Source organism: Myotis myotis, unplaced genomic scaffold, assembly GCF_014108235.1.
Source record: "Myotis myotis isolate mMyoMyo1 unplaced genomic scaffold, mMyoMyo1.p scaffold_m19_p_10, whole genome shotgun sequence".
In the NCBI taxonomy this organism is placed as follows: domain Eukaryota; kingdom Metazoa; phylum Chordata; class Mammalia; order Chiroptera; family Vespertilionidae; genus Myotis; species Myotis myotis.
Window position 1 is genome coordinate 38,783,907 of NW_023416314.1, and position 53,641 is coordinate 38,837,547.

The 53,641-nt window shown below is 51.5% G+C and overlaps 1 protein-coding gene across 2 annotated transcripts; it reads left to right on the forward strand.

Moving 5' to 3' along the window:
- Window positions 1–3,298: 3,298 nt before the first annotated feature.
- Window positions 3,299–36,017, forward strand: CHRDL2 (chordin like 2). 2 transcript variants are annotated; one of them, XM_036321654.1, is made up of 12 exons: window positions 3,299–3,631; window positions 15,311–15,423; window positions 19,529–19,622; window positions 21,721–21,863; window positions 24,252–24,345; window positions 25,264–25,319; window positions 27,024–27,192; window positions 28,077–28,271; window positions 30,433–30,606; window positions 31,452–31,506; window positions 35,115–35,207; window positions 35,908–36,017. In XM_036321654.1, exons 1-12 carry the CDS (start codon window positions 3,550–3,552, stop codon window positions 35,996–35,998), a joined length of 1,359 nt encoding a protein of 452 aa, XP_036177547.1. In that variant the 5' UTR covers window positions 3,299–3,549; the 3' UTR covers window positions 35,999–36,017. The 2 variants fall into 2 exon arrangements, with proteins under 2 accessions (XP_036177547.1, XP_036177558.1); XM_036321665.1 differs by lacking the exon at window positions 31,452–31,506.
- Window positions 36,018–53,641: the final 17,624 nt, after the last annotated feature.

Here is a 53,641-nt window from a genome sequence, read left to right on the forward strand (position 1 = left end):
AAGTCATAGGAGGCCAATGATGTTTTTTTTCTGTTATTTATTCAGTTAACATTTTTATTTTTGGAAGAGTTTTATATTGACAGAAAGTTGCAAAGATAGTACGGAGTTCTTATCCAAGAACCATACAGGGAGGGGTAAAAGTAGGTTTACAGTTGTGAGTACACAAAACAGTTTATTCTTGCATTATTTGTTAATTACTGTATTATATTCCATACGAACAACTGAAAACCTACTTTTGTTCCATCCTATATATCTTTCACCTGCTTCCCCCAGAGTTTACATCTTGCATAGCCATGGCACATGTGTCAAGACTAAAAAACCTGCGTTAGAACATTACTATTAACTAAAATATAGACTTTACTCACCAGTTTTTCCACTGATGTCCTTTCACTGTCCCAGAATCTAATCAGGATACCACATTGCATTTAATATTATTTACTTTTTATTTCCAATGATGGAAAAGTGATGTGATCAGATTTGTCTGTGGAAATGATCAACATAATTTTTACGGCAGGTGCGAGAAAAATAGATTGGAGGGGCCGAGACTAGGGGCAGAAGACTTGTTAAAAGGCTGTTGGGAAAGTTCAGTAAGGGATGATGATGGCCTGAACTCTAGGATAGTAAGGATGGAGAGGAGGGTTGAGACCTTTTTGGTCTCATGGTAGAGACCTTTCCTGCAGTAGAATGAGCAGGATGTAGGGGAGGCCAATCTGAATCCACCTCTTACATCTAAGAAGTGAATATACGACAACAGCCGATTTTAAACAACCTGGAGAAAGGAAAAGATCTGTGTCCCAGATCCTTGGGGTGGCATTATTTCTGCAATTAAGCACTAAATTTAACTCTTTCGTTGTTAATCCTCACCTGAGAACATTGTTTCTGTTGATTTTTAGAGAGAGTGGACGGGAGGGAGGGAGGACAAAGAGAGAGGGAGAGAGAGAGAGGTTAACATTGATGTGAGAGAGACACATCTGTTGGTTGCCTCCCATATGCTGGATGGAACCTGGAAAGCAGGTACATGCCCTTTACCTGGAATCCAGCTGTGACCCTTCCTAGTGCAGGCTGGTGCTCTCACCAGGGAGCATCCCGGGTCAGGGCTAAATTTAACTCTTGAACTCCCTGAAAGTCAAGACAAAAAAGGAAGCTTGATGGCATACACCGTGTACTCAATGGAGAGGAAGAGACTGGCCAGATTGGAACAGGACAAGTGAAGCCTGAGGGGCACTGGGGAGACAGAGCATGTTGTCCCTGGTTCTGAGAGCCCTGAGGAAGCTCTGTTTCTGGGGTCACTGGTTGCTCCCAGTGCCCTCTGTTCTGGAGGGGGCAGACTGGCATCCTCTCGCTGTTCTGAGGGGGGAGCCAGGCCTTGAACCAGGAAGATATCTTTACCGACAACCAGTCAGAAGTGTTTCAACCTGGAAGTGTGATTCCCTGCCCGAGTGGGTTGTGGTTCAACATCCCATATCCCTTCTTGCTCCTCCCCGTGTTCTGGAGTTTCCGGGAGCTCTGCAAGAGGAGCTGGGCAGGAAGTTGATGTCCAAAGCAGGAACGGATGTGCTTACCCCGAATGTCCCAGCAAGCTCGGGAGAGAGCCCAGGTAAGGACCCTGCCCTTTTGATTTCAGAGCCTGAGTGTTCCTTGTCTGGACAGAGCTGGTTGTTCTCTTCCTAGGATCCTACTAATTCAAGTACTCATTCAACACAAGGTATACAGCACCAGCCACGGGCCGGGGGTGTGCAAGGCCGCACTTTAGACCACCAGCCCTTACTGAAGGGGACTGAGCATGGCCAACGCTCTCCGGGAGGTGCAGGCCTTCCCTGTAGAGCAGTGGTTCTCATTGGCTGCCCATTAGAATCACCTGGGAGTCTTTTTAAAATCCTGATTTCTGGGCCTCATCCTCCGGAAATTCTGTTTCTTTGTTATGGGGTGGGGCCACAACATTAGTAACAAAGAAACAGAATTTCTGGAGGATGAGGCCCAGAAATCAGGATTTTAAAAAGATTCCCAGGTGCCGAAACCGGTTTGGCTCAGTGGATAGAGCATCGGCCTTCGGACTGAAAGGTCCCAGGTTCGATTTCGGTGGGGGGCATGTACCTGGGTTGCGGGCACATCCCCAGTAGGAGATGTGCAGGAGGCAGCTGATCGATGTTTCTTTCTCATCGATGTTTCTGACTCTCTATCTCTCTCCCTTCCTCTCTGTAAAAAATCAATAAAATATATTAAAAAAAAAAAAAAAGATCCCCAGGTGATTCTAATGGGCAGCCAAGGTTGAGAACCACTGCTGTAGAGGCTAAGGGAGATCGTCCTGCTTTGGGAATGGAAGAGGGACAGGGAGGAAGACTGCCAGAGGGGGTGCCAAGGGCCCAGCTGTGCTGGTTTCAGCCTGGCCACGACTTGTGTGGGGAGGGGGAAGCTGGTAGGGGTATTCCAGGCGCCTGGAATCAGGACCTTTACTTTTTCAGATGTGAGTGCTACGACGTTCATTTTCTCAGTGGGAAGATAATATTAAAGATATTAAGATTCCCAGTTGAGAGATGGGAAAACAGGTGGAGCGGACAATACTGCAACCATAATCAGGAACAAGTGTACTGATTGCACGGAGAGCCCGAGCTCCGTGCACGCACCGCCCAGCTCGCCCACCTGAGCGCCTCTAGGCTCCGCAGCAGCCGGCTTCCCCTCTCACCCTTGCTCACCCGAAAGTTACACCAGAAGCCTGAGTGCGTTCCGCCCTCCTGCACTCTGGGCGCCGCGGGGAGTCAGGGGTTAAAACCCCTGGCCCCGGTGGCCCCTTCCCCCTCCCCAGCCCCCTCGCCGCCTCTCGGCGCCGTGCCTGGCGAGTCCGTCCGGGAGACCTGCACCGGAGAGGAGGGGAAAAAGTGGGCCTGTTCCTCGGGTGGCCAATCCACCGAGCCCGCGGTGCCCAGAGGAGGCGCCAGCGCTAGGCCAGCGCCAGGCCGGGCTGCCTGCTTCCCGCGGCAAAGTACAAATGCGCCCGAGCGCGGCGCCTGGCGCCCTTGACGTGCACAGCCGGCCCCGCGCAACCTCCCCCCGCGGCCGCCGCGCCGTCTCCGCCGCCGGGACCGCCGCCCCGCCGGGCCCCAGGACCCCGCGGCCCGACCTCGAGCCCACGGAGCCGGAGCCGGGGTCGCTTCTAACCCGCGCGCCCAGCACAGCCCCCCGGTCCCGCGCGCCTCGCCCAACGCTGCGCGCTCGGCAGACCCCTGTCCGCTGCCGCCTTTCTTCGCAGCCTCTCCCTCTCACCTTCCCCTTTGCTGGGACTGCGCTTCCCCTTTGGCATACCTTCCCCGTCTCCCCGCCTTCTCCCTCCTTTCCTCGTGTTCTCTCTTCGCCTTCCTCCTCTTCCCACCTTAGGCATCCCTTGCGGTCCTCACCGGCGCCTCCACCCTTCTCTGCCTCCCCACCGGAGCAGCAGCCCGCCTGGGTCTGTGGACCGCTTTGCGCCCCGCTGCCTCAGTGTCCCGCTCATCCCCCACCTCCCACGCCCGTCCCGGCTCGGCACCTGGCGGCCTGGCCCGGGGGGAAGGAAGGATGATTCCCGCGGGAAGGGTCCTCTCTTCCTTGTTGGGACTCGCGCTGCTCTGGTTCCCCCTGGACTCCCACGCTCGAGCTCGTAAGTAGCGGGTGGAGGCCCGGGGTGGGCAGAGGAGGGATGCGAGCCCCCGGGATGTGCGGGGGAAAGCGCCAGGACTAGGGACCCCAACGTGTTCTGCCTGCCACCCAGGCAGCACCTGTGCCTGGAGGGTGGCACTCCTCAGGGGTAGGTATGGGCCGGTGACGGGGAGACGCGGGGGGGGGTGGGGCGGGGGTGGGGGGGGACGTGGCAAGATTCAGAGCCAAGGGGGCTGCTGTCCTGGATCTGAGGATGGAAGGCTGCGGGCAGCCTGGGAGGGGGCTGGCCGTTGTGTTCTGAGGATGGAGGTGGGGGACACTTACTCCTAGCAGAGTCCCCTGTGTTTGGCTGCCAGGGTGTGGTGAAGAGGAAACGGCTACTGCATTTTAAAGAGAGCTGGTGGGCTCTAGCCGGTTTGGCTCAGTGGGTAGACCCAGAGCATCAGCCTGCGGACTGAAGGGTCCCAGGTTAGATTCCGGGATTGCAGGCTCGAACCCCAGTAGGGGGCGTGCAGGAAGCAGCCACTCAATGATTCTCTCTCATCATTGATGTTTCTATCTCTCTCCCTCTTCCTTCCTCTCTGAAATCAATACAAATATATTTTAAAAAATAAAATAGAGAGCTGGTGGAGAGAAAGAAGAGCTAACTAGGATAACCTTCCCCTTCCATTCTCTCTTTTGATCCTCACAACACTCACGGGAGGTGGGTATCATTTGCATTTTACAGATGAGAAAACTTAGGCTGGGAAAAGAAACTTGCTCAAGTTTACCGAGCTAGTAAGCCACCCGAAGCCAGAACTCTACGATTCCAAATCCTGTGCTTTTCCCTGCCCTACGGGGTCTGGGAGGAGCCCTGATTTGGACAGTGAGAGTCTGGGAGGCAGCAGGCACGGTGAGAGAAGCCAGTCTTCATTATCCCAGATATGTTGAATACCAGCTGGTGGGAGGCGGGCATGGAGGGCATCTCTCTGAACCTCAGTTTCTTAATCTATAAAATGGGAGTTAAAAAAAAACCCAGAACTGATGAGAGGATTTAATTAGGAAAAAAACACCCACAAAACATGTAAAGCAACTTGTTGGCATATGGTAGTTTCTTTACGTGTATCAGTCCCCCAGTTCATGCTTTTCCACTTAGACACCGTGTAACCTCACCCAGTTTATATGATCTCTGAACCTCAGTTTCCTCGCTGTCCCCAAATAGGTGGGTGGACCGCGTCCCCCCCCCCCCCCATCCCTGGCCAATCTCTCAGAATGCTGTGATGATCTATAACAAAACCAAAGATTCTCTGAATAAGAAAGAAGGAACTTAGTTCAAGCCCTGAAGTACCCAGTAAAGAAGCGGAGGCCCAGGAGGGGCAGCGATTACTCCAGGTGAGGCAGGGCAGAGCCTGGGGTGAAGACCCCAGGTCCCCACCTCGTGCCCCTTCCTCTCCACAGCCCAGCTCCCCGCCCCCACCTGTCTGTTGCAGGTGACTCTTTGGAGCCAGTGGGGCTGGATTTTGTTTCGTTCCTGTCTCTGCTCCTGAAGTCAGGCTGCGTGTCTGGTGGCCCCTGGGCTGCCAGCGGCATGAGATTTCCAGCAGTCCTCAGTAACAAGAACTGGAAAGAGCTCAGTGTTGGGTTCGAGTCCTGGCTCTGCCCCTTGGCGGTGGTGTGGCTTTTCATACATCACAACTTCTCTGAGACTCACTCTCTTCACCTGCCCAAGACACATGCGCACCTGGAACCCAAAGGGCTCTTGAGGGGATTCGAGAAGGTGCCTGTGTTCAAGTGCGAGGGACAATGCCTAGTGCTCAGCAGATGTCTCCTCCCCCTTCTTGAGCCCTGGAGGTTTCCTCCTAACACTTGCCTGTTGTTTCTTAAGAGGGATTTAGCACAGGATGCCCTCCTTGCCTGCCTCTCCCACTTGGCACAGCCTTCTTAGCCCCCAGGGTTTTTCTCCAGATATTGTTGCCCTTATTGTATCTTGGAAAGATGCCCTAGAATCAGATCCTTTTCCAGGATTGCTCACGTCCAACCCGCAGCACTCCTCATTGCCTTCCATATCTTGTCAGCCCTTCACCTTGCGTTGGCATACCTCTTTCAGCAAACCTACCCTGGCCACCTGATCCACTCCGCTCTCCTTTCCCTGTGCTTCCACTGGCCTTCAGGTCCGTACCTCTCGCTGGGACCTACAAGTATTGAGTCTCTGCTACAGAGGTGAGGTGTTAAGATTCTGGGATGTCAGAGGTGGAACAGCCTTTGAAAACCATCTGCTTCTACCCCTCAATTTTCCTATCCTTAGAGTTAAACTAAGCCCAAAAAGGGTTAGTGACTTGCCCACAGTCACACAGCAACGTTATTAAAGGGAAGAATAGAGACCTAGCTTGTAGTGTCTGACTTGTCACTTACTGGTTGTATGAATTGGGACAAATCACTTCACTTCTCTGAGCCTAATTTTGTCTACCCGTGAGAATTTGTAAATCTAGAAGCAGCTCTGTCGTCATTCGTCAGTGTCTATGAAGTCTCTTATGAGGCCCCTGTCCTCGTTTAAGTCAGATCTCAGGCCTGTGGTGGGTAAGAAACCTCTTGGTGACATCTCAGGTGCTTTCAGAAGCGGTGCCAACAGATGGCAATCCTCAAGTCTGCAGACTCTTGAAGTGGCCCAGCCCTGCAAATGCCGAGGGCCGGTGAGCGCATGTGGCAGCTATTCAAACGAAGGTCATTCTAGCCTTCGTTCTGTTCCCCAGCCACAGATGGAGTCCTTTCCCCAACCCAGAGGGAGTCTCAAACCTTGACCACAGATTGAACCCCAATTCCATGTCCCTGACTTGATCACTGAGCAGTGCTGATTCCAGGCCCAGGTGGAGTCACCTGCACGCATATTGGTCACGATGGGCGCTCATCTCTCGATGGAATGAGAACCTGTCTAGTATCTTGACGCCCTCTCCAATGCTCTCCCTACCCCCCCCCCCCCCGCACCGCCCCATCAGCTCCTCTCTTTTGTGCCCTTCCCTTACTAAATTGCCCCTCCCCTTAAGGTGTTCAGCATGCTTCTCTTCTCTCTCAATTCAATCCTGCTTTCAGGAGAGTCAGTTATGAAGTAGACACATTGATCTCTCTATCCTTTCTCCATGGGTTATTGTTCTATGGGACTTGAAGCTTCTGTTCCCAGGTGACAGAATCCCAAACCCCAGAAGCAGAGATGGGGAGGCAAGGGGGCTTCTATGGAATCAGAAGGTCAGGGCTCCAGCTCTGGCTCTACCACCAATTCAGATTGTGACACAGGGCAAGTTCCCTTTCTCTGCCCCGCAGTTTCCCCAACTATAAAGCTAGATGGTTGGACCCAAATAGATAATCACTGAGGACCATTCTGGCTTTAACATCCTGTGATTCTTAGACTCTAAGATCCAAAGATGCTGTTGCCTTGATTCTGAGTCTTCTCAGACCTTGGGAAAAGGGAGTTTTGGTGAGGACGGGCCGGGGGGGCCTGCAGCCTGGTACTCCTGCCCTGCCAGGAAAGAGTAGGTACCCTCAGAGAGTACCTAGAGAGTATGGGACAGGGGGTGTAGAGGGAACTCACCAGTGAGGACCCTGCCTTTCTGTTCAGCTTAATCACATCCGCATCCACCTGTCCAGATGTACAGGAAGGGGGAGGGGTGCCTGAGTGAAGGCCTGACATCTGGCCCAGGCAGGCCCTCTGTAGGTCTGTCTGGGCAGTTCTGCACCGCCTCTCTCCCACCAGTAGAGGGCTCTGTCTCACTCACTCGCTTGCATACTGCTGAGCCAGAGTCCGGCAACAGCTGCGCAGTTGTGCCAGCTGTTGCACCTGTTCTAGGACTGGCCTCTCAAATTCCCCTAGCGACTGGCCATGGCGCCTGGCTCTGGGAGAGGGACCTTGAGTCTTTTGGACTCCCAAATAAAAGGACTGTTGTGAGAAGGGTGCCCCTGGGAGGTGAGGAGATGATTCAGGCATCCCCTGCCTCTGGGCAGGATCCCATCCGAAGCCTGTTCCACAATTTTCTTCTGTTACTCATTCTTCTACTCAGGATCTTACTATGTCTCACCTGAATTCTTTCGTTTGCAATTTAAAGCCATTTTTTTCCTGGTCCTGTTCCTCAGGGGATGGGTATTTCTATAAGCACCTCCCTCAGATCTGAAGACTGGCTTTGGAGTTCGTGCTGGCATAAATTGATGATCTTGGGCAAGTCCCGATTCCTCTCTGGGACTTAATTTCCACATCTGTTGGAGGACTGGACGTCATCTCTCAGTCCCCACATTGTTTTAAGATTCTGTGAATTTAAGAGTTATATGTCCAAGGCAGAATAGAACATAAACAGTCTCATCTCTGCCTGTGACCCTTTCCTGATTTGACGATCCTCTCCATTGAGGTTAGTCGATGCTTCTGAACATCTGTCACGGGCCAGATGAGAGGAGTCAGGTTCAGAGAAGCGAGGGCCCTTCCCCTAGAGCCCCACCACTGAGGAACCGAGGTTCTCACTTCCGATTCCTTTAGGAGCCCTCCCACATTGGGTACCAGTGCTCATAGCAGAGCTTATGTCTTGGAGGGGAGCAGTTTGTTTGGGCAGAAAGGGGACTATAAGTAAATAGAGTATGACCATGTGGGCACGAGGGATAAGACGTAAATGTTCTCACACTCCTGTGGAGCCTGGTTCATGCAGGTCTCCTGAGTTCTTGCAGGCTGGGGACAGACCAGCCCCAGTTCCAGGCCGCTCTCTTCATACCCCAGCCCTTCCTGATCCACTCTAGCCTCCCATGTAGCTCAGAAGCATCTTCCTGGTTGTCTCTTCTGCTTCCTAGTGGAAGAATTCCCAACCACACCACCCACTACGAACCCTTTATCTTAGCATGAGAGTTTTGAGGCAGAGTGTGGGATGACCATGGATAAGACAGTTTGGAAATTTTGACTTACATGTGAATATCATGGACTCATTCATCCCCTACTGCCCAGGCTCTTGACCTTTTTGTACATGGTGTTTGGTTTGGTAGGTGGTTTGGTAGTTCAGATGGTGAGACCTGGAAAGGGGAGGTCAAAGGCTAATTTCTGTTAGGTGGCAAAGCCAAAGTGCTGTTGGCTCTCCTATCACATAATGAAGTTCTCTTCTTGTTAAAGAAAGCGGTTTTAAGGAATACTGGCCACCAATCACCTCTTCTTCCAGAACCTCCCCCCTCCATTGACTCCATTCTTTCATCACACATTCACTTACGAGGCATCCCCTCTGTGTAGCTCTGCACGGAGCACTGGAAGTAGTCATTGAGATCTGCTTCTTTTTAAAAAAATACATTTTTATTAATTTCAGAGAGGAAGAGAGAGAGAGAGAGAGAGAGAGAGAGGAACATCAATGAGAGAGAATCATTGATCAGCTGCCTCCTGCACACCCCCTACTAGGGTTCGAGCCCACAACCCGGGCTTGTGCCCTGACCAGGAATTGAACCATGACCTCTTGGTTCATAGGTCAACGTTCAACCACTGAGCCATGCCAGCCGGGCAAGATCTGCTCCTTGTTCTCAAGAAGCTCACAGCTGAGTAAGGAAGAAGAACCCATTCAATAAATACTTCTAGCCCAGTGTGATGGGAGTAGTACTAGAGGGCTGGACTCAGTTCTGTGGAGCCCAGGGAAGGACTGGCCAGTGGCCTGGGAGGCTGGGGCGGCTTGACAGAAAGGGTGGCACCTGAACAGGCTTTTGAGAATGAGAAGGAGTTGGACAAACATTGGAGGGGGAATCACATGTGGGGAGACACAGAAGGGTGAAGGCGCCTAGGGTAGGGGGTGGGGGTGGAAGAGTGAGAAATTCAGCAAGAGGCGATGAGGCTGAAAACGCTGGTAGGGCTATCACAGAGCGTTTTTTTCAGGAAAAGCAAGAGAGAGCCAGGTTATGACAGACTGGGGCGGCCTAATAACATTTGGATGCTGTCCGGTAAATATTGCTGCCCTGAATTCAGATTAGGTCAACTAAGTCCAGTTACTTTAATTCAGTGTCAAGCTAGAGAAAGAGCTTTGGCTGTGGCTTATCCAAGTGGATGGCTTCCTAGGGGAAGGGGAACTAGCACCCAGGACACCCCGTAGCCTGCAGTCGCCTGCAGGGACCATGGTCACCCCACCTCGGTGCCTTTGCACAAAGCTGCTCCTGCCCATCTGCACCTTCTTCGCTCCGCAAGACTCAGGCATCTTCTCAGGGCGGCCTTCCCTGAAGAGCCGATGCTTCCACTGTTGTAGCGTTGGTCAAAGTGCACACAGTCCTATAGACTGTGAGCTCCTTGAGGGTGGGCATTGTGTCTTACTGTCAGGTACCCCGCCCATGGACCTGTCTAAAACTTGATACGTAAAAAGCTCATTAAGTGAATAGCAGGGAGTAATGTTACTGTTGCTAATGATAACAGCATGTGCTGCTTATTGTGCCAAGTACCCCTGTTCACCTATTTGCTCAGCCCTGAACACTCAATCCCATCCTAGCTGCTCCTTCACCCTCCCCACCCATATCCAGTCTGTCCCCAAGCCTGCCCACTGGGACTACTCAGTGTTCCTTAGATCTGCACTTTCGCCCATGGGCGCTGCTTCTTTCTTGGTCCAGGCCCACATGATCTCAAAACAGATGACTGCAAACAGCCTCCCCCTGGCCGCTCTGCCTCGAGTCTTGTCCTCCAATCCACTCTCCATTCCTGCGGCCACAGTGATGCTTCTAAAATGCAAACCTGGTCACTGGCATGCCCTGGTTGAAAGCTTTTCTGTGGTTTTCCTTTGCCCTCAGGCTGTCAAGGCCTGTCTGAGTCCCTGCCTCTCTCTCCAGCCTGATCTCTGGTCTCTCACCCCTGCCGTTCCACTCTCTCCTCTAACTTTTCTGGTCCACTTTCATCTTGTGTCCCATCCAAGGTCCGAGGTCTGTGTAGACACCAGGTGGGGTCGAGAGCCTGGCTTGTGAGTTGGGCTAGGACAGTGGTCGGCAAACTGCGGCACGGCAAGCCGCGGCTTGCGAGCCACATGTGGCTCTTTGGCCCCGTGAGTGTGGCTCTTCCACAAAATACTGACTTCTGCGCATGGGCCACGAAGTTTCAGTCGCACTATACATGCACGCCCGTACGTGGTATTTTGTGGAAGAACCACACTCAAGGGGCCAAAGAGCCGCATGTGGCTCGCGAGCCGCAGTTTGCCGACCACGGGGCTAGGAGAATACCAGCAGCCACCAGAAACAAGGTTGGTGAGGCTGAAAAGGAGACTTGACTTAGGTGGCAGGTTCCATGATGTTCTTGCCCTAATAGGTGGCCGGGGCTACTCATAGAATCCTGGGAATCAAAGAAATACCGTAAGAAACAGACTGTCAGAAATTTGGGGGAGCAAATTCTTACCTACCATTTAATTGAGCATCTAATATGTATCAGGCACTAGGCATATTACATATATTATCTGATTTAATTCTACAATAACCCCAAGAAGTAGAGACTATTACTCCTAGTGGAAACTGAGGCCTGGAATGGTTAAGTAACTTGTCTAAACTCAGGCTGCAAATGAAAGCAAAATCCAATTTGAACTCTGGCCTATCTGACCCCAAAGCCAGAGTTCACTGAGTGAGGGGTTTTGAGGGGGATGAGACCTCTTTAACTTTAATTCTTCTCTGTCTCTATAAAGCCTAAAACAGGGCCAACAACTCTTGTCAAACAAAAACTTCCCCCACTAGCAGTCTTTTCCCTGGTTAGACATCACAGCCAGGGGCCAGTAACTCCAAAAGGCCCACTGGGCCCTCTGACTTGAGAAAGGTGTGGTACAGGTGGTTGGGATGGGATTTGTGGTGGGGTGTGGAGAAAGCAGGGCAGGCCCAAGGTCAGGGCAGGAGTGGGAGGCCACAGAGGACTAAAGGGAGGAGAAGGGAGGGGATGTGAGAGACAAACTTTGCCTTCTCCATGTCACTCAGGATACGCCCTACTGGCTCCCTGAACCTGGTCCTACCTCCCCTTGGAGCCCCTGAGAGTCTGGGTGTATGGGATCATAAACACATGCTAGCTTATGGAAGCTTAAAAAAGATAGAATGACCCTAACTGGTTTGGCTCAGTGGATGGAGCGTCGGCCTGCGGACTGAGGGGTCCCGGGTTCGATTCTGGTCGGGGGCATGTGCCTTGGTTGCGGGCACATCCCCAGTGGGGTGTGAGGGAGGCAGCTGATTGATGTTTCTCTCTCATCAATGTTTCTGACTCTCTATCCCTCTCCCTTCCTCTCTGTGAAAAATCAATAAAATATATATATAAAAAAAGATAGAATGTTAGAACCACAAAATTGTACAATTCTAGAGGCTTCACATTCTAATGAAATGCAGGCTCTTAGAAACAAGGAATTTTCAGATCTTGAATCTTAGACACCTAGAACCTTGGAGTCTTAGAATTTTGAAATCATGGATTTATAAACTATCTGTGCAGAAAACTGTTGGATACACACACACACACACACACACACTTAGTCTCAGATGGGAAACTGAGACTCAGAGAAGGCAAGAGTCTTCCTCAATGTCGCAGTGCACTGGCAGCATGAGGACCTATCGCTCCTTCCATCAGCCATGTGCAAGGGCTGGGGCTGGGGCTGGTGCCGGGACTGCAGGGACAGAGCAGAGACCACCCCTGCCGGGCAGTTAACCCTCCTGCCTGGTTTTGACATGGCCCTGGGTACTCACCTCCTTAGAGGAAGAGGGAGCTCCAGGCACTGTCACCCTTCCTTGTGCCTCTCACCTAGGAGGGCTTGGTGAGGTGGGGACTGCGGTTGCAGTTGGCCTCCTGGGGTTGAGGGACGGCCTGCCAGGCCCCCCACACTCTCAGCCGCTGCCAGGTCTGTAGGTGGGGGAAAGGGCCTCCTGGCCTGGCCATGGGCTGAGACATTCTCTCTGTCTTCATGCTCGGTGCAGGCGGTGAGGGGAGGGGGTGCCAATTGGCACAGGAGTCAGGCTACAGGGCTGCCCCAAAGAAGGTGGGACAAGGTTTCTTCAGCAACACGGCTGAGATCTAAGGCCGTGGGAGTGTTGCAATCGCCCCTCCCTGCTGGAGGAGGGGACTGAGGAAGAAAGACATTATTCAATCCTTGGAGAGTTGGGCTGGCTCCGACAAGGACCCCAGCTGGGCCCGTGTCCGCCCTCTCTGCCAGCGGAGGCTGAGAGATAAACACTCCTCATTTGATACAGGCCAGCCGGGGCCTTGCTGGGAACCGGATCTGCTGTCTGATCCCCTCTTCTACTTTGGGGGACAGAAGAGGGCTAAGGAAGGAACTAAGCCCTGTGTTCCTCAGTCCCCAATGGCCATCGCCTCATGACCGTGGCCTCAGGCCCTTGTTCTGGGAGGCCCAAGAGGCCGAGCAAGAGCAGTGCGGTGAGCCAGAGGGAAGCCGATTTCAGCCTCTTACAAAGGACGTTTTCTAAAGGTTGGGAATGGCCCTTGAGCGCCTAGGCTCTGGAGCTGTTGTGCCTGGGGCTGAGCGCCAGCCCACCCTGCCCTGAGAGGGAATTGGGGCGTTGTGTGTGAGCGCCCCCTACAGTGTCCTGCTTCCAGTGATTCCGTAAGTTTAAATGTCTGTTCAAGATGATAATGGCCGTCCTGCAGGGTCATTGTCACCGTGATGACCATAAGTCAGAAACTGAGCCAAGTAAGCACTTTCCAAGCACTAACCCATTAGTGGTGGAAAGAAGGGGATGAGAGATGGGTCACACTCAGGTCTCCCATCTCTCCCAGCCTTCTTTCCACCATTAACAGGAATGTTAATGAGGTAAGTCATTTATGTAAAGAGAAAATAGTTAATGAATGTTAAAGTTAATGAGGTAAGTCATTTATGTAAAGAGAAGATAGTTAATAAATGTTGGTTCCTTTCTCTGTATTTCAATCTTATTTAACTCAACAAGCCTTTGTGGACATTTCACTTGTACTGAGGCTCCTGGTGCCTCCCTAAAAGATCTCAGATTAGACTTAAGATGATGGAGAGCTTTCCTATAGGAACGATAGCATCTCCTCGGGACGTAAAAGTCAGCAGGTACCTGAGTGGAGGAGAGTTGGAAGGATTGGGCAAGAGGCAGAGGAGTGGGTCCAAGAGCTTCAACCTGACCTGGAGCCCTGACCTGCTGCTAGGCAGTGAGAGGATAAGAGGGGAGGGCTGGTGGGTTCTGGAAAGAGCCTAAAGGACCGTGGGAATGGTTGGCTACGGGAGGTGAGAGAGAGGTGGACGTTTCAAGAAAACAGGATTTCAACAGCACGGATGGAACTGGAGAGCATTATACTAAGTGAAATAAGCCAGTCGGAGAAAGATAAATATCACATGATCTCACTCATTTGTGGAATATAATGAACAACATAAACTGATGAACAAAAACAGATCCAGAGACAGAGAAGCATCGATCAGACCGGCAAACCTCAGCGGGAAGGTAGGGGAGGGTGGGGGGAAGGGGGAGAGATCAACCAAAGGACTTGTATGCATGCATATAAGCCTAACCAAAGGGCACAGACAACAGGGGGGTGAGGGCATGAGTGGGAGTGGGGGGGGGGGGCAATGAGGGGATAAGGACACATATGTAATACCTTAGTCAATAAAGAAAATATAAAGAAAGAAAGAAGGAAAACAGGATTGCAGGAGAGCTAGCAGACATGATGTAACTAACTATTGCTAACATTCTTAGAAGCATTCATCTCCATATTGACAACCGAATATGCAGATGACAAAAATAATTGATGGGCAATCATGCACACAATAATCAGTTGACAGTGTGATAGTACCGATGACTATTTTTAAGGATATCAAAGTCAGTTTTCTAACCTTTCACTAGGCCAGTGATGGCGAACCTTTTGAGCTCGGCGTGTCAGCATTTTGAAAAACCCTAACTTAACTCTGGTGCCGTGTCACATATAGAATTTTTTTGATATTTGCAACCATAGTAAAACAAAGATGTATATTTTTGATATTTATTTTATATATTTAAATGCCATTTAACAAAGAAAAATCAACCAAAAAAATGAGTTCACGTGTCACCTCTGACATGCGTGTCATAGGTTCGCCGTCACTGCACTAGGCAGTACTTTATTTTCCCAATTCAAGCACCATCCATCATGGCTGGTTGAGATATAGGGACACAGTATTGTAAGAAAGCAAGGAAACTGCTGTGAGCGGCTTTATTCAAAAGGAGGTCAGAGAGAGAGAATGAAGGGGAGCAGCAGAGGGCAAGGGAGGGGAGGATAGAGATATAGTAAACAAATAAGCAAAATGAGACAAAGGAAAAGGCAGTGAGTGTGATCCTGAGGGCAGAAGGAGCCAGCAGGCTTAGGCTGCCATGCCTGCTTGGTGAGCGGCTTGCTGGGTGACCTTAGGAGTGTAATTTATCCTCTCTGGGCCTCAAACTATCCATCCAATCATCACTAGCATTTATACCACAATTTGAATCTCTAAAGCACTTCCACTGCTTCATCCCTTAACTCACCCCTGAGAGAAGTGTTAAAGTTCAGAGAGGGGCAGTGACATGCCTGAAGTCACCCAGCAAGTGAGCGGTCAAGCTGAGATTCAAACTCAGATGTTCTGGCCCCCTGACTGGGAGAGCATGTCCAGTGGGTTCTCTTTTGCCAGAGTGGTCCAGATGACATTCTTCCTAGAGCCAGAAGAAGGAGGGATGAGGCAGGGTCTTTGGTTGGAGCCTCCCTGGACTGACAAAGCACTGTTTGGTTTGCCAGGCCCAGACATGTTCTGCCTTTTCCATGGGAAGAAATACTCCCCGGGCGAGAGCTGGCACCCCTACTTGGAGCCACAGGGCCTGATGTACTGCCTTCGCTGCACATGTTCGGAGGTAGGTCCCTCTGGCCACCTGGCCGCCTGTGTCAGGTATGTCTGGGCGACCTTGAGAGAAGTCAAGGTCAGGGACTCTGGAGGTCAGGAACGCTCTGGCACCAGGCTCCCTAGGAACTTGGGAGTACACAGTACCTGCCACCACTACTGCACCCCTTTCAGAGATGTCACACAACAGGTCAGCAGCTGGGCTGGCCCGGGACTTGGGTCTCCCATCTCTCATCCCAACCTTCTTTCCACCTCTGCTGGTGCCAACCTCCCTGCTTCCTGTGTGACACAAAAGAGCCTTTCTGGCCAGGCCTCCCATTCCTTCCTTTCCTCATGCTGCTTCCTCCAGCCCTCTCTTGCCACCCCACCTTAGGATGCATCCCCCCAATTCCACTGGTCCAAAGGGTTGTTCTTCAAGGCTTTGGCCAAATGCCACCTCTACCAATAGCCTCACTTGATCCCTCACTTACAAGCATTTTCTTCTTCTGGGTCCCACATAAGTTTCTCGGTCTCTTTATCCTGGTCACTGTTGGCCAGGTATAGTAATTGTCTGTCAGTTACTGCCCCTCCTGGATGGAGCCTGAGAGCAGGTTTTCCTGGGAGCTCGCTTATGTCTACTTCAGTGTCCTGCCAAAGGCTGAACAGATTGGGGCAGGACCCTGTCTGTTTGTTCACCTCTTCTCTCCTGCCACCCATCTCCAACCCAGCAGCCTTCACAGGGCCTTGTACAATCAGCTGGGTGGAATAAATGAGACCTCCGTGTGGTCCAGAATCCTCAGGCCAGGTATAAGGTTGGAAGGGTAGGGAAGGAAGGAATGATTTAGGAGGCTTGAAACTTCCCTTGGTTTAGTTTAGTTGCTTGGAGACCAGCCTGATTGGCAGGATGTCCTCACCAATCTCTGTCTGGTGCCGGTGTTTGGAGGGAGGGTGTACCTAGCTCCCAGCTGGAGCCAGTACCCTAGGCCCTCTCTCTGCCTTCAAAAGCCACGAGCGGAGTGCAGAAGGCCAGTAAGAGCCTCCCTTGTTAAACAATCCTCAGCTCAGGGCGGGAGCAGAGAAGAGCATCTGAGGGGACCCTGGCAAGTAGATGGTGTGTGGGCCAGCCCCTCTCCTGACTCTGATCACTGGGGTCTCCCTCCTCCTGGGACCGTTCCCTCTGACTCCCTGCTGCTTCTACCATGTTGGCCCAGGTGGAACTCTGCTGCCAACAGGGGCACAACCCCCCAGGACTGCCTCCCCTGCTTTTCCTTAGCACATCTGAGGCCAATCAGCTTTTCAAAAAGAACTTTATGAAATACAGCCAAAGAACAGGAAGGAAACCCAAACAGAAAATTCCAGACATATTATGTGGTCCAGTTGACAAAGTCCAAGTTTTGTGATCCACGGAAGCTAATTCATTTCTCCCTCCCCAGAGTTTACATACACAGTTTTCTCAATCCAAAGAGCTATAGCCAATACCCCTAAAATATACCCTGAATCCCTTCGCTTCTCTCACCATCCTGCTCCCCCTAATCTAAGCATCTTCATCTCTCAATCTCTCACCTGGATGCTATGCAAGGCTTCCGATGGGCCTCCCTGTCCCTTCTCTAAACCCATACCTCACATAGGAGCCAGAAGGATCTTTGCTGAACATGAAACTGATCATGTCATTCCAAAGTCCCTGAAACCCTCCAGTAGTTTTTGGGTGCACCTAAAGTAAAATTCAAACCCCCTACAGTGTCTCTGTGTGATCTGACTTTCGCCTTATTTCTCCAAACTCATTTCCTACCCACACCAACACTCCAAACTCACTCCAACTTGTTCCTCCTCCTGGAATGTTCTTCCCCTGGATCTTCTCACAAATGGTTCCTTCTCATCTCACAGTTCATAACATAAGTGTCACCTCCTTATGAGGCTTTCTCGGACTTCTGTTTCTAAAATAGTCTAACCTTGTTAACTCAATCACATTACCCTATGTGGTTATTATCATAAATTTAACATATGAAATGATCTTTTAAATATATATATACTAGAGGCCCAGTGCACAGAAAATTGCGCGCAAGTAGCCCGCTGCCGTGAGCCATGGGCCCCCACCTTGTGAGCTGCAGGACCCAGAGCCCTGCCCACTGCCACCGGACCCAGAGTCCCGCCCGCTGCTGCAGGACCTATCAATGCACCTCCTGGTGACCGGTCCTGGGTCATTACAGCCACTGCCTTTTTATATAGATAGATATTTTTATTGACTTCAGAGAGGAAGAGGGAGGAAGAGACAGATAGAAACATAAATGATGAGAAAGAATCATTGATTGGCTGCCTCCTGCATGCCCCCAACTAGGGACGGAGCCTGCAACTCACGCACGTGCCCTTACTGGGAATCGAACTGTGACCTCCTGGTGCATAGGTCGATGCTCAACCACTGAACCACACTGGCCAGGCATGAAATGATCATGTTCCTTCTTGCTTGTTTTTTATGGTCTGTCTCCCCTGTAAGGATGTAAGCTCCATGAGAGCAGAAACCTGTCTGTCTCATTCACTGCTAAGTCCCTGGCTCACAGTAGTCACGCAGTGACTACTGAGTGAATGCATGAGTCCCCGCTCCGTCCACCAGAGACAGCTCAGCATCATGGAAAGTGCACGGCCCTGGAGGTGTGTTTACCTGCTGTGGCATCTCAGGCAGCATAACCTCTCAGAGGCTCTTTTCTCATTTTGAAAGTGTGGACAATAGTATCCACCTCTAGGGTTCTTGAGAAGATGAGGTGAGAAAATACATTTCTGTTTGTTTAACATAAACCCCCTACCTAGTAGTCACTCAGTACACAGTAGTTATGATTTTCCCGAGAGGCACCTTTGGCTGCAAGGCCCCCTGCCCTTTCAACCCTGGCCTTTCTCCATCTCACTTCCTGCTGCATGTCGCTGATCATCTTCATCCCTGGGATCCTTCAAGGACAGAATTGAGAGAGATTCTGCCTCTTCAGACCACACAGTTCCTGGCACTCCACCCTACCTTCTCACCTGAGGGCTCCGTTCACCCTCTGGACATTTGTGTGCCAGGCCTCTTGAAGGCCCCTTATGGAGCTCAGGCCAATTCTGTGGACTCTATGATGCCTCAGCCCAGATTACTCCTTGGGAAGCAGTGACTCCAGAGGGACTAGGGCCTGGGCCTGGGTTTTCCATGGGGTAAGAGGCTGCCTCTGGGAGAAGTGCTGTTGGGCACTCAGATGTGCAAGGAAACAGGAAACAAACTTGCCAACTTCAACATTTGAACGAAGTTGGCTCCATTTCTCTAAGAGCGAGACCATCTATTCCTCCGTTCCTGGCTCTCATTCATTCACTCACTCATTCATTCAAACTCCAGCAGGTACTAGCCTGGAGCCAGGCCCTATGCTGACAATTCAGAGATGAATGGAATGAGACTTGGTCCTTGTTCCTGGGAATTCATGGTGAATAGATGACACGGTTGTACATGGTTCATTACAGCACAGCACAATGACCCTCACAACCAGGGAGATAAGGTGTGGGAAGCCTAGGAATGGGAAAACCGACAAGAGGTGTGGTGGCCTCTTCTCTCCAGCTCCTCATCTCTCTCTGTCCTGTTTCTCTGCTCCCTTCTCTTTCATTTGCTGAACTTGAAAAAGCATTAGAACTTCGGGCTCTTCCTTCTCTGGTGCCAAGGTCACCAGACCTCCCAGGGATTTAGGGAGCGAATCCCAAAGCCCTGGGCCTGCTCCACATCAGGTTTCTAGTCTTGTTTCCATCCCTGTCCCCTGTCCTCATGTGTCACACTCCTCTCTAACCATGAAGTTTAGGCTCAGAGGTCAAAGAACAAAGCCCTGGCGTTAAAATAACACAGTCAGATCAGTGTAGAAGTAACTCAAGGCTTTAACTTGTGTGTCTCAAACACCATGAAGGGGACACAAGGTCTGCTCAAGCCCATGTTCACTGTGCCTTCCGCCGTGGTCGGGGAGGAATATGGATGGGCGAGCCACACAAGAGAGCAAGGGAAGGGGCGAGACCGGACACACGAGTTTATTGTTTTTATCCCATCTCAGGCTTAAAGTGAGTGGGTTTTGGGAGAGGACGGGTTCAGGCGGGAGGCAATGGCTCTTTGGAACCAGGACCGACCGCTGTGTCCCCTTCAGAATGCCCATGTGAATTGTTACCGCCTCCACTGCCCGCCTGTCCACTGCCCCCAGCCTGTGACTGAGCCACAGCAGTGCTGTCCCCGGTGTGTGGGTAAGTAGCCTCGTTCATCCCTTGTACCCCCTGGCCCTTATCTCACCTCCGATGCAAGCCTCTGGCAGAGGGAGGCCCCTGGAATGAGAGGGGCAGTCTCCCTGGTGAGAGGTGCTTAGCAGGAGCGGGGAGAGACTGGAGAGTAGCTGAGGGAAATAGGGCGTGCTTGGCCTGTTGATGGCATACGTGGCCTCCAGTCTCTGGCTGGCCAGAGCCAAGGGAGTGGACCTGCCTGTCCAGGTGGAGGTGAGTGATCTGGGGCTGGAGGCCCTGCAGGGAGCCCCATGATTACAGCTCTGGGCCTGGGAATGACCAAAGGAGTTGGAGTCTGTGCATTCCGAGGTTCTTCCCAGCACTGTGGTTCAGGGACTTTCTGTAACTTGATGCTAAATGTCTATGATTCCATGAGTTTAAGACTATAAGAGCCTCTAAGATCGGGATTCCAGGAAGTAAAGGTAAGAGGGAGGAGAGGTAGCCTGCAAAGAAACTGGCATAAGCAAGTAGCCAATGAGAGGCAGCCAGTGGGAGGAGGCCGGTTTGGAAGAGGGTGGGTGGGAGATGTTGAGAGGAGAATCCATCCTTAGGAGCATCAGGAAGGGGCTGCAGGAGGCTCCACATTACGGCTCAGTCTCGGCTCTGAAGCCAGGGCTCTCCTGGGAAGCTAGGCACTTGTGTGGAGTGGAATTAGAGGGGCTCACTTTCCAGGTGGGACTGCAGTGGGATCTGACCGTGGCTCTGCCTTGGGTCACGGAGATTCTTGGCTCGGGATTCCCTCAGGGAGCAGGAGCTCTGAGCCTCGTCCTGCCTAGTGAGGGAGCATCATGCCTCCTTCTGTCTGAGGTTGACTCCAGGAATCCTGACTGCTCCTTGCTGACTATGCCTTGGCCCAGGCCCCTTCTTCCTCACATGCTTCTCTCTCTTGCTTCTCTCTCTCTCTCTCTCTCTCTCTCTCTCTCTCTCTCTCTCTCTCTCTCTCCTGCCGCTTTGCCTGCCTGGCTGTACATGTTCTTCATGACTCAGCTCAGACATCATTCCCTGACTACCCCACCCACATGTGCTGGCTGAGTTAGTGGCTACCCCTCTGTGTCTGAGCCCTTACCATGCAACAGCATCACCGCTTATGGAATGTCTCTTTGCCAATCAGATTGTGAGTTTCTTGATGGGCGGGGCTGAGTCTTGTCAGCACTCCATTCCCAATGCCTAGCACAGTGCCTGGTACAGAGGTGTTTAGTAAAGGTGTCTGAGAGGATGAGTAGGTCCTCTCAGGATGGGAGCCTTAGAGGCTTGCCCCTCTACCTGGCAGGATGAACACTGGCTAATTGGTAGGTGATGGGGAGGGAGGCTCTGGTGACCAGTGAATGACAGGAGCTTACCCCGAACACAGGGACAGTCTAGATCAGTGATGGCGAACCTTTGGAGCTCGGTGTGTCAGCATTTTGAAAAACCCTAACTTAACTCTGGTGCAGTGTCACATATAGAAATTTTTTGGTATTTGCAACCATAGTAAAACAAAGACTTATATTTTTGATATTTATTTTATATATTTAAATGCCATTTAACAAAGAAAAATCAACCAGAAAAATGAGTTTGCGTGTCACCTCTGACACGCATGTCACAGGTTCGCCATCACTGGTCTAGATCATCCCAGCTGACTGCACTAGGACGTCACCCCACGAGGGACTTTGTTCTGTTCACTACTGTGTCCCCAGTACCTAGAGCAGTGCCTAGCACTAGGAGGTGCCCCATGGACGCTCACCGACTGACACAGGTCCCCACTGAGTGGGGCTCAGTGGAGCTGAGGTTTCTGGCCTGGCCTCTGGCTCTGGTCGGGACCAGCTCAGACACTGGGGGGCCGAAAGGCCATGGTGAGGAGCCATGGGAGGGAGTGACAAGGTCAGATGGATGTGTCAGCAGGACCTCTTCTTGGTTAGCTGATAGGGGGACTGTCTGGGAAGAAGAAGGCCAGAACTCAGTTTAAATGCCAAGAGATGCTAAAATCCAAAATCTTCAGAAAAGTGGCCCAGTTAATTCTGGCAAAGTTCTGAGATCCACGTGGAACCTCATTTTTCTTCTTCCTCCTGCACCTCCCCATCCGCAGAACCTCACACGCCCTCTGGGCTCCGGGCCCCCCCAAAGTCCTGCCAGCACAACGGAACCCTGTACCAACACGGAGAGATGTTCAGTGCCCATGAGCTGTTCCCTTCCCGCCTGCCCAACCAGTGTGTCCTCTGCAGCTGTACCGTAAGAAGCTCCTGCCTTCACTTTAGCCCAGGCCCGCGGTCTGGGCCTGAAAAGCATGGTGGTGTGGGCTGGGAGGGAGGGAGGCGGTTCTCCCTGGTCAAAGCAAAGTGACAGTGAATGGGCTTCTGCACCCTCCTGAGCTGCCTGTTACAGCCGGGTCACCTGGCACTGACATTGGCTTCTTTTTGTTTTCTCCAGTAGACTTTGTACTCCTGGAGGAGAGGGGCCATACCCAATTCATTTCTTTATCTTCCACTGCTCCTGGCCCAGGGCCTGGCATACAGAGGATGCCTTGAATGAATGAATGAATGAATGAATGAATGAATGAATGAGTTTAATAATCAGTTATCAGTCCTGGGGCACAGAGACAGGGCCAGATTGTAGCAAATGGAATTTAATCTGAAGCTGCCTAAACTCCCCCTGTTGTATGTAGTCAGAGTTGAGCCTAGGAACAGGCAAGGCTGACTCTGCAGTGTTGCAGGGTACCAAGACTGAAGCCAAACAAGGTCTGATCTGGAAAGCCTTCACCCTCCTCATTTGGGAGTTCTAGATATGGCCCCGCCACAGTGTGCAGAGGTTTTCAGCCTGTCACTCAGCTGCTTGCCTGTGCCTTGTCAGGAGAAACTCCTGCTCTCCAGGTTTCCTTACTATCTGGTCACCAAACTTCTCTGGGCCCCAGTTCCTTTGCACACATATGGAGTCTGACCAGTGTCCTCTCTGTGTAAAATAATCATCAGATTTAGCAGTGGCGCAAGGGGAGGAGGCCTAGACTAGTGCTGGACACCCCTGTTGGAGCTCTAGCTCTTCCATGGTTCCCTGTGTGACCTTGATGAGTCACTTCTCTCAGCCTGCTTCTCCATCCCTTCAGTAGGACTCTGACCCTTAAAGTATCCGTGCTGCCGAGCAAACAACTTACAAATGAGGGTGACTACTTATAAGTCAACCCAGAGAGTGATTATTTTTGCAGGGCCAATATTACTCTGTAGTCCTCCATGGACTAGATTCATCCTACTAGATTCATAGAAATGTCTCATGTTTATATACAAGCTCCCAAAGACCCCAGGAGAAGGATCTCAGATGAAGAAATTGAAGCTCAGAGCAGTTAAGCAACTTCCCCAAAGTCACCCAGCTAGTCAAGTGGCAGAGCCAGACTGCAGACCCAGGGCCACATAACTCCAAAACCCACGATCCTTTTCCTGCATCTGCTTCCTATGAGGTGACAAGGGCCTGGTGTAGGGGGGGCTGCAGGAAAGGACAGACATGATGATGGTGGGTGGCGAAAGCATTCTTGTGATTTCTTGTCCATTCTCCCTGAATACTTGGGTCCCCCCCTTCCTTCTTCTCATGCCTGTTTATATGGGTCTGACTCCTGGCCTTGTCTGAGGGATCAGAATCCTTTAGAGCAGTGGTTCTCAACCTTCCTAATGCCGCGACCCTTTAATACAGTTCCTCAGGTTGTGGTGACCCCCAATTTCATTGTGACAAAGTGAACATAATTAAAGCATAGTGATTAATCACAAAAACAATATGTGATTATATATGTGTTTTCTGATGGTCCTAGGCGACCCCTGTGAAAGGGTCGTTCGACCCCCAAAGGGGTTGCGACCCACAGGTTGAGAACCACTGCTTTACAGACTCACTGGAAAAGATACTAATAAGGAAAGGACTTGAGGTAATATCACTTCCTCCATTTTAAAAATGCCTTACATTTTAAAAAGGATTTTTCACAACTGTCCCCTCACTTGATCTTCACAGCCCAGATGGGTGTGCCCCCATTTCCCAGAGGAGGAAACTGAGGCCCAGAGAAGAGAAGTGACTCATCAAAGGTTATCTGACCTCCTGATTCCCAGAAGGCCCTTTCCCCTGCAGTGTTGCCTTTCTGGGCTGAGTCCCAAAGTTTCAGATGTAGGGTTTTTCGTGACAATATGGTGAGCCCAAGGTATCCCCCACCAATGTCCCTCCCTAATGCTGGGTCCCCCTTTCCAGGCCAGGGGAGAGGACATTGATTTCAGTAGGAAAAGCCCGAAGACTGGGCTCTAGTCCATTCTGTCCGGCCGTGTCTCTGACTTAGCAGGCTAGGCGCCCCTGCAGGCTCTCCCCATCTGTAGGTGGGAAGGGGCCCATCTCACCCAGTGGCTGTGAGAGCCTACAGAGAGACGGGGTGTGAAAACGCTTTAGAAGTCGGAGGATGATGCTACTTCAGGGCCTGGAGTGGGAGTGGGAGGGTACAGAGGACCCTTCTTCTGAATTGGCGGGGCCTTGCCCACACCACTCTGCTGCTCCCTCCCTCTCCCACCTCAGGGGAGACCTCAAGGCCATATGCTCCCAGGGCAGGGGCTGGTCCTCATCAGAGCTCATCTCCCAACTCCCCTTTGCTCTGTCTGTCAGGAGGGCCAGATCTACTGCGGCCTCATGACCTGCCCGGAACCAGGCTGCCCTGCACCCCTCCCACTGCCCAGCTCCTGCTGCCAGGCCTGCAAAAGTGAGTCTGCCCCTAGATTTGGCAGTGCCCACCCACCTCACCCCCCGGACCCAGACATGGACTGTTAGAGCAGGGGGAACCCCCGAGACACTCAACATGTAGCACACCATTCCTTCCTCATGGGTGGGGGCTTAGCCCAGCAGAAGGCTGAGCCTGCGCAGCGGCTGCCGTGCGTTTTTATTGCCACCCCAGGGAGCAGGAAGGAGGGAGAAACAGTGTAAGGATGCCTTGGGGAGCCGCCTCTGCTTGATATCAAGTGTGACCTATGCTCTACGTTGTCTTCTGCTTCTCAGGAAAGTCTGGGGTTGTAGAGGAAGAGGAAGAGGTTGTCCCCCAGACGCTAACTTCCATTGATCTAGTGCAGCTGTGGGCAAACTACGGCCTGCGGGCCAGATCCGGCCCGTTTGGCTATTCTATTGAAATAAAAAAAAAGACCGTACCCTTTTATGTAATGATGTTTACTTTGAATTGATATTAGTTCACACAAACACTCCATCCATGCTTTTGTTCCGGCCCTCCGGTCCAGTTTAAGAACCCATTGTGGCCCTCGAGTCAAAAAGTTTGCCCACCCCTGCTCTAGTGGCTGCCCAGGGGACTGGGACTGGGCAGGCCGCAGGGATGGAATTCTGGGCCGTCCATGATGGGCACTGACCAAGAGCTCTGGCCCAGCCAAGCAGCTCAGTCCTAATGGTGACCAGGAGGTCAGTGTGTGAAAACTGGGGCAGCAACCCAGATGTGAGGAGACACTATGATGAGCAGTGGGAATAAGGCCCCACCGGGACAGAGGGACTTGCTGGGGTTTGGGGGCTGCAGAAATAGCACCAGGCCCTGGAGGGGCAGAGCCTGAGGGGGAGGCCTGCGGTCCAGCCAGCAAGGCTGAGGAGGCAGAGGCTGATGGGACTTCCCTTTGGTTTCCAGATGGGTCAAGTGAGAAGTCAGCTGAAGAGGACAGCGCGCAGTCACACCGTGGGGCAGTGAGTACACAGATACTGAAAGGGTGGGGAGAGGAGGTGCAGTGAGCTGGTATCCAGGGCCCAAGTCTCTATGACTGTGGAGCAAGTAAACCTCATTTCTCATTTGTCCCCTGGGTCAGCTTCATGAGCCGCACCATGTCCAACCCCTCTCCTTAGCCTCCCATCAGGGCTGATGAGCCAGGAGGGGCCAGGAAAAAGCACCAAACATGCAGGCACAGGCCCCAAACTTACCGATTTCCCTCCTGGGAACCCCTCTAACACTGTTCCATCCAGAGCCCATGTCTGTCCTTATTTAGGCCACCTCGGAGCAGCATGTTCCATGAGGGCGTGGCCTCTCATTTTGGTCAGCCTTCCCCACCCGGCTCCTGAGATTCTGGCTCTTTGTCTGGGGGCTACCTCTCTGTGTTCCCCCTCTGTCCTGGCCCCTTTCAGTCTTGGTCTAGAGTGCGATGGACTGAACTGCCCAGCTCTCTCTGGCTGCAGAGGAAAGAGGTGGGAGAACACGTTCATGTACTGACTTGAGTCCCCCTCTGCCATCTGTGCTGCCCACAATGCGAACAACTCCACCTGCTCTTTCTGCCTGGCTCACCTGGAGGCGGGGCGCCCTTCCCTGAGACTTCCCCGGGCTCTGAGCCAATGAGCTCTCCCCTCTCCTCTGCCAGGTCAGCCTCCCCTCCTAGGCGGGGCCTTCTCAGGTGGGGTCTGGGTGCCGGTGCCGGTGCCGCAGGACCTGAGCCAGGCCGTCCCCTTTCCTTCCATCCCTTTCCTGGGAGGCAGTGTGCAGGGGTTGGGCTCTTCAATTTTTTCTTGCCTCTATTCCACTTGACAAGCATTTCCTAGGGGCCTCCTAGGGGCTTGGGCCTGTGTTGGGGCCTTAGATAGGGTTTCTGCTTTGGGAGCTCCTGTGGGCTCAGTCCAGCCATCAAAGGACTAGTTGAGACTGTGCAGAGAGGAAGGGGCTATAGAGGAAGGAATGGGAGTGATTAGGGTCGGTGAGGTGGGTTAAAGCTCGGCCACTTGCCCCAGGCCACTGGCTCCTCTCCCGTCGCCTAGAGCTGCCAGTCCCCAAACTATGCAAAGCTCCTGCCCTGTTACACTGCCCTCACACACACCTTTTGCTATCCCTGCCACCCTTCCCATCTGGTCTGGAGCTGAGGGTCTTGGGATCTTGGATTCCAGGGGCTCAGGAAGGGAGGGCGGGGCTGGAGCTCTGGAGAACCTCTGTGCCTGGATGGGGCTGGCTCTTCATCTTCCTGCCCCATGGGTGCTGGTGGGACCTTCAGAGCCTGTCTCCTTGTCCCATCACCTCAATCTTCTCAAAGAAGGGTTTCCTGACATTCACCCTCCCTGCATTCTCACCTTCTATTTCTTAAGCATTAAGTTCTCTAGGTCCCTGATTACTTATGTCACCCAGATAAAGATCCAAACCCTTCTGCCCACACAGTGCCAGGGCCCTGGCTCTGACAGGTCTAAGAAGGGCTTGTTTGGAAGGCAGCCCAAAGCACTACCTTCCAAGTTTTCAAAGATCCACTGTCTGAGCACATCCTGGACCCCATCCAGATCTTCCTGTCCCTAGCCCAGCCCTCTCTTCACTAGGAAGTCATGCGGGCGTCTACCCTCAGGCCACTCGCTGTAGCCTGGGCCTTGCTACTCCTTCACTGGCAGCGGCCTATCGGTGATCTTGATCCTTCCTGCCATTTGCAGAGACATTCCCAGGATCCGTGCTCAGGGGACGGAGGGAGAAAGAGAGGCCCGGGCACCCCAGCCCCCACTGGGCTCAGCTCCCCTCTGGGCTTCATCCCTCGCCACTTCCGACCGAAGGGGGCAGGCAGCACCACAGTCAAGATCGTCCTGAAGGAGAAACATAAGAAAGGTGGGGATGGGAACCTCCTCCAACCCCTGAGGTGGGAAAGGGGGGGCCTCCAACTGCTCCTGCCTCCCAGTCCTATACCCTGACACAGTGGTTCTCCAATCTCAATTTGGCTCTGAGCTTATAGACGCCTAGAACACCAAAATGAAGGTGTCCTTAAAGGACGTAAGGTCTGATCCCCACTTTGACAGATGAGGACACTGAGGTTCAGAGTATTGAGTTAGGGGTAGAACCAGCATCTGCCATGTCTTTGCTGGGAATTTAGGAACACAGAACAGAGAGAGATGAAAAATGGTCCCTGTCCTGGAGGGGCTCCAGACATGTCAATCAATTACTCTAACTTAAGGAAGTGCTGAGGGGGAGTTCTTGACAACAAAAGGAGCGAGCAGATCTGGGCTGCAGGAGGACAGTCAGGATGGGCTGGGAGGGAGGCCCCTGGGCAGCCATGGCAGCAGAGTGGGGAGGCACCCGATGAGGCGTCTGTCCCAGCCCTTTCCTGTACGGATGGGACACTGAGGCTGAGGAAGGGGGAGGGACCTGCCAGGGCTTGCACAGCAAGGCAGTGACAGAACTGGATTCATATCTCCCACTGTGAGCCATCGCCCTCCTTGCTCCACCACAGGGGCCCGTGAGGGTGGGAGGAGGACTCTTCATCTTCAGCAAGTCCTTACTGAGCATGTCACAGCCCTGTGTGCTCGGGGGGGGGGGGGGGGTGTCAGGGATGTGGGGCCGGTTTTGTATCCTGGCCTGCACTGCACTTTGCAGTCCGTGTGGCTGGGCCAGACTGTGGAGCAGGGGCTCTCCAAGGCCCCACCCCCGCCGATGACTTGACTCTGGCTGGAGTCCAAGGCACTGACCCTCCTCTCTCTCTGCCCTCCTTGGCCCAGCCTGCGTGCACGGTGGGAGGACGTACTCACACGGGGAGGTGTGGCATCCAGCCTTTCGCTCCTTTGGACCCCTGCCCTGCATCCTGTGCACCTGTCAGGACGGCCGCCAGGACTGCCAGCGGGTGACCTGCCCCGCTGAGTACCCCTGCCATCACCCGGAGAAAGTGGCGGGAAAGTGCTGCAAGATCTGCCCAGGTACAAAGAGATGCTGGGGGCAGGGAGGGCACCAGCCAGAGTGAACAGCTCTGACGTGGACGGGGCGAGGGCGCAGGGCCACAGGATGCAGGGTTTTAGGTGCACAGAGTGCTGGAAGCACAGCAGCAGCAAATGCCAGACTTGTAATGTATTATCTGTAGAACCAGCTACTGTTACAGAGACAGTCAGAGGCTCTCCAACATGTATATGTAGAATCAAATAGTGTTCTCGACTCTGTGAAGTCATCACATCTTAGGGTATTAGGACTTTTAAGAGAAATAGCCTATGTTTATTGAGCACTTACCATGTGCCGGGCAGGTATTTTGCATGCATGGATTCGTGTAACCCTCACCACAGCGGACAAGGCAGGAATCCCTGTTTTACAGAACGAGGAGATAAATACCTGTCCCAGGTCACACAACTGGCTGTCGGTGACAGAGCTGGGACTTGAACCCTCATCTATCTTACTCCAAAGACCATACTTTTGGCCTCTGTTGTCTTCCTTCAACCTTCATCTACTAGTACATACGGGAAAACTGAGACCCAGAGAAGAGAAGGGACTTCCCTGTCACACAGCGAAGTAGTAGTGGAGCTGAACGAGAACTCAGGCTTCCAGACCTGCCGGCTGAGTTCTTTCAGCAATGCCCTGTGACCCAAGGATTGATGAGTGTGCCGAAGGGAACTTGGGCCAGAGTGTGTCATTGAGAAGCACAGCCTGTGCGTGTCAGCAGTAGCTGATGTGAGGGGCAGGCCTGTTCCCTGCAGCCTAGAAAGAAGGCAGGGGGGTAGGAGGTGCATGGTGAGGTTGTGCCCTGACCGCATCTGGCTCGAGGGCTGGGTTGGAAAAGCTGAAAGGAGAGGAACGGAGGAGAAGAAGAGGAAGGAAACATGCATCAAGAACCTGCTCGCACCAGGGGGTTCCACCCGCTTCATTTAATTCTCACAACTCAGTTGCTTCACAAATGAGATAGGGGAGTGGCTACAATTGCCCTAAGTCTCCGCCTACCCCAGCACTTAACGTCAGGATATTTGAGTTTACGTTAGCTTGCTTACTGGCTTCTTTACTTGCCTAACTTACTGTTGTGAGCTTGGACAAGTTACTTTCCCTTTCTGAGCTTCAGACACAGCGTTGATGACAATGCTTTATGAATTGTAAATCAAAACCCAAACATAAGGAATAACTATTGTTTATCAGAATAATATGCTGTTGGGACAGGCTCAGCGGGGGAGCATGACAGGATGGTGCCTGGAACACGAGGGGTGGGGATTCAACTTGAATTCTCTCTGAGATGGGCTGAGGCTCGCTCCTGAGCTCCGTCACAAACAGACCTGGTCTTGGGTCCCGCCATCAGCATCCAGTCTGTTTCCTTTTAAAAATATTGAGACTGTAACAGCTCTTAGCTGGACATGCCTAAGGGCTTTGTAACTAGTAAGTCTAGTATATCTGGGGACTTAGTCCTTCGGTCCCTGAAAAATAGGGAATGTTGGTACATGGAGAGTTCTGGAGAATGTTCTTGGAATTCCAACATGTCAAAACTTTAAGACTGTATCCAATTCGGCACAACAAAAAAATTACCACCATCCCCACCATCTCATCCTCACCCCCACACCCTCCCACTTCCGCCACTACCGTCACCATCATCGTCCTCTCTTCCACCACCACAACCATCATCGTCATCACCGCCATCATCACATAGCCCTCCCACACCTTCCATTCTGTGTGTGTCCACGGAGAGCCTGTGCTTGGTGTGAGCGACTCAAGAGACTTGAAGGACGTGGTTCCGCCCTTCACCTTTCTCTTTTAAGGAGAAAACACACCTGAGTGAAACAATTACAAGGCAATGTGGGGTTAAGGGCACGAGTGGGAGTCCCGGGAAGTCATGAAGCGTTTTAAAAGCTGTGAGTGGGAGGAAACGGTGGGCTGCCTGGAGGAGGTGGGAGATGAGCTGGGCCCTGAATGGTGGGAAGTTTTCTGATATGCTAATCACTGGGGGTGACAGGGGGAGATGCCCCTCTCTTCCCCAGAGACCTTCTCCTCCCTGGGCACCAGAGGTTTTGCCAGGACCAGGAGACCCTGAGGGGGATTCAGACCAGTGGCCCCTCTCTTTGAGCCGACAGGGGTGGGGAGACAGGGCATTCACACGCTGCTTGTGTCTCCCAGAGGACAAGGCAGAGCCCGGCCACCGTGAGATCAGTGCCACCCGGTGTCCGAAGGCGCCCGGCCGGGTCCTTGTGCACACATCCGTATCCCCAAGTCCAGACAACCTGCGTCGCTTTGCCCTGGAGCGTGAGGCCTCTGAGCAGGTGGACATCTACCTCTGGAAGCTGGTGAAAGGTGAGCATCGGCGTCCTCCCAGCCGGGCAGACCTCAAATCTGTCCCCTTTCCTGGGCTCCAAGGCCCCTGAGGGGCGTTGTGGGCACGTTTTGTTAACCAAGTGCCTTTGGCCCAGGAAGACCTGCTGATGGCAGGCCTTCCAGGTTTGAGTCCTTGATTCCAAGATAAAGGGAGACGCTGATTCTGTCTGATTCTCTGACAGTTCTGATAAGCTCCCCTACTCTGAGATGCCAGGGCCTGGAAGTGCTCCCTCTCCTGGGGAGAAGGGGTTGTTGCACCTTGCAAGGAGTCAGGGCAGAGTAATGCCTACCCTGATGAAAGAGATATTAATAGAATTCCAGCGTCTTTTCAGGCAGGAGGGCCCGCCCAGTGTCCTCAGAGAGGCTGGTCTCATCCAGCCTCTTCTATATGGTAGGTTCTATCACTCCACGGTAAATTAAAATCAGAATATAGTTCTCATTCTGTGAGCAACTCACCCTATTCAACAGGCTACTCATGTCACCAAATGAAGGTCAGGAGACGTTTTCATAAGGGAATTGTTGAAAGTTCTGTTTTCTGACTCTCTTGAGAAAAATAAATCCGCTGGGTAGAGTAAAACAAACTAAACCCTTTAATTGTGAATTAGTTCTAAGGTCACTTTTCACTACTGATGGGTTTGCCTGGGGGTGGGGGGTGGAAAAAGAGGGGACAATAAGAAGGGGACAGGAAGGGGATAATAAAAATAATGACATGATAATAACCAATGTGTGTAGCACTTTAGAATTTACAAGGTGCTTTCACGTTCATGATCTCATTTGATGCTCAGCGATCCTGAGAGTTAGGTATTATTATCCCCATTTTACAGATGAGGAAACTGAGGCTCAGAGAGGTGAAGTACCTGGCTCCAGGCCACACAGCCAGTAAGTGGAGGAGCTAGAGCCCATGTCTTGTGACGTCAGATGCGGCTCTTTCCCTGCTCTACTCTGCCCCCTGTCGTAGGAGGAATGGACGAAGAAAGCGGAGCCGTTCAGCCTGGAGAAGAGAAGACTCAGGGGGACAGGACCACTGGCTTCATGGCTCTGAAGGACTGCTCCAGGCAGAGGGAGCAGCTGTGTTCTGACTGACCGCAAGGGTCAACACGCAGGGGCTTTAGAATCAGACCTGAGCTAAAATCCCGTTCCTACCATTTCTTAGCTGTGCAGCCTGGGCCATTCACTTGACCTCTCTGGGCCTCAGTTTTCTCTGCTGTTAATTGGGGAGGAGGGCGTATGGAGGGTTAATGAAATAACATAGGTACAGCCTCTGGCCTATAGTAGGTGCTAACCATGTCGCTGTCCTTCTCCTCGTGCCTCACTGACTCGGTCAGCATTGCAGTGAAGCAGGTTTCAGCCAATAGAGAAAGCACTTTCTCGTGCTTAGAGCCTTCCTGTAATGAAGGGAGGGAGCAAGCTCCATTCATGGGAGCGTGCCGGCAAGGGCTGCGTGGGGATTCTGCCAGCAGCTGGCGAGTAACCCTTGCGATTCTTTTGTACCGTGAGATTCCATCGGTCCCTGGATAGGTGCTGGCTGTATGTTTATTCTGGGACTCCCCTCAGCCCACCAAATGCTGGGACTATAGAGAATAGTCTCTTGGCGACTTGGGTGCAGCAAGAGCTCACTGGGAGCTGAGCTGACCAAGGAAGGCTTCGTGGGAGATGGGCCTGGGGCTGGATGGGATTTAGAAAGGCACACTGCTGGCAGGGTGGTAGCAATGGCCTTAAACGCTGGCTTTAGAGCCGCGGTTGCTAACCGGTGGTCCGTGAGGTCCGAAAGGTTGGCGACGGCTGCAGAGCCCACACTTGTATGCCCTGTGCTCTGTGATTGGTGAGTAGCAGACATTACATATAATGTGCTTCATTTAATCCACATAAGAAACCTGAGGGGTATGTATTAACGCCCCATTTTGCAGATAAGAAAACTGAGTCTCAGAAGTAAAATAACTTGCTCAAAGGCATACAGTTTAAGCAGTAAAGACTCAAACTCAGGTCTGACTGTCCCCAGGGCTGCCTCCATAGAGGTGAACTAATGCTTCTAGGGAGGTGTCTGAGGAAGGGCAAGGGGTGCCCAGAATGGTGCAGAGAGGGACATTGTAGCTCCAGGCCAATCTCATTACCACCAGGCCTCTCAGAAAAAAACAAGGTGGAATGGTGCAGGTGGGGGTGGGGGTGGGGTGAAGCTTTTCAACTTCACAGTGCCAGGCCCCACCATGCTGTCACTAGTAAGCCTCCCCCTCCTCATCTCCTGACCTCCTGGGTGGCCCACGTGCCCCATCCACCTCCCTATCCCTGCCTCCCTGTCCCTCCCTATCCCTGCCTCCCTGTCCCTGACCATGGGAGTCAAACACTCCCCAGGTGTGGCTGTCAGTGGGAATCGCACTGTTCTCTCATGCAGAAGCGTGGAAGCTGCGGGCCTTGGAGGCTGGGAGAGGGAGGGGAGGACTGGCCTGGAGACAAAGTGAGCAGGTAGATGTTGAAACCTGGGCTAAGTGTGGCCACACCACCGGGGAGAGCCCCAGGCTCCAGAAGCTGAACAGAGAGTTGGCTTAGGGTTAAGGGCCTTTTATATTCTGGGGTTCCAGTGTAGAAAGGGTCCCAGTTCCTTCCCCCACCTAGGAGGGAAGTCCCCCTGTGGTCTCACTGATGGTCTCTAGTACACGCACGCCCACCCACCTCCAGACCCGCCTGTGTCCCTGTTACCTCCACTCCAATTTGTGTTTTGTTTTGTTTTGTTTTGGAGGGGGGGGGAGGGGTGCAGTGACAGGCCTGGAGCACAAGGACCCATCCCCATCTCATGCTCACGACGTAGCCTGGGCCTTTGGAGTCAGCCTCTCCCACATCCCGGCCCTTGACATCTGGGCTCGGGTTCCCAAGGCCATTCTGGCCTCCTAGACCTTCATCTCAGAATCCGTGCTGTCCATTGCCCTTGGTGAGATCCCACTCCGATTCCCATAAGCAAGGCCAGTTCTTGGTTTCCTTGAGGGTGGTACTGGCCTACCAGAGGCCTTGCTGTTGCATCTGTTCTTTCTGGCCACTGACCCTGGGGGTAACAGCTGGTGCGACCTCACAGCCCATGTACGCAGGGCTTCAGCACCATGTGTGGTGCCAGTGGCCAGCTCCCCAAGGAATGCAAACAGTAGGAGATCCAGAATAAGACCTCATCTTCCTTCAGGGCGTGGCCTAGAATGAGTACACATGTATTTGCTGATCCCTCCCTCTCTCCTTCCCTCCATTCATTCATTCATTCATTCTACATGCCTAATGTGAGCCAGACTTAGGGGACCCAGAGAGGAAAGCCTTCCAGAAGTTCCCAGACTGGTAGGGGAGGCAAGAATAGACACAATGAGCCTGGCCGGCGTGGCCTTGTCTGTGCTCCAATTGTGACACAATGAGCATCGACCTATGAACTGGGAGGTTCGATTCCCAGTCAGGGCACATGCCTGGGTTGCAGGCTCAGTTCCTGGTGTGGGCTGTGCAGGAGGCAGCCAATCAATGATTCTCTCTCATCATTGATATTTCTATCTCTCTTCCTCTCTGAAATCAATAAAAATATACTTTTAAAAAAGAATAGACAATGATAGCACATTAGAAATAGATACAATCATCAACAGAAGCCAACAGCTATGGGTAGTTATAACTTCCTCCTTGGGACCCACGGCAGAAGGAAGTTGTAACTACCTGGGGGTGGGGGGTGAAGGAAGACTTCCCAGCTAAGGCTTGGAGGATGGGTAGGAAGGAGTGCCCTTGGTGGCAATAGGAGAAGGAGCTCCAACAGGTAGGGTGGCACATGTAAAGGCTTGGCCCTCGGGGGTCTTCAAGTAGTTGGTTAGGGCAGGAGCACAGGCAATGCCACTCGGCGGGTCTGGTGAACTGCACTGAAAGGGGGCCTACAATTCTGACACTTGTTAGTGTTTTGGTGTCTGAATAAGCACACCTACTGATTTTTATCTTCCTTCCTTCCTTCCTTCCTTCCTTCCTTCCTTCCTTCCTTCCTTCCTCCCTCCCTCCCTCCCTCCCTCCCTCCCTCCCTCCCTCCTTTCCTCCCTTCCTTCCTTCCTTCCTCCCTTGCTCCCTCCCTCCTTCAGCCCTCCCTTCTGTACTGTGGACATGTGAGTGGTATGAGAGCAGGAGGGTGATGGAAACCAGAGCAGGACCAGCAGAGAGGCGACAAGAGGTCAGGGAAGGGGAATTTTAGGGAAACAGTATTTTTGAATGACCGCAGGTAGGATCATAGGTTAGAGGGGGAGTAAAAGTGGTCAGAAATCTAGTGCAGTGACTCAAGCAAGACATGAGGGGGCCTGAATGGGGAGAGAGACAGTGAGGACAGGAGAACAGACTCCAAATACTTAGGAAATTTAGTCCACAGGATTTGGGGTTCTGATCAGAATAGGGGAGGGGAGGGAGGTGACAGGGTCCATTCCAAGTCTAAGTCACCCCGTTTCCCTGATCCACAGCCCTGCCTTGCCTGCTCATGCCCTTGTTTCTGCCCTCAGGAATCTTCCACTTGATTCAGATCAAGAAAGTCAGGAAGCAAGACTTCCAGAGAGAAGCACAGAACTTCCGGCTGCTCACCGGCACCCACGAAGGTGGGCCCTGGGGCTGAGACTGGGGCCTGGGAAGAGAGCCTGGCTAGAGGCCAGGGCTTCTCGGGGAGTTTCAGGCTGCTGGTGCCGGGAGGGGGGTTGTGAGCCACAGACGTCAGTTCCCGGCACAGGAATCCAGTGGGTGTCTGCGCCAGAGATTTCTCAACTCCAGTGCCGAGGAGCTGGAGGACAAAGCAGAGCCTTGCTGAATTTGGTCTTGGGATGGGGGACACAGGGCTGGAGAGGAGGGAGGTCTGAGCCTTAAACCCTTCTGCTGCCTCTTCCCTCTCTACTGGAATCTCTTAACCACATCCTTCTGATGCCCTGAATTCGCTCTACACTGCACTGAGGAAGACTGGACCCAACTGGGCTTTAGGTGGTGGGGCAGTCACAGATGGCATTGTCACCAGCAAGTGTCAGGAAACAAGCCCAGCCCCCAATTGTTGGTTGGTTGAAGGTGGGGTCATGTGCCAGAACTGATCTGGATATGGGGGTTATGTTGGAGATACCACCTCCTTCCTCCCTGTGGGTTCCAAACACAGGTCCACACAGTTCTCCTTGCCCTGTTTTTTCTCCACCAGCCACTAGCCACCAGCCACATACACACACACACACACACACACACACACACACACACACACACCCCACATTCCCCAGCACACACACACCCACACACACAACGCTTCTGCTTTCCTCCATGCAGGTCACTGGAACGTCTTCCTAGCCCAGACGCCGGAGCTGAAGGTCATGGCGAGTCTGGACAAAGGGACCAAGACCTTATAACAAAGACCTAAACTGTTGCAGATATGAGCTTTATTATTTTTGTTGTTATATATTAATAAATAAGTTGCATTACCCTTCCATCCTGCCTGCTGAGTTTGTGTTGGCACAGTGAGTGCAAGACAGACCTGGTAATCCATTTACATTTAAAGTGATTATTGATAACTATGTCATTTTTGCCATTTTGTTAATTGTTGGTTGTTCTCTGTTTCTTCTCTTGATCTCTTGTAGTTTGCTAAGCTTTTTTTTTTTTTTTTAAATCTTTATTGTTAAGATTTTTACAGATGTTCCTCTTTTTCCCCCCCATTGACTCCCTCCACCCGGTTCCCGCCCTGCCCCAGGCCTCCGTCATCCTATTGTCTGTGTCCATAGGTAATGCATATATGCATATAAGATCCTTGTTTAATCTCTTCCCTACCCTTACCCCCCTTCCCTCTGAGAATCGTCAGTCTGTTCTATTTCCATGCTTCTGATTCTATTTATTCACCAGTTTATTCTGTTCATTAGATTACTTATTCGTTTACTTTGATTTTTAGATTCAATTGTTGATAGGTATGTATTTGTTGCCATTTTGTTGTTGATATTTTGTATCTTTTTCTCTTTTTTTCTTCTTCCTCTTCTTAAAGAATACCCTTCAACATTTCATATAATACTGGTTTGATGGTGATGGACTCCTTTAGCTTTTTCTTGTCTGTGAAGCTCCTTATCTGACCTTCAATTCTATATGATAGCTTTGCTGGGTAGAGTAATCTTGGTTGTAGGTTCTTGCTATTCATCACATTGAATATTTCTTGTCATTCCCTTCTGGCCTGCATAGTTTCTGTTGAGAAATCAGCTGACAGTCAGATAGACACGCCCTTGTAGGTAACTAACTGCTTTTCTCTTGCTGCTTTTAAGATTCTCTCTTTGTCTTTTGCTCTTAGCATTTTAATTATGATGTGTCTTGGTATGGTCCTCTTTGGGTTCCTCTTATTTGGGACTCTCTATGCTTCCTGAACTGTAAGTCTATTTCTTTCACCAGGTAGGGGAAGTTTTCTATCATTTCTTTAAATAGGTTTTCAATATCTTGCTCTCTCTCTTCTTCTGGCACCCCCATAATGCAAATGTTGGTACACTTGAAGTTATCTCAGAGGCTCCTTACACTATCTTCATATTTTTGGATTTCTTTTTTCTTTTGCTCTTCTGGTTGGGTATTTTTTGCTTCTTCATATTTCAAGTCATTGATTTGATTCTTAGAATCCTTTACTCTACTGTTGAATCCCTGTATATTATTTTTTATTTCAGTCAGTGTATGCTTAATTTCTGACTGGTCCTTTTCCATTTTTTTTGAAGTTTCTAGAAGATTCTTGAGTAACCTTATAAATATGGTTTTAAACTCTATATCCAGTAGTTTTCTTTCTTCCATTTCTTTCATTTGTGACATGTTTCTTTGTCTATGCATTTTGGCTGCTTCCCTGTGTTTGTTCCTGTGTATTGGGTAGAGCTGCTATGTCTCCTTGAGTTGGTAGAGTGGCCTCGTGTAGTAGGAGTCCTATAGGGCCCAGTGGCTCAGCCTCCCCAGTCACCTGAGCTGGGCACTCTAAGTGCACTCCTTTGTGGGCTGTGAGCACAATCTTATTGTAGTTGAGACTTGATTACTGTTGGTGTCACCGGGAGGAATTGACCTCCAGACCAATTGACTGTGAGAACCAGCTGGGACTACAGTGGGAGAGCTGCTATGCAGGGATACCCCTATGGAGCAGGACTTGCTTCAGCGGGGCTTTGGTGCTCACAGTGTCTGCCCCTTGAGTGTGTCACTTATGGATGTAGAGTTGTAATCTGGTATGTTCTGGCACTAACCACTGGGTACACTGGCTCTTGGGTCTCCAGGGAGGTGAAAAGTCAGCCACTGCCTGGGGCCATCCAGCAGGAGCTACAGAGAGAGCTGCAGATTCCTCCTCTTTGTATCGGGTTTGAAAGTGCCCAGATGAGGCCCAATTATGAAGCAAGGCAGGCTGGTGCTGGTGCTGGGTCTTGGGCCTTTTATTGATAGTTGGGACTTCCTGACCCAGCTGCAGCTTGTTGAGAGATTTTAGACTGAGCAAGGACAGGCCATTCATATGCAATGGTGGGATCCCATCTTGGGTGGGATTGTAAATTGGATGAGGCAGGGTTTTAGGGAATCACCAAGGCAGAGCAAACAGAAATGGCTGCCAGTCAGCCCTGCGACTGGAAAGGTCCCAGCATAGGAACAATGATCCTGGTGAGCACCTCTATCTGGGAGAAAACCTCCCCCCCAAGTTCCTGCCCCAATGCCAGACAATCCAGTTCCTCCTGTGTCTATGTGTCTGTGTTCCCCAGAGCCTCACCCTGGTGCTGGAGCTCAAAGGAAGCAGGACCTTGTAAGTTTAGTTTGTGGTACTGGCCTTTTAGGAGGAACAGCTGAGTCTCCAGCAGCCTCTGTGTCACTGAGCCCCAATCCGCACTGGATTTTATAGCCCGTAGTTCTTACTGCCATTAGGGACTTCTTTTCCCAGCTCTTGGACCCTGGGCTGGGGGTCTGGTGTGGGGTTGGGACTCCTTGCTCTTCATGGGAGGCCTTCACAGAGATGATCTCCCTCCCAATTGAAAAAGTGGCACACGTGGGTGCCGTCCAGCCCGTCCTACACCTCTGCACCTCCTACCGGTCTCAGTGTGCTTTCTTCTTTACTTCTCTAGTTGTAGGACTTCGATTCAGCCAGCTCTCCAGTGGTTCTGGATGGTGGTTGTTCTGTGTTTTAGTTGTAGTTTTGATGTGGTTGTGGGAGGTGGCGAGTATAGGCATTTACCTATGCCACCATCTTCTGCTGGGCTTTTTTTGTTTGTTTTTGGTGTTTTGTTTGGATTCCTTTCTCTTTGTTCTTTATATATCTTTTTAAGGGTTTTGATTGATGGTTACTATGGAGTTTATGTATATTCTCCTATACCTATAGTTGTCTATTTAAGGTGATAGTTATGGCCTTTCTTTTTCTGCTTAAAGAAGACCCTTTAACTTTTCTTGAAAAACTGGTTTAATTTCTTATAAACCTGGTGAAGAACTCCTTTAGTTTTTGCTTATCCAGGAAACTATCTCTCCCTCAATTCTGAATAATAACCTTGCTGGATAAATTATTCTAGCTTGTAGGTTCCTGTCTTTCAGCACTTTAAAGATGTCCTATACTAGTAAAGTAGCTGCTGAGAAATCAGCTGAAGGTATTATGGTGTTTCTTTTGTATATAATTTGATGTTTTCCTTTTCTTCCTTCAAGATTGTCTCTTTATCTTTAACTTTTTTTCCATTTTAATTACAATATGTCTTGGTGTGGGTCCCTTTGGGTTCATCTTCTTTGGAACTCTCTCTGCTTCTTGGACCTGGATGTCTATTTCTTTTCCCAGGTTAGGAAAGTTTTCAGCCATTATTTCTTTAAATAAAGTTTCTCTTTCTCTATTTTCCTTCTGGGATCCTTATAATGTGAATGTTTGAGCTCATCATGTTATCCCAGAGGTCCTTCAAACTGTCTTCATTAAAATTTTTTTTTTCTTTTTGCTGTTGTGATTGGTTGATTTCCACTAGTCTGTTTTCCATTCTTCTGTGTTAGCTAATCTTCTGTTGATTGTTTCTAATTTAGTTTTCCATTTTAGTTATTGTATTCTTCAGTGATGCTTAGTTCTACGTTTACTTTCTAACTCTTTGTGGAAGTTCTCCCTAAATTCTGCTATTCCACTCTCAAGTTTGGTGAGCACCCTATGACTGTTTCAGTCTTTTATAAGGCGAATTACTTATTTCCGTTTCCTTAGGGTTTTCTGGGGATTTTTCTTGTTCCTCTATTTGAGAGGTATTATTCCATCTTCTCATTTTGTTTGACTTTCTATATTTGTTTATATGAATTAAACAAAATAGCTCTCTCTCTCAACCTTGATAAGGTGGCCTTATGTAGAAGCGGCCTCTCTGTAGGCTGTTGTGTACCAGTGGTTTTGGCTGGTTGTCGGAGCCAAGCGGGTGCGTTAAGGCATTCAGGGCACTGCCTTACCAAGCTGGAGCAGTGCCAGGTGGGGAGGCCAGGTGTGTCCTGTTGATTGATTGCGCTTGCTCTTTAAGCTTGGGGCCAAAATGGGCTTGGCCCCTGTGGCCAGAAGAAGCAGAAGCGACCCTGCAGGTAGGCTAGAGCACCTGGATAGAGCCCCCTGCCCACCCTATGGAGGTGGAGGGGGTCGTAAACAATGGTTCTTACTTGCCTCTTGGGCCTAATTCCCTGGCTCTCAGAGAGCTCCCACTGCTCTCCAGCCTCCGCTGTACATTCTCTCTCTTGTTTGTTACCAGATTGGTCCCGAGTAGAGGCAGCCTCTGTGTAGACTTTCTGTGCTGGGCAGTTTGGGGAAGCCGGTTGGAGCTGAGCAGGTGGTTACAGCGCCCGGGGCACTGCTTTGCCTTTGTGCTTGCTCCCTTGTTCAGAGGCAAAAAGCTCAGCATCGTAGCTGAGAACAGTCTGCGGTGACCTTGCAGGTAGGCCGGAGTCACACAGTGAGGCACCCAGTGAGCTCCCAGCTGCCCTACAGAAATGGCTGTAAACAATGGTGCTCCAGGGCTCCTCTGGCAGAGAGTTCTTGCAGCTCTTGGAAGGCTCCCGCGGCTTCCCAGCCTCCTCAATCCCGTCTCTTTCTCTTGTTTGTTGGTCAGAGCTGTTCATCCAGCCCTCGGTCGTCTCTCAGGAATAACTGCTCCCTACACCTGTGTGTATTTGAGTTTGCCCATGGGAGGGGCGAGTTTAGTGTCTTCCTTTCGGAAGCTGCCACCATCTTGGGCCTCCCTGACCCTCGTTTTAGAGAGGAGCGAACAGAGAGAGGCCCAGGATCAGCCGTGTCTTACCCAAAGCCTCACAGGGATGAATGGTGAGGCCAGGACTAAAGCCGGGTCTACTCACTACCAGAACCCTTCCTCTCCCAGTACAGCCACACGCCCCCACCCCCAAGCCTGATGAAGCCATGGAAAGATGGTGTTAAGTGGCCGGTTGGCTGCGTTCTGCCACGGGTACCACTTTGGGTGCCCTGGCTACTGTCTCTGGAGCCTGACCTTGTATGTGGGTGTCTGAGGTCTGGGAAGTATACTAGGCGTCCCACCAGTACTGCCCTCACTGAGCAGGGATGGGTGTCACCCTCCCTGAACCATCCGAGGGGCTGCTTTGAGTCTAGGGCAGGAGTGGGCAAACTTTTTGACTCGAGGGCCACAATGGGTTCTTAAACTGGACCGGAGGGCCGGAACAAAAGCATGGATGGAGTGTTTGTGTGAACTAATATAAATTCAAAGTAAACATCATTACATAAAAGGGTACGGTCTTTTATTTCAATAGTCTTATTCATTTCAAATGGGCCGGATCCGGCCCACAGGCCGTAGTTTGCCCACGGCTGGTCTAGGGTCTGAGGGACATAGCTGAATCTTCCCCTCGTTCTCTGAGTTAGAAGAGCCTCCTCACAGGCTCTGCCTGCCTCTCCTGGAGAAGACACCATCCCTGCCTTGCTTGCTCACCACCTGGGGTTAACTTGGAACTCTGGGAATATGTTCTTGCATTTAAAATGTGGGAATCTGAAAACTTGGCCATTCACATGGCGAACTCTGGTCATCCTTCAGCCTCACTCAGATGTCTTCTTCTCATGAAGGCGTCCCTGCCACCCCCATCCCACCCCTGCCCCCTGCACCATGGCCCCTCCCCTGCCGGAGAATGAGGTTGGAGGCAGGGCTCCGTAATCAAAGGCAGCTCTGGGGCCTCAGGACAGGAACGGACTTCCCTGTATACTTTTCCTGGTGTTGCAGGCCAGCTGCCTTCCTGGTTTCTCTGATGGGCTCGTCCAGAGCTGGTGGTGTTCTTCCCAAACCTCCTCCACCAGGGGAGGCACGTTTAGCACATCAGCACCTCCTCACTCTGGTCCAGACCTTTCTGAGGGCGTAAACACAGGCTTGCCTTGGGAATCTCTAAGCAGCTCTCCCTGATGTTACACCTGAGTTGTCTCTTCCATGTATTCATTCATAAAACACCCCCAGCTACTCTGGGGTAGGACATATGCTAGGCCACCGACAGTGTAAGGAACCAATAGGCCCTGCCTGTCCTTAGGGAGCCAAGTCTTAACTGGAGACTGAGAGAAAGCAAAACAACACCAGAGTGCTCAGGGCTGTGACAGCAGGGCCATGGGGAGCACGGCCCTGCTCAGCTGAGGCCATGTCAGCAGGCTGTGAAGGATGAGCAGGCGTTAGAAGAAAAGATGGAGGGAGGGAAGAGAGTGGGTGATGACATAGGAAGAGACAGATGCATGGAAGATGAAAATAGCATGTTATAGGTTGAATCAAACAGCGTGGTGTTGCTGGATAAGAAAGTTTGAGACAAGAAGCAAAGGAGGTGAGGCTGATACTTAGCCAAGAAGCTTTGGCTTCATCCTGAGGGCAGCATGGAGCCTGGGAAGGGTCAGATTTGAGGTTTAGAAAGCTGGCTCTGCCTGCTGTGGGGAGATCGGTGTGGTGGAGTGAAGTACATACCAGGTCGGAAGCTGCTTGGGAATCTATGGGATGGCAATGGCCTGGGCAGGAGAGGCGATGGGATGAAAGGGAAGGCAGAGCTGATGGCAGACCGGACGTAGGGCTGAGGGAGAAGGAGGAGTCTGGTGTGTAGCTGGTGTCTCATGTGGTGACTGGGGAGAGCCCACAGGTCCAGCTGAGCACCCAGTGAGTCTCAAGAGGCACCCTCCGGTATGTTATGGGTCTGGAGACAATGCTGGACCAGAGATCGGGATTTGGGAGCTGTTGGCCTGTGGGTGGCAACTAAATGAGGAGATGGTAGACATTGGCCTGGGAGAGATTGTAGAGTAAAAAGGGGCCCTAGCACAGAACCCAGCAAAAAAAACCACCGTGTGTGCCAGAGAGAAGCCAGGAGAGTGCGATAGCCAAGAGCCAAAAAGATGAGGCCTGGAAAGGGTCAAGTGTCTGAGGACAAGGGGCTTCTGGTGCCTGCAGCAGTAGATGCTGTCAAGAGAGCTGGGAGCAGGGGCAGGTTTTGGGGTGAGGCAGTGTTTGGGAGGTGAGTAAACAGACAAGTCTTTGAAGAACTTTGGTGGTAAAGGGGAGAGAAGCAGGGCAATGGCTGGCAGTGAACATGGGATGGAAGAAGAGGGTTTTTCAGGCAGAGGAGATTAAAGCAGGTTAAAAATAGCATGTTATAGGTCGAATCAAACAGGTGTTGAGGATGAGGAGGCCTCACAGAAAGGTGAAAAGTAGAAGAAACAGGATGAGGATGGAAGAAGAGAAGGGACAAGTTAAAATCCATTTTTCCTCAGCCACTAACTCGCTGTGGGTCTCCCCTGAGTATGAGGAGGGAGAGGAAAAGGGTGGTCTCCCAGGGCGGCCCAACTTTCCACAAATGGGACTTCCTGAAACTCCAGCAGGGAGTCCTATGGGATCCACTGTCCTGCTTGGTGACCAGGCGCTGGAGGAAGTAGTCATATCCCCTCCCATGTGCCAGGCCATTAGTTAACAAAGCACATTCAAATCTGTTGTCTCATCCCTGAGACAACCCAGTGCGGTGGGGATTGTTGCATTAAGAGATGAGAAAACCACCCGGCCCATGTTGCTCAGTGATTGAGTGTCGACCTATGGATCAGGAGATCATGGTTTGATTCCCGGTCAAGGCACATGCCTGGGTTGCAGGCTCGATCCCCAGAAGGGGTGTGCAGGAGGCAGCTGATCAATGATTCTCCTTTATCATTGATGTTTCTGTCTCTCTCCCTTCCTGTCTGAAATCAATAAAAATATGTTTGATTTTTAATGAGAAAACGAAGGCTCAGGGAGAGGACGAGATCTAATGAAGACCACACGCTAGTAAATAGAGAGGTTGGATTCTAGCTAAGGTCTGGGATTTGGAGTTCTGATGGGTCTCAGAGCCTCGGGCCCAGGTCCTGGGACCTAGGCTCAGAGCCTCTGTTGCACTTCACTTTCCCAAGGAGCTTCCTGGCCCGAACCTTGATCATCTTATTTAATGCCAAGCCTGGCCTCCAGGTTTCCTGGGGAGGCTTCCTCCTCTTTCTCCAGCAGCTGTGAAGCCACCTCCCCCTGTCCCCCCACAAACCCTGGGCTCTGGGAAATGGTAGTGTTTCTGAGAAGTCGGATAGGGCCTGTGGTTTACGGCTGGCCTGGGGGTAAGGGAAGGCCCGAGGCCCCACCAGACACAATAGCATCTCCAGGGCAGGCCCGGACACCTCCTTCCTCCCACCTGGTCCCTGGAAGCCACCTCCTGCCTGCCTTCTCTTCACGCAAGGTCAGACATGGAAGATGAATAGAAAGTGTTGTGGGAAGTTGGCTGAGGTTGGAAGGGGGAAGGGTGGCATGAGTATCTATGTTCAGGGAATCATCTCAGACCGTCTAGAATGGGAATTAGGGCCTGGATCTCTGGCCCACAGCTCAAGGCTGTTTGAATGGACACATGACATGTGCTGTCTCACCCCAATCCCACCGCGGCCCACTGCCGCACAGAGCTCATGGAACTTGCCCAAAGTCAAACAGCAAACGTTGGGGCTGGACTGGGACCTGCAGGGTCTGACTCTAAAGTTTGCCCCCTGTCTTTACCCCATGATGCCTGGGCCGAGGATGAGATCAGCCTTCTTACCAGCAACCCTGCTGCCAGCCTTCCCCCTTCTCCCCTTCCTATTCCCCTTCCCAGAAAGTCTTGCCTAACAATCCAGAATAATCTTTCAAAAATATCAATCTTACCCTGTCTCTCCTTCATTAAGGCCCCCCTTCAATGCTTTCCCTCTGCCCTCAGGATAACATCAAAGCTCCCTCTCCTGGCCCTTTAGGGTTTGGCTCCCGTTGTCTCTTCAGCCCTAATTCCCTCACCACCTCTCCCAGCAGCACTGCAGGAGCCAGTGTGCTGCTCTCTGACCAAGATGGAATGTATCTGGGCTCCAAGAAGACCTGAATCACAGACTGACACCCTCAGGACATTCTCTCTCTGTTGCCCCCTGCATATCAGCACTTTCTTCCCAAGCTACTCTTTCAAAGGGCAGACAAGACATCATGCACTGCTCAGCAAGTGCCTTAATAGACCTCAGTCAGACAAGGTATAGAGAATCTGCCCTTCCACTTCCAGTGGAAAGATTCTGGGCCCAGGTAGAATATAAATGGAGTCTATATATCATATCCTAAATATTTTTAAACGTTATAACCCAAACTATTAAATAAATGTTCTATCTTCTTATCTTGACAAATATACCTTCTTAATGACCTCGAAGGCCAAATCCAAATTTGAAATTTTCACACTTCTCTGAATTTTTTTTAAAACATGGAGGCACAGGGAGACAACCCTTGGTCCCTGGTTTCCAGCTCTTGGCCCAACTCTCCCCTCATTCCAACTCTGCCCTGTACTGTGAGGGGCACACATGTGAACACACCAGTCTGCATGTCTGTGGTGGTTTTAAAACATGTCTATTAATGCTTTTATCTCCTTTCCTTGAGAGGTGTGGCTCATGTCCCTTCCTCTTAAAACTAGCTGTGCTGTAAGTCATTGGTAACCAATAGAATGAAGCAGAAAATATGCTAGGTGATTTCCAAGGCCAGGAAAGGCAATGCAGCTACTGCTCTGTTTACTGAGATACTACTCTTGGTACCCTGGGCAACTATGTAAGAAGTCTAACAACTCTGAGGCCGCCATATTGTGAGGAAGCCCAGAGCACACAGAGGCCTCACAGAGATGTTCCAGTCTATAGCCCCAGCTGAGCTCCCAGCCAGCTATCGGCATCAACCTTCAGATATGTGGATAAAGGCCCCTCCACTGAGTCTTCCCATCTGAGGCCCCAGACATTGTGGATCAGAGACAAACCATCCCCATGGGGCCCTGTCCAAGTTCCTCACCCGCAGGAGTCATGAACATTACAAAATAGCTATTTGAAGCTGCTAAATTTTGTAGTAATTAGGTAGGTAGCAGTAGTAACTGGAACAATGTCCAAGTTTTATCCAAGCACCTCTGCCTCCTACAAACTACTCTTCAAGTTTAGAGAACAGATATGGGGAAGAAGAGTGTGCAATCCTAGAAGCAGGTTTGGGCTGCTTGGACAGAGAATTCCAGGATCCTGGGTTCCTTGGTCTAGAATAGAGGGATAGGGGAATACATCCAATTGATCCCACAGATTCCTTGTGCTATGGGTAGGGATGCAGACGAAAGCAAGTCAGAATGAGATGCAGGGTGGGGGGCCCTCTTCCCTGGACCGGAGTGGTCCTGCTCTCCACTGTCAGCACCACCGCTGTCATCACCTACTGCTACCAGCACAGTGATGCAGCTGTCCTCTGTGTCCACTGGGCCTTCAAAACACAGTCGAGCCCTGGATTGTGTATCTCAGTGGTTAGAGCATCAGCCTGTGCACCAAAGGGTCTTGGGTTCGATTCCTGGTCAAGGGCACGTAGGGGGTTACAGCTTCCATCCAGGCCCCAGTTGGGGCACTTGTGGGAGGCAGCTAGTCAATGTGTGTCTCTCTCACATTGATGTTTCTCTCTTTCTCCCCCATCCGTCCTCTACTACTCACTCTAAAAATTAATGGAAAAAATATCCTCAGGTGAGGATTAACCAAAAAATGAAACAACGACAACAGCAAACAGTCCAGTGAGGAAGAAAGGTACATAATAAAAATGGAGAGTGACAAACACTCTGGTCGAGAAAGCAGAGGGCGGCTGCGAGAGACCATGTTGGGGGGAAGGGGTGTCGGAGAAAGCATTCTGGGAGAGGGGACCCCCAAATAGAGACTTTAAGGAAGAACCAGAGAGAGTGGAGAAATCTTATTCCAGTTCTAGGAAGTGACATGTTCAGAGGCTTGGTGACAAGTAAGAGCGGTCCATTTGAGGAAGTGCAAGCAGGACAGCCGGGCCAGAGAGCCAAACTGGGAAGTGGAGGTGGGTGGGCAGGCAGCAGGGAGAAGCCTGGAGAGGTGGGCAGGAGCAGCTCTTCCAGGGCCTCAGAGCAGGGGTGAAGCTCCAGGAGGGTGCACTGGCATGGCTGTCAAAACCGGCACGGCTGTCAATACCGGCACCTCTTCTGATTGCCCAGGGCCTGTTCCAAACCAGTAGTTTTTCTGAATATTACCCCTATTTTTTTTGAACCTGGAAGTTTTTTGTTTTGTTTTTTAAATATATTTTATTGATTTTTTTACAGAGAGGAAGGGAGCAGGATAGAGAGTTAGAAACATCGACGAGAGAGAAACATCGATCAGCTGCCTCCTGCACACCTCCTACTGGGGATGTGCCCGCAACCCAGGTACATGCCCTTGACCGCAATCGAACCTGGGACCCTTCAGTCCGCAGGCCGACGCTCCATCCACTGAGCCAAACCGGTTAGGGCTGGAAGTTTTTGTTGTTGTTTTTTAGCAGGTATGTGAGTCAACACATTTGTGATTTTTTACAAAAATATTCAGGTTTCTGTGAGAGAAGGGCTTGGAGGGAGCCAAGAATGGATGCAGAGTGATACATACATTACAGCAGCTCTCCATGAGAGATGATGGCTGTCTGGACCAAGTTGTGGCAACAGAGATGGGGAGAAGTGGAGGTGGTTAAGCGCTATTGAGAGGGTAGAATCAACAGAAGCCCGGGGGAGTCAGACATGGCCTCGGCCTTCAGTGAGCTCCCAGTGCAACAAGAGACAGCATGGACACACATGGCAACTAAACTCAGCTTGTTCAATCCTCATCACGAATCGCAGAGGCAAATGCAATATTCCTACTTCACAAGTGAGAAAAGGCGATGTCTCGTGGCCAACATTGTTGCCTGCCCACCCAGGAGTCCTTCCCTGCCTCCTCTTTGCTGATGGAATCCTAGTTGAATAGTGTTCAGCACTTGGGGCAAACCATGACTGACCAAAGCTACCCTTTGCTAGTGACAGCTCTCCTCTGCTGGTGACTGGTCCAGGGCCGGGTACAGACTCCAGTTCTGGTGAGGCGTTGATGAGAAGGAGCTATTCCTCCTCATAGGAAAGAGTCACATGAAGAGAAAAACCTGTTTTCTGCTGCCCTCCCTGCTCTTCCTACTTTATTTTTAAAACTATATTTTTATTGATTTTAGAGAGGAACGGAGAGGGAGAGAGAGATAGAAACATCAATGATGAGAGAGAATCACTGATTGGCTGCCTCCTGCACGCCCCATACTGGGGATTGAGCTCACAACCTGGGCATGTGCCCTGACTGGGAATCAAACTGCAACCTCCTGGTTCATAGGTCAATGGTCAACCACTGAGCCACATTGCCCGGGTCCTGGTTCTTCCTACTTTAGATTAAGGGCATGAGACATGGAGCTCTGACAGCCATCTTGTGACCATGAGGCTGAGGATTATGAAAGCCAGTAATGCTGCAGAAGGCTGTAAGGGGTTGAGTTCTCAATGAAGTTAATAACCAGTCTGGGTACTAGCTGTGGTTTTTTATTTGTTTTTGCTGCTGTTGTTTAGAGAGGGGAGAGAGAGAGAGAGAGAGAGAGAGAGAGAGAGAGAGAGAGAGAGAGAGATGAGGGAGAGACACATCCGTCCGTTGCGTCCTGCACACGCCCCGAGTGGGAACCAAACCCACAACCTAGGGATATGCCCTCACTGGTAATTGGACCCTCTGCCTTCTGGTGCACCAGACAGGATGAGGCTCCAACCAACTGAGCCACACTGGTCAGGGGCCAACCTAACGTTTCTTGATAAGAAAACAACAGATGTCCCTATAGCTATGCCACCGTGGCAGCACTGCCAACGACCCTCTCATCACTTTAACATTTCAATACACACCGGCTCCCAGTCCCCGCGTGCTTCCACTCCCAACAGCCAGCACCTGCTTCTCTTTGTCAGAGGACCACCCTCGAGCTGCTGGATCCCACTTTGCCTGTGAGCACGGAAACCCAGAAGGGCCTGGGAATTTACACCCTCCCCCCAAGGTTGCCCCTTCACCAGTGACGGAGACGGAGGTGTCAGTCCTCCAGCTGCCTTGCGCTGGTCTGCACAGCTCTGAGGAGCGGTCCGCACTGTCCGTAGGCCTTCTCTGTAGGATGGAGCCAAAGTTCCCCTTCATGGGACCTGGCTTGATATCATCCTCCCCGCCCAGTCCCACTTCCCCACTTCCCTACTACTGGCGTCTCTCGGAAACACTTCCTAAGACATCACTCTCACGTGACTCCTCATCTCAGGTTCTGCTTCTAGGAATCCCAGCCCGAGACAGCCACCACTAGTCAGGGTTTCTGTACGTGCAGCCTAAAGCATCCTCACAGATATAGCAGAATAAGGTGAAGGTCTAATAGCAAGTTTGCCCAAAGGTAGCTTTTCCTGCCTGCAAAACCTATGGTTCTTTTAAGCATGCTACTTAACAAGCTGATGATTAAAAGCATTTATGTCAAGGGCCAGATTCTAAACATAATAACAATGTCAGTTAATTACCTCCAATTACTGAGAGCATCTCCCATGAGCCAAGCACCAGGCTAAGGCCTCAGTGACTTCCTTTAATCTGTACCAACCATATAAGGTGGATACTACTTATATTAGTGTTCTATGCTGAGGAACAACACAGTAAACAACCACAAATTTAGCAGCTTAAAACACATTGATTATTTCACGGTTTATATAGGTCGGGAGTCTGGGCACAGTTTAGCTGGGTTCTTTAGTTTAGGGTCTCACTGGCCCGCAGCCTAGGTATAAGCAGGGGTGTAGATCATCAGAGACTCAACTGGGGGGAAAATCCACTTCCAAACTCCCTTGGGTTATTGGCAAAACTCGTGTCCTATGCTTCCAGAGAGAACGAGGTCCCTGTTTTCTTGCTAGCTGGTGTTCTGGTTCCTAGACACCTCTGTACGGTCTTTTCATAGGCCCTCTCACAACGTAACTGTTTACTTCCTCAAAGTCAGAACAGGGAATCTCTGACTCCAGGGAAGGTCCAATTCCTTTTTTTAGCACTTTACATGATTAAATCCATACTCAGGATAATCTTCTTTTAAAGTAACTCAAATCAACTGATTTGGGACCTTAATTACATCTGAAAAATCACTTCACTTTTGCCATATTCCACTGGCCAGAAACAAAGCACAGCCCCCCCCCCCCCTCACTCAAAGAGAGGGATTATACAGAGCATGGACATCAGGGGGCCCCACTATTATTACCCCTATGGTAGAGTTGAAGAAGCTGAGGCAAAGGAGGGTTTAGTGATCCTACCCCAAGCCATCCTCTAATGAGAAGAGGTAGAATATGGTTTCAAGCCCGTGCACTCTAGTCCAGAACTGCTCTCTTAACTGTGAGCCTGCACTGACTACACACTGCCCCACGTCCTTCCCATGTGTATGTTCCCCTCAATAATCGTGAGGCAGAAATGGAGGCTCACAGAGGTTAAGGGACTTGCCCAAGGTCTCACAGTGGCAGCGTCAGGACAACACATCAGGTTTAACAAACTCGCAAACCCAAGATTTTAACCAGTATAGAAAGTCATCAGTTCTTTAACAGAGGAATGGAGTGCTGACGGAGTTCATAGGACACAGAGAACATCCCTAGTGGGGCAGGTGGGCAGGAACAGAGGAGGTAGCCTTTCAACAGGGTCATAAAGAAAGAACAGAACCTGGCTATTTGAAAATGGGGTGGGGGGAGAGGGAGAAGGTATATATCCAAGGAGGGGACAGCTTGGGCAAAGGCAAGGAAGCAGAAGAGCACACATGTTTGGGATGCGGTGGGGAAGGAAGTTCGTTTCAGACCAGGATGGGGGACTGTGAGAAAGGAGGCTGTAGCCATGACCTGGACCCAATTTGGAACACCAGTGTTGACCCTGAGAAGAAGCTGTCTGCCCCATAGGACTCCTCATGGTTAATTTGGCTCAGATTCATAACCAGACTCTAGCAAACATTGTTTACAGAGGTTCCTCTCACAGGCTACATGTCCTCAGGCAGGCTGCAACTCAGGGAGAAGCCACAGAGGGGTTGCCCAGCCACCTGCACTGAGCGCCAGTATCTGTCCACCTTTGTAAGTCCCCTCCTAGGATCAAAATTCGACCAATAAGACTGAGACTTTCCCTGTGCAATAGGAGCTGTGCAGCCATATCTTCATTTGCATCCTCACAGACCAATCAGATGGTGCTATTTGGACCAATCAAACTGTGAGGACTCGGAACCCTCATTTGCATAGAAATGGGACAATCAGGGACCAGATGCAGGCTGTCTTCTCTATCAAGCCAGCTTCCCTCTGCCACAAGGGAGCATATTTTCAGTTTCCAGTGAAGACTGTTTCTTTGGGCGCAGCTGCAACATCCACCAGGCTGTGTCACAGTTGTGCTCTTCCTTGATTGAGCTGTTTTCACTGAATAGTCTGCCCACTCGCCCCACTCCAAATCAGGCCCTCCTGTTGGTGTCAAATTGGTGGTGATGACTTTTGGTGGGCCCCAGAATAAAGAGCCAGAGCTTTATTTTGAAGGCAATTGGGAGCCACAGAAGGATGTTGAGCAGCAGCAGCAGCAGCAGCCATACACAAAAAGGCCTTTTGAGTTAATATCAGGTGTGGGAGAGGGGACTGTTAACAGTTTTTCTGCCTCCAAAGGCCATTCAAGGGCACCGTTGGTTCTCCCAGAGCCCTAAGAGGGAGGGTGGATGAGCAAGGCTGTGCCCATTTTATTGGCAAGCACACTGAGGTCCATTGAAAGACATCATGCTTTATGAGGGGAATGAGGCTCAGTAGTGGGAGTCAAATGTCCCGTTTCAGTCATGGTACTGGGGGAATGAGAACCAGGGATTATATATTTTATTTTTCCTACAGACTATGGCTCATTCATCCTTTGCACCAGGATCAACATGGAGATTGTTTGCAATGTCCATTCTGGGGCCCGAAACCCAAAGGTTCTGACTGGGCAGGTGTGGCATTTTAAACAAGCACCCCGAGCGGACTGGAGGGGCCAGGCTACCCTTTCGGACACCCTCCAGAGCATAAGGGTCAACATCTGGGCCGTTGCGCTGCCCGTGATGCAGCCTACGGTCCCAATACCTTCTCCCCCTCCCCATTCCTCCGGGGGGCTGCCTCGGCTGAAGTCAGCCCTCATCAACCCTCCAGGGACATTTGAAGGGCTGGTTGCCTCAGCTCGGTGCTATGACGAGGGAATAATACGAGGAAACTGAGGCTCAGCGCGTCCACAGCGCGCCCTGGGTCCGTGCGCTGTGCACGGTGAGATTCGAACCCGAGGCGGCGGCTCCGGAGGACGCCACTTCCCGCGGCTGCCGGCAGGGGTACGCGGAGCCCCGGGACCCGGGGCGGGAGGCGGGGGTCGGGGCGGGGGCGCTGGAAGAACGGGGGCTTTGATTCGCATCTCCCGGCGCAGACCCAGACGCTAATTAAAATCGCCTGGGCCGCGGGGGCGGCGGGGCGGGCACAAAGCCGGCTTTGAGCGGGCGGCGGCGGCGCTGGCGGGCGCGGGGCCGCGCGGCACAGGGGCCGCTTGTGGGACGTGTTTGTTTTTGCTCGTAAAGCGCAGCAGCCGAGCGGTGCCCGGGTGGCGAAGGGGGCCGAGCCGGGAGAGGGCCCCTGAGGCCACGGCTGTCCGCCTCCGCCCGGCCGGCTGCGCGCTGCTCCCGGCTCAGCTGCCCTCGCCCACCCGGGCGCCCTTGGGCTGGTCCCTTCCCACGCGGGGCCTCAGTTTCCCTGCGTATTACATGGTGATGATGGCAACCTAATATATTGCCAAGAGGTGATATTTATCGAGCGCTTGCTGTAGCCTATGTCCTGGGCTAAGGCTTTTCCCACTTCCTTGTATTTCGTCCTCCCAACTCTTACTATCCCGTTTTAGAGCTGAAGGCCAGAGGGGTTGAGTGCCTTGCCCAAGGTCACACAGTTCTTTCTCTTTTTTAAATGTCTTTATTGATTAAGGTATTACATATGTGTCCTTATGCATCCCCCTCCCCCCCCCGCCATTACCCCCCCCTCCCAGGCCCCCCAGTCATGCCCTCACCCCCCTGGTGTCTGTGTCCATTGGCTAGGCTTATATGCATGCATACAAGTCCTTTGGTTGACCTCTCCCCCCTTACCCCCACCCTCCCCTACCTTCCCGCTGAGGTTTGACGGTTTGTTTGATCGGTGCTTCTCTAAGAGAGGGAGGCCTGGCTTCCAAGACCATCACTTCAGTAACTACAAGGGGCTGACTCTTAGCAGAGTGCGAGCAGGCGAGGGCCAGCTGGGGGCACACAGGAAGGTGGGTTTCAGCAGAACAATTTTCCTGATCATAGTCTGCTCATTACGCATCCAGCTGCTCACTGGGGTGAGCTCCCCAGCACTGGGGTATTCAAGCAAAACCCTAACACAACTAGCCATGGTTCACGGAGGTCCCTTCAGCCCAGGTCTTCAGGATCCCGGGCTAACCACAGTGGCACTGCCCTGCATCTTGGGCTGTATGGGAGTTGGGGGTGGGGTGGAGTGAGGTGGGTGGGGTGCAGGTCTGCCAGGATGATGGGAGCCAGGGAAAGACGGGAGCCTCCTCCTTGGGTGCTCCCATGGTCGGTGGGATCCCCTGACCTCCATGGTCACAGAATCACTTAGGCTCTGGCTCTGGGCCTTACACTCCCTGAGCAGAACCTGCTCCTGCCGTGTGACTCTCTCTCCCACCCACTTCTCACCTGCCTTCTACTCACGCTGCAGTCGCTGCAGCTGTCAGCTCAGA

What these genes read in the sequence shown, in the direction of transcription:
- CHRDL2 (XM_036321654.1), top strand. Translation starts at nt 3,550, where the DNA reads ATGATTCCCGCGGGAAGGGTCCTCTCTTCCTTGTTGGGACTCGCGCTG. An exon ending in GAAGGAGAAACATAAGAAAG is followed by an intron (nt 27,193 to 28,076) that starts GTGGGGATGGGA and finishes TCCTTGGCCCAG; the next exon opens with CCTGCGTGCACGGTGGGAGG. An exon ending in GTGCTGCAAGATCTGCCCAG is followed by an intron (nt 28,272 to 30,432) that starts GTACAAAGAGAT and finishes TGTGTCTCCCAG; the next exon opens with AGGACAAGGCAGAGCCCGGC.